General features: G+C 43.4%; 3 protein-coding genes and 1 pseudogene across 3 annotated transcripts; 1 reads left to right on the top strand and 3 right to left on the bottom strand.

Annotated features, from left to right (window-relative positions):
- Positions 1–29382: 29382 nt before the first annotated feature.
- rhob (ras homolog family member B) lies at positions 29383–33717 on the bottom strand. Its single transcript, XM_033021530.1, has 2 exons — positions 33710–33717; positions 29383–31015 (listed from the first exon to the last, which is right to left on the bottom strand). Exon 2 carries the CDS (start codon positions 31002–31004, stop codon positions 30414–30416), a length of 591 nt encoding a protein of 196 aa, XP_032877421.1. The 5' UTR covers positions 31005–31015; positions 33710–33717; the 3' UTR covers positions 29383–30413.
- Positions 33718–44558: 10841 nt separating this feature from the next.
- On the top strand, positions 44559–44669 carry LOC116973853 (annotated as a pseudogene).
- A 4566-nt stretch (positions 44670–49235) lies between these two features.
- LOC116973758 (b(0,+)-type amino acid transporter 1-like) lies at positions 49236–64304 on the bottom strand. The gene is made up of 6 exons (XM_033022066.1): positions 63594–64304; positions 62968–63101; positions 57755–57884; positions 53473–53597; positions 51967–52054; positions 49236–49659 (listed from the first exon to the last, which is right to left on the bottom strand). Exons 1-6 carry the CDS (start codon positions 64302–64304, stop codon positions 49426–49428), a joined length of 1422 nt encoding a protein of 473 aa, XP_032877957.1. The 3' UTR covers positions 49236–49425.
- A 379-nt stretch (positions 64305–64683) lies between these two features.
- On the bottom strand, positions 64684–67180 carry LOC116973757 (uncharacterized protein K02A2.6-like). Its single transcript, XM_033022065.1, is given in 3 exon segments — positions 64684–64858; positions 64891–67009; positions 67011–67180. Coding segments are annotated over 2 exon segments (2205 nt in total). The 3' UTR covers positions 64684–64858; positions 64891–64974.
- Between the last annotated feature and the right edge of the window lie 930 nt (positions 67181–68110).

The following is a 68110-nucleotide window of genomic DNA, read 5'->3' as shown; positions in this document are numbered from 1 at the left end:
TGCAATTCATCCCATTGGAAGAATTTCAAGTGATTCTCTGAACACCTGCAATGAGTTTTTGGGTAGAGATGAGGGAATGGGGGCCTGAAAAGTGGAAGTCATTGAAGAAATGAAGGGTGTGTGATGTGTCTTGGACGTACAGAAAGGTTTCGACCCAATCGTCACCCATTCCTTCACTCCAGAGATGCTGCCTGCCCGCTGAGTTACTCCAGCATTTTGAGTCTATCATTAGTGTAAATCAGCATCTGCAATTCCTTCCTACACATGAGATTTTAAGTCCCTAGTTGTTGGGAAGGGAGGAGGTATAAGTTTGGGTGTTGCACCTACTGTGATTGTACATGGTGTATGAGGAAGGAAAAGTTGGTGATGGAAGAGCAAAGCATGGAGTCATGGAGGGAATGGTCCAAAAGGTTGAAATGTGAGAAGATGCATCTGGTGATGGCATCTTTGTGCAGGCAATGGTGATTATGGAGGATGAGCTGTGGGGTATGAAGGCTGGTCAGATGGAAAGTGAGGACAAAGGGATAGTGTGAAGTGTAGATGGAGTAAATGGTGGGAGGGCTGGTCTGTGTGACGGACTGGGATATATCTACAACTCCCTGCAATTTCTTGCAGTGTTAGGTAGAACTGTTACCAAACAAATCTATGATGTAGCCCAGCAGTATGCTTTCTACAGTGCATCTGTGGAAGTTTAAGAGTCACTGGAGACATGCCAATTTTCCTCATTCTCTTCAGGAAATAGAGGCACTGGTATTCCTTCTTGGCTGTCGCATCAATGTGGTGGGTACACGACACATCATTGATACTATTAAGGATACTACCAAGGAACTTGAAGTTCTCAACCACTTCCACATCCGCATCATTGATGCTGATTGGGGCATGTACTCCACCATGTTTCCTGAAGTTAATAACTAAGTTCTTTGAGTTGCTCATACTGAGGGAGAGATTATTGTCCTGGCACCATAATACTAAGTTCTCTATCTCCTTACTGTACTCCATCTTGTCATTGTTTGTGATTCGGCTCACCACGGTAGTGCAGTCCACAATCTTGTAGGTGGAATTAGAGCCAAATTTGGGTGTACGGTCATGAGTGTAAAGGGGACTGAGTCAACACATTGTCAACTTTGATGAAGGGGAACCTGCAATTGGGGATAATGGAAGATACTAGATTGGAAAGCATTGTCATGTGAACAGGCATAATAGAGCCAGAGGAACTGTGAGAAAATAACAGAGTTCTTGTATCTGCATCTTTTTCCTTCACTTGCAGTGAATTAAGTCAAGTCAAGTCAAGTTTATTCATCACATACACATACGAGATGTGCAGTGAAATGAAAAGTGGCAATGCTCGCGGACTTTGTGCAAAAAGACAAACAAACAAACAACCAAACAAACTACAAACAGAATGGAACAGAATCACATATTCTTTTACATATTAAATATTGTGGGCGGAAGGAAAAAGGGAAAAAAACAGCAATTAAAAAAAAAAAAGGCAGTAGAGTGGTACAGGAAAAGTTAGTCCCTGGTGAGATAGGAGTTTACAGTCCTAATGGCCTCTGGGAAGAAACTCCTTCTCAACCTCTCCGTTCTCACAGCATGGCAATGAAGGCGTTTGCCTGACCGTAGCAGCTGGAACAGTCCATTGCCATCCCATGATTTTATTGGCTCTGGAGTTGCACCTCCTGATGTAAAGTTCCTGCAGGGGGGGCGAGTGAAGTTCCCATAGTGCGTTTGGGCGAACACACTACTCTCTGCAGAGCCTTCTTGTCCTGGGCAGAGCAATTTCCAAGCCAGATGGTAATATTTCCAGACAAGATGCTTTCCACAGCCGCTGAGTAGAAGCACTGGAAGATCCTCGGAGACACTCTGAATTTCCTCAATTGCCTGAGGTGGTAAAGGCGCTGCCTTGCCTTACTCACGAGTGCTGCGGCGTGTGATGTCCATGTCATATCCTCAGAGATGTGGACTCCCAGATATTTAAAACAGCTCACCCTATCCACAGTATCCTCATTTATCCTCAATGGTGTGTACGTCCTCGGATGATGTGCCCTTCTAAAGTCCACGATCAGCTCCTTAGTTTTTTTGATGTTCAAGAGGAGGCTGTTGTCCTGACACCAGTGCCAGATCAGCCACCTCCTCCCGGTAGGCCTTCTCATCGTTGTCTGAGATCAGGCCCACCACCACAGTGTCATCAGCAAACTTGATTATTGAGTTGGAGCTTAATGAGTGATGCCTACGGAAATGCACCTCCAATGTCATGTTAAAACTTTAGTACTCAATACACATTTTTTAAGTGCACTAATGCCAACTGAAAACATACCAAGAGGTATTGACTGTAAATGGTTTGCTTTAGTTTTGAATCACAGTTGCATACATGACTGGTGTACCAAGCTAGAGTCCTTGATTTTGAATGCATTTATCTTCTAGACATAATCTGCCAGCAAAAATTATCCTTCAATTTAACAACACTTAGATTTTGCTATCCGAGTATTCCAGCTGAGTTGCTTTTTTCATGCTGCCAGTTGTTTGGTTACATAAACTATATGTTTTTACTTGGGGCTGTCTTTATTAGATGGATCAGGGATGACATGCATCTCCTCCAGTTGTGTGGATTGAGAAAAGAATGATATGGCCAATGTGAAACTTGCCAGATTTGCAACTGGTGGAGCAGGAAGAGTTAGTGAGGTTGGTGGGGGGGATGGGTTGTGCTTCATCTTCCCCTTACACTGGTCTTCTGAGTGCTCCCAACCAACACATCGACTTAAAGTCTTGAATTCTTTGCCCAATGCCAGTCTGTGCAACCGAGAACCAGAAATTCTCATAAATCAATGAGATTTTTGTATTATTTGAGGTGTCGAGAACGTCCTTGAATCTTTTCCACTGTTCACTTGGTAATCTCATCTTGTGATAGAGCTGGGAACAGAAAGTCTGCGGACGGGTCATCAGTGGACGGGTGGGTGAATGATGCAGCTGGCCCTACAGAGTTGACTGAGCGTAATAAGGACTTTGATGCTGGCAATGTTGGCTTTGGATGATTCTTTTATACTTCTGGTGGATTTGAAGAATCTTGCACAGGCAGCCCTGTGATGCATCCGGTGCCTTGAGATGGCAGCAATAGGTACTTCATGTGTCAGAAACATTTGGGAAGATAGGATTCCACTGCTGTCCAGTAGACACCCACTTTGTGCTAGGTTTAAGGTCATGATCTTCAAATACCTACTTCCTCACGAAGACTGTGTTGGCGCATTGAAGCTGGTGGCAAATGTCACCACGAAAGTGATCGGCATTTTGCGTGGTCTCATTGTGGACCTTTAATGTCAGAGGGCAGAAATGAGTGGTGAAACCAGGTTGGTAAGACACCCAAGTAATATACATATTTAGTGTAGGTACCACTGTCGGATTTGGGTAATGCTTACTTAGGATTACAAAGGTAAGCTAAGATATTATGTTAGTGATATTGCCAGCTTGTTGCTACAAATTCCATGGGAATGCAGAAAATCTAATGTAACATCACATCAAACAGAGCTCCTTTTGAAATGATCCTGGGTGCTGCAATATAATGTTATATGTGGGCTCTGTATATGTTCACCAGCAAGAGATTATTCATTTGAATTGTCTATGAGATGGAGAAATGGGCATTTTTTAGCTTTCAAACAATCTCCTGTTTCTCAATAAACTGCCTAACGCCAACATCCTCAATCCTCTAATCCCTATTCCCACACCTACCTTCACCCATCACCTCACAACTGCAACCACGATCCCCAACCCTCTATTCAAATCTCCGTCATACCCACACGTTCTCCACCCCTCGCATCCGTGCATTTTCGCTCACCCACTCAATACCCAACCAGTCAGAAGCCCACCCCACGGACTATCCTTCACACACCACTACCCAACACTTCAACTCCCACGCATCTGCAACCCTTCCAAGCCCCAGCACCCGCCATAATCCAACCCTCCCTTCATGTCCATAACAACTGCTCCAATTACATCCCTCCACCATCTCCCAAGCTCTCACAGCCACAACCCTTCATTATCTGCAGCCCACACCCTTCTTCCACCACAGCATCACTCTTCTCTTTCCCACACCAAAGCCTATTCCATTCAGTCCCCACCTTCAAAATCATCCCCATCCCATCCATCCTTCAAGCTACCTCAAAACATTTCCAAACCACCCTCCCCACATTCACCGTCCTCCAAACCCCACGCAAGCACCCCCCCCTACCCTCCAACCATACACCTACCTCCCAATCCCACTCAACCCAAACCGTCCTTAAAACAATAACCTACTGTTAAAGATGAATCTGCTACTGGTAGATTATCTCTTCACATCACCTGCTATATATCTCATTTCCCTTATCCCTAACCAGTCTGAAGGAGGGTCTCAACCCGAAACGTCATCCATTCCTTCTCTCCAGCGATGTTGCCTGTCCCACTGAGTTACTCCAGCTTGTTGTGTCTATCACGGCATCAGGGGATCCAGGTTCGATTATAACCTGGATGTTATCTGTATGGAGTTTGCACATTCTGCCTGTGACCACATTAGTTTCCGCTGGGTGCTCCAGTGTTCTCCCATACCTCAAAGGTTTGTAGGTTAATTGACTTGAGATACATTTCCCATAGTGTATAAGGGAGTGGATGCAAAAGTGGGAAAACACTTTTAAAGGTGTGATTGATGGTCTGTGTGGATTCAGTGGGCCAGAGTGCCCATTACCTAGCTGTATCTTACAATTAATCAACTAATGCTCATTACTGTCCCTAAAGAACTATTTTCTGTGTCAAGAATTAACAATGTACAGGGATACTGTAATTCTTTTTATGCTGCATGAACATTCAAAATAAAAACAGTTCATACAATTAAAGGATACCTTTGGAAACTTATTCAAATAAACAGGAAAAAATGCCAGCAGTAAATGTTTAGTGGCTGACGTGAATACCATTGTTTGCTTCTGATTACTATTCCAGACATCCTTGCAGAAAAGGATGTTGGTTTTCCTTAGCAGCATCAAACAACGAAAGATAAGCTACCACCTCTCCTTTTATAGTCAATGGGTTTGTTCGATCATTGTCCTCAATTACATTGGTGTGTTTGTGGACTGTGCTATTGTTGCCAGAGTAAATTCCAAAAGACAGCTGAAATGTGTCAATAATATATGTTTTTTGGTATTTATAAAGACACGATAAAAATCTGAAATGCCTAAATAAAGGCGCTATCTCATTTTTGAAGAAGTAAATACCTTTTTGCATGATTATTCTCTATCTAAATCTGTGTTATTCACTGGCTGAAATGTATTGGAACACACTGAGCAATTTTTTAATTGTAAAATCAAGGTGAAAGGCTATGACCTATAAGTCAAGGCACAAAACAAGTGAAAATAAAAACTAAAGGCACCAGATGGAATCAAATTATTGCAGTTTAAAATAAAATCTGATAGTATGTGACGAGGGAAATCAAGAGGTCTATAATATAGAAGATGGAAGATACAAAAGGGAATTGTTCAGAGGAGCCAAATGTAACAGAGCAAACTAAACAGAAAATATAGGACGAGTTCAGAGCTATCTCAAGTTTAATCACAACAGATGTTAATGCAACATGTATCTCTAGGGCCCGCTGGTGCAGTATTTAGTGCTGTTGCCTCACATTTCCATGGACCAAGATTTAATCCAGCCCCTGGTGCTTTTTGTATGGAGTTTGAATGTTCCCCCTGTAACCGTGTGGATCCCCCTACATCCTGAAGATATGCTTCTGGCTCATAGATTTATGCAGCATGGAAATAGGCTATTCAGCCCACCACGTTCATGATGACCAGTGGACATCCATCCATATTCATCACATTATCTGTACCCGTCTATGTGATTCAAATGCTTATATAGATATTTTTTAACTGCTATCAATGCTTCCACCACTCTGTCCAGCTGTGTCTTCCAGATTTTCTCCATTCTGAATGAAAAAGGTCCCCCTCAGATCCTCTCTTTCCACACCCTCAGTCTATGTCCTCTTGTTTTGTTCACCTCCAACAAAGGGAAATATTTTCTGCAATTTTCCCTATCAATACCACTCATAATTTTCTACACAGTTAGGTCTGGTCTTAAACCTTCACGGCTGGAAAATATACCTAGCTTCAGCAGTCTTACCTCATACCTAAAATGCTCCACCCCATGCAACATCCTGGCGAGTCTCCTCTGTCCTCTCTCTAGTGCTGTCAAGTCATTCCCTTATAGTGACGACCAGATTGCATGCAGAACTGCAGCTGAGGTCTCACAAATGTTCAATAAAGTTGTTGCATGGCTTCCATACTTTTGTATTCAGTGCCCTGACTAATGCTGGCCAGTATCCATACACCATCCTCAGGTCCACCCGTCCCTCAATATTTCCTTGGATATTGACATTCCCTTGCTGTCAATCCTGGCCTCCTTAGCACTCCCAAAATGCATCGACCTCGGGTGCTATCTGTGTGGAGTTTCACGTTCTCCCTGTGACCGTGTGAGTTTCTTCCGGGTGCTCCAATTTCCTCCCACATCCCAAAACATGCAGATTCATAGGTTAATTGGGCTCTGTAAAAATTCCCCCTAATGTGTAAGGAGTGCATGGGAAAGTGGGATAACATAGAACTCGTGTGAATAGATGATAGTCAGAGCTGACTCCATGGGGTGACGGGGCTGTTTACATGCTGTATCTCTGAGCAGTAAGTCTATCACCGTGCCCCAGCCACGAGAGACGGGGGAAGCGGCGCACCCAGAATGGGGTAAAACGAGCAGCCCCCCCCCCAACGGCACCTCGGGTTACGACACAGGAAACCCAACCCATTGAGGAGGCCGGGTACCTGAGTCCAGGAAAGGTGAGGCAATTCACCGAAGCGGTGGGCATGAGGGAACAGGAAAATGGCCAGTGACTCTAAAAAGACAATGGAGCTCAAACTGGCATCTTTAAACGTGCGCAGTGTGAAAAGCACTGCGCGATGTGTAAATGCCTTACAGTACCTGGCCAAGGTCAAGGCAGATGTGACTTTTCTACAGGAGTGCGGGTTGCCACACCTCCGCTGCTATCGGAGGTGGTCGCGATGGTGGCCCCACGGACTGTCGGTGTGGTCGGGGGGCAATGACTGTCGTGCTTCCGGCCTGGGGATCTTGCTGCGGGGAGGGAACTTCGCCATCACTGAGGTCAGGGAGGTGGTTGCGGGGCGTCTCCTCGTGGTGGATATTATGTACCGTGGTTCTCCGCTCCGGCTGATTAATGTGTATGCCCCACCCGTGCGGAGCGAGCGGCTGGCCGTTCTCCAGCAGCTCCCAGTGCTGTTGGCCATGTCCCGGCAGCTCGTTCTGGCCGGTGACTTCAACTGCATCATTGATGCGGCTGGACGATCCGGCAGTGCCGACAACAGACTGGACAGCACGTCCAAGTTACTGATGGAAACGGTAAAAGACGCAAAGCTGCACGACGCCTTCAGCGACCCTGCAGGCGGGTCCCAGCCGCGGTTCACCTGGTCGAGATCGGACGGTTTGGCCCGATCCCGGATATACTTCGTCTTCACCACGAAGGATGTCACAGAGAAGAACACACCGAGTGTTCTTCTCTGACCACTGACTCCTTCAGGCTTCCTGTCACCTACAGGAGGACCGGAAGGCAGGCAGAGGGACGTGGAAGTTAAACGTGAAGCTGTTGACCCCAGAGAACGTTGAGGAGCTAAAGAGGGACTACGCACATTGGAGAACGGTGAAGCCCCTCTTTGACTCCCCGACACTCTGGTGGGAAGCAACCAAGGAGAACATTAAGAGGTTCTTCATAGCCAAAGGGATTCAGAGAGCAAGACAGAGTCAGAGGGAATTGTGCCAACTCGAGACAGATTTGCAACAACTGCTCCTTCTGCAGTCGAGGGGGGTGGATGTGAGGGAGGAACTTAGAGAGGTGAAGGACCGGCAAGCTCGGCTCTTTACCTCTGAATCCTCCAAGATCATCTTCCGATCCAGGGTCCGCCATGTGGAGCAGGATGAGACGTGCTCACGTTTCTTCTTCCATAAGGTTCACAGGGGGAGCTCTGTGATCAACAGCCTTAGGGAGGAGGACGGCTCGGTAGCATCCTCGCAGACAGACTTGCTGAGGGTCTGCAAATCCTTTTACACGGATTTGTATGACAGAAAGGCCACAGACAGCACCGCCTCCCAGAACTTCCTGTCCTCTATCACGGAGGTCTTGGAGGACAGAAAGCGGGAGAGTCTGGACCAACCACTGACCCTAGAGGAGCTGACTGGCTCCATCCACTCCTTTGACTCGAGTAAAACACCCGGAAGCGATGGCTTACCGGCCGAGTTGTATTCGGCTCTGTGGGACTGGGTGGGCCCGGACCTGCTGGAAGTGTACAACGACATGCTTCTAGCCGGCAGCATGTCAGACTCCATGAGGAAGGGCAGCATCACCCTAATCTACAAGCAGAAGGGGGAGAGGAAGGATATAAAGAATTGGAGACCCATAACATTGTTGAATGTAGATTACAAGATCCTGTCTAAGGCCATCGCCAACCGGGTCAAGTCTGCTCTGGGACGGGTGCTGTGCTGTACCTGGCAGGAAAATCTCAGACAGCCTAGCGCTGCTGAGAGATACCATCGCCTACGTGCAGGACAGACGGGTGGATGCCTGCCTAGTCAGCTTGGACCAGGAGAAGGCCTTCGACAGGATATCGCACACGTACATGAGGGACGTGCTCTCCAAAATGGGTTTTGGGGAGGGAATCCGAAATTGGATCAAACTGCTCTACACCAATATCTGTAGTGCAGTCCAAATCAATGGGTGGGAATCAGGCAGTTTCCCTGTAAGGTCTGGAGTCAGGCAGGGTTGCCCTCTCTCTCGTCTTGTTTGTCTGCTGTATTGAACCTTTTGCCGAGTCCATCAGGAAGGATGCGAGCATAAGAGGAGTGACATTACCAGGCAGTGGGGGCATTCAGGTCAAAACCTCCCTGTACATGGACGATGTCGCCGTCTTCTGCTCGGATCCAGGGTCGGTCCGCAGATTGATCAGCATCTGCGACCAGTTTGAGTCGGCCACGGGAGCCAGGGTGAACCGCAAGAAGAGCGAGGCCATGCTCTTTGGCAACTGGCCCGACCGATCTTCCATCCCCTTCACCATCAAGCCTGACTTCTTGAAGGTGCTGGGGATCTGGTTCGGGGGGGCTGAGGCGAGTAACAAGAATTGGCTGGAGCGGATAGCCAAGGTGGGGAAGAAGCTGGAGCTGTGGAGGCAACGCTCCCTCTCCATAACCGGAAAAAATTTGGTCATCAGGTGTGAGGTGCTCTCGGGGCTGTTGTACTTGGCACAAGAGTGGCCTGTCCCTCCCTCCTACGCCACGGGGATCACCCGGGCCTTCTTCCAGTTCATCTGGGGGTCGAGGATGGACCGGGTGCGACAGGTCACAATGTACAAGTCGGCAGACAACGGGGGTAAATGCGTGCCCAATGTCGCCCTCATCCTGATGGCCACCTTTGTGTGTGGCTGCATCAGGCGGAGTGTAGAGCCAAGGCACGTGGGCACTAAGTGTCACTACCTGCTGAGGTTCTACCTGTCCCCGGTGTTGCGAAGGATGGGCCTGGTGCAGATGCCACGCAATGTGCCAGTCAGCTGGACATTGCCGCCCCATCTGGCGTCTGTGGAAAGGTTCTTCCGGTCCAACACCTTTGACCACAAGTCCATCGGGCAGTGGTCAGCACGGAATGTCCTGCAGGCACTGCAGGGAAAGGACTCGATGGATCCGGTGGCGTGGTTCCCAGAGCAGACTGCCCAGCTTGTCTGGCAAAATGCCTCATCGCCAGAACTGACCAACAAGCACCAAGACCTGGCTTGGCTGGCGGTGAGGGGAGCCCTCCCAGTTAGATCCTTCCTGCACCGTCGGAACCTCACTACCAGCGCACGCTGCCCCCGGGACGGTTGCTATGGAGAGGAGACGGTTGCCCACCTCTTTGCAGAGTGTGGATTTGCAAAAAGAGTCTGGAGAGGTATGAAGGGGTCTCTGGAACGATTTATCCCGAACAGCTCCGTCACAGAGGACTCTGTGATTTACGGACTGTTCTCAGGGACACATTCAGAGACTGACATCGAGTGCTGCTGGAGGGTCATCAACTCGGTGAAAGACGCTCTTTGGTCTGCCCGAGCGTTGCTCACCACCCAGCAGCGCGAGATGCCCGTCAGGGAATGTTGCCGACTGGCCCACTGCAGACTGCAGGAGTACGTGCTAAGGGACTCGCTGAAGCTTAGTGCAGCCAACGCCAAGGCTCGGTGGGGGAGGGCCACAGTCTAGGGTCCTTCCGCTGCTGGACATGGGGGGCACGGTATGGTGGAGACGCCCCTCAAATTAAAAAATTAAATTAAGGGAAGGTATCCCATGCCAGGGGGCCACATGAGTGGCACGGGTGGGGGACATTTTTGTGGAACTTGAAATGTCAGATGGAATTTTCGCACTGTGTACACATTGTATATATTTATTACTTGGACAGGGGCCACAGAGTGGCACGGGTGGGGGACTGTTTGGTGAAATTTGACAAATGTTAAAAAAAATTGTACTGGAAAAATTTTGTATAGTCTCCGAAAATGTCGGATGAATTTTGTTTGAATGGTTCAGGAATTGTATATATTTATCAATTAAAGTCTATTTTGAAATTTAAAAAAAAAAAAATGCTGTATCTCTGAGCTAATGTAAACTCCATCTGCCATTTCTCAGTCCATTTCACCACACATCAATGTCACACTGTGGCCCACAACCACCCGTCACACTGTCAACAACTGCAACAACCTTCATGTCATCTATCAATTTATTGTTCATGCTGACTACATCCAAATCACTCTTGTACGTTACAAACAGCAAGAGAAGGATCAAGAGCCGAGTCAAGTGTTTATTGTCATATGTCCCAGATAGACAATTATATATATATATATTTATATATACGCACACATGCATACACACAAAAAACAAACAATAATAGTGCAATAATAACAATAATAGTCTATGTAGTTCAGAGCTTATTTGAGATTGTAATGTTTAATAGCCGAATGGCTGTAGGGAAGAAGCTTCCTGACAGCAGGGGTGAAATGACTGTGTGGCCAGGGTGGTGTGGGTCTATGATTATGCTGGCTGCCTTTTTGAGATGACGACTCCGGTAAATCCCTTCGATGGTGGGGAAGTCCTCATTGGAAGATTGGATATGAATGGAAACCTCATTTATCCCTCTAAGAAATTTGCTTCTGATACATATTTGAATGATAGTTCTGTGTGTTTCTGATCCAGCACCTCTACATATGTTCAAAGTAGCTACTAGCATCAAAATTATGTGCCTACTCCAGATTTTCTAAGATATTTCTTATTATCATGGCCCTCTGTTTACAATCCTATTGCATTGTATAATCAAATGGCACATGTCTAGGCAATACTGTAATTAAACATTCTTGTGATTAAAAATCCAGGAGCGCATCCAATACATGTTTCTACTGCCATGGTAGGTAAAAGATACGAATGTTCAAATATAAATCATAACTGTAAACCCCTTAGGTATTAAAATGATAGTTCATTTGTATGGAATGAGTCATTGGGAAATTGAAACTACTGTACTATATTTGATAAACAATACTTTTCGATCATCTGTTTTTACCTCACACTTTGGCATCTGCATCTTAACCATATAACCATATAACAATTACAGCACGGAAACAGGCCATCTCGGCCCTACAAGTCCGCGCCGAACAATTTTTTTCCCTTAGTCCCACCTGCCTGCACTCATACCATAACCCTCCATTCCCTTCTCATCCATATGCCTATCCAATTTATTCTTAAATGATACCAACGAACCTGCCGCCACCACTTCCACTGGAAGCTCATTCCACACCGCTACCACTCTCTGAGTAAAGAAGTTCCCCCTCATGTTACCCCTAAACTTCTGTCCCTTAATTCTGAAGTCATGTCCTCTTGTTTGAATCTTCCCTATTCTCAAAGGGAAAAGCTTGATCACATCAACTCTGTCTATCCCTCTCATCATTTTAAAGACCTCTATCAAGTCTCCCCTTAACCTTCTGCGCTCCAGAGAATAAAGACCTAACTTATTCAACCTATCTCTGTAACTTAGTTGTTGAAACCCAGGCAACATTCTAGTAAATCTCCTCTGTACTCTCTCTATTTTGTTGACATCCTTCCTATAATTGGGCGACCAAAATTGTACACCATACTCCAGATTTGGTCTCACCAATGCCTTGTACAATTTTAACATTACATCCCAGCTTCTATACTCAATGCTCTGATTTATAAAGGCTAGCATACCAAAAGCTTTCTTTACCACCCTATCTATATGAGATTCCACCTTCAAGGAACTATGCACGGTTATTCCCAGATCCCTCTGTTCAACTGTATTCTTCAATTCCCTACCATTTATCATGTACGTCCTATTTTGATTTGTCCTGCCAAGGTGTAACACCTCACATTTATCAGCATTAAACTCCATCTGCCATCTTTCAGCCCATTTTTCCAAATGGCCTAAATCACTCTGTAGACTTTGGAAATCCTCTTCATTATCCACAACACCCCCTATCTTGGTATCATCTGCATACTTACTAATCCAATTTACCACCCCTTCATCCAGATCATTGATGTACATGACAAACAACAAAGGACCCAACACAGATCTCCTGAGGCACCCCACTAGTCACCTGCCTAAATCTTACTTTAGATGTTTCTCCTTCATGACCTCACTGTTATCCTTTAATGTTTCTTTCTTACATTAACTCCTCTCCACTACAGATCTATTTTGATCCAAATTATGGTATTCCCTCAGCAACAATGAATCCCTTCATTAAAGATTGTACTTGACAAAGTATTTTGCAGCATGAAACAGCAAAAACTGATAAAAATTTATAACTTTGAAAAAAAAGAATGAATCTAGCTGATTAGTTCTAGGGCAAGTTGACATGATAGGGATGCAGCAGAAAATAGTTACAGAAAATAAGTTCAGTTTTATTGTCAGTGCATTTGTACCTGCAGCAACTTTTAAATATGGCAATCCGTGTTAATTTACTAAGGTTTTAAATTAACAACTAGAATCTGTTGGGCACTTAATTACAACCTACAATAAATAGTAATGATCACAAATGCACAACCAATGCCCAATGCATTCATGAAATTTACATTTACTCTCAGTCATTATCAACTGAAATTACAGCTCCAGGAAAATTAGATCACAATTGTTTATTAATTCTAAATGCACTGTGATTGAAAATGCGCTGCATCAAATCCAGTAGCTCAGATGTTACTGTGATGTATTATAAATGCAGGCTATTTGTTGCAGGTTAAAAGCAGCAGCAGTTAAAAGAATTGTCTGTCTTTGTGTGAGGAGCCTGTGTTGTTGTGGTCTCCTCGGGATGAATGCTGAAAGGAGCCTTTTAGGTTAATCTGGAAAGGCTCAGTATTCTTTCTGAAAGAATGCTTTATACAGATGCACTGAAAATTGTGACATCTAACTTATGTAAAACTGAATCCAAAACAAATTGTGTTGGACCCTGATGGGCCTGTCCCACATAGGCGATTTTTTCTGCAACTGCCGGTGACTGTCATAGTCGTAGCAGGTCACCGAAAAAACGGTGACTGGACCCCTCCTACGACAATGTCTACGACAATGTCTACAACAACCTACCACCTAGTCGGCGTCAAGCTACTGCAAGCTACCGACAACCGGCGACCCATTAGGATGTCCACCTACGACCACATTTATGACAACCTACATCCACCTGCAACAAGCTACGACAAGGTAAGAGAATTCAGTCGCCGGTACCTGTCGCCGGTTGACGTAGGTAGTCGCCAATGGAATTCACCAAAGTCAGCACCAGCGGCAACCTACGTCATCCTGGCGACAGCACCTTCGTCAGGCTACGATCATTGGCGTCTAGCCCACGGGCGCCGACTGTCGCCGAAAAGTTTTGAACATTTCAAAATCCAGCGGCGACCAGAAGAAAGGTACAACTCTTTGGGCGACTGAGGAGACCATACAGGCGACACCCGGGCGACAATGTGGCAACTGCCGAGTCGCCTGTAGTCGCCTAAAAAATCACCTAAGTGGAACAGGGGCATGAGTTCATGCTTTAAGGGCCTGTCCCACTAGGTGATTTTTTAGCCAACTGCCGGCGACTGTCATAGTCGTAGCAGGTCGCCGAAAAACTGGCAACTGGACTAACGGGCCTGTCCCACTTAGGCGATTTTCTAGGCGACTGTCGGCGACTACAATAATAGAATTCACCGAAATCAGCACCGGCGGAAACCTACGTCACCTGGTGACAACCTGCGCCATCCTGGCGACAACCTGCGCCATCCTGGCGACAACCTATGACAACCTACAACTGCACCTACGTCAGGAGAAGACAAGCTACGTCAGGAGAAGACAAGCTACGACAAGCCCATGGTCGCTGACTGTCGCCGAAAAGTTTTGAACATTTTAAAATCCAGCGGGGACCAGAAACATGCTACAACTCTTTGGGCGACTGAGGAGAGTGCTCATGACCATACAGGCGACACCCTGGCGACCATGTGGCGACAACCTAGTGGCCGGCAGTCGCGTTAAAAATCACCTAAGTGGGACAGGCCCTTTATGCAAAAATATGAATGCTGCATATAAATTAAACTAATATCACCATATCTCCTGTTATTATTCTCATATGCATAGCCAGCATGATATTTTCTGTCATTTCTAACACCTTTGTGATGTGTTGATGTAACACCTTCTTAAACCTAAATGTAACCTTGGCTGTAAGATAGGGAGTTTCAGAATTTTGACAAAGCTATTTCTATTGAGGTTAAACTACAAAATTTAGTTCTATATTCTGTACCGTTTTTATATGAAAAATCCAATTCCATCTTTAATTTGACAGGACAGTCATCAAAAACACATTTCTCTTGATTAACAAGAGTAATGTATTAATCCTTTTCCTTCCCCTATCCCCAAGTTATCATTTCTATTCCATGTCTAGAAATCTGTGATCCATTTCCCAAGAATGAAGGAGGAAGGAAAGAACTATAGACTGAATCTTAGGAAGTGTTAAGAGGACAACTGGAAAGTTAATGAAAAGAAAGAAAAACTTGCAGATGTTGGAAATCTAAACAGAGAATGCTGCAAATACTCAGCAAGTCAGTCAGCACCTGTGGAACAAGAAGTTGAATTAATGTCTCAGATCAATGATAAAGATCTTGGTGTTATGCAAGAAACAGAAAATTAGCATGTAAGTTATTAGGATGGCAAATCAAATATTAGCTTTTATTGTGCGTTGTAATGGCGTGTAAAGGTACAGAAGTTTTGGTCCAACTGTACAAGGCTTTGGGACAACCGTCCCAGTTTTGTTCTCATTAAAGGAAGAGGATTTGCACACTAGGTTCCAAACATTGATTCTTGCAATGGAGAGCTTGTTGTACGAGGTGTGGCATCGGGGATGAAGCCGGGTTCGGCAGTGACTACGTTGACACGGGCAGTAGAGTGAACTCACAAGATCTATTTTATTTTATTTACAGTTGTAAGATATCCAGGACCGCATGGGGCACTGTCCCTTGTCATCAGGACACATGTGCATGAGGTGATCTTGGGCTTCTCCCTGTAGTTCACCCTTGCCTCGAGGAGCCACTAGCAGTCCCAGGCATATCTTGGTGACTCAGCTTTGGAGCTTGAAACATAGCAACATAGAAAATAGGTGCAGGGGTAGGCCATTCACCCCGTTTGAGGCAGCACCGCCATTCAATATGATCATGGCTGATCATCCAAATCAGTACCCCATTCCTGTTTTCTCCCCATATCTCTTGATTCCATTAGACCTATGAGTTATATCTTATGCCCCTGTCCCACTTAGGAAACCTGAACGGAAACCTCTGGAGACTTTACGCCCCACCCAAGGTTTCCGTGCGGTTCCCGGAGGTTCCAGGTGGTTGCAGGTAGTGGAAGCAGATAGGGAGACTGACAAAAACCTTTGGGAACCTCCGGGAAAAGCACGGAAACCTTGGGTGGGGCGCAAAGTCTCCAGAGGTTTCCGTTCAGATTTCCTAAGTGGGACAGAGGCATAACTCTCTTGAATACATCCAGTGAATTGGCCTCCACCGCCTTCTGTAGCAGAGAATTCCACAGATTCACAACTCTCTGGGTGAAAACGTTTTTCCTCATCACAGTCCTAAATGGCCTACCCCTTAAACTGTGACCCCTGGTTGTGGACTCCCCCAACATCAAGAACGTTTTTCCTGCACCTAGCCTGTCCAATCACTTCAGAATTTTATATGTTTCTATAAGATCCCCTAGCATCATTCTAAATTCCAGTGAATATTAGCTCAGTCGATCCATTATTTCATCATATATCAGTCCCGCCATCCCGGGAATTAACCTGGACTCCCTCAATAGCAAGAATGTCCTTCCTCAAATTAGGATACCAAAACTGCACACAATACTTCACGTGTGGTCCCACCAGGACCCTGTGCAACTGCAGTAGAATCTCCTTGCTCCAAATACTCAAATCCTCTCGGTATGAAGGCCAACATATCATTAGCTTTAATCCAGAGACCGGCGGTGCTGGCGGTCTCTGGATTATCCTGGCGGCTCAGTCTTTGCCTCTGTGTCTGGGTGCAACCCTTCATTGTCCGTAGACTGGAAGAGGTACTGGTTGATAGAATTTTTTTTGGCCTATCGATGGATCCAGCCTCTAAGGACTATAAGGACTTCTACAGCATTGACTTCTTGTGTTCTTTATTTTCCTTAATAAAAGAATAAATATATGTTGGATTTTCTTCCTAGCAGTATCCCTAATTAACTTTGTTCCTTTTCAGCATGTAGAACATATTTATGATCAATACCAAGCTATTTGCCTTGAAATCATAATTATCACTACTTAGCGTATACTTGTAATAGAGACTCACTGTTATTTATATGATAACAGATATCATCTTAAATTGCTTCCCATGTTGTTTTCTTTGAGGTGGAATGTAATCCAAGTCCGTAATAATTAACACGTCATTCCACTCATCCATACCTGCTTCTCCATTAGCCTCAGACAAAGTCAACACTGAGCCATTTTGTAAAATAAAATATTTTCTGGTGAACAGTATGGTGAAAGATTGTGATAAGATATAATTACAAATTGATTTGTTTCCCAAATATTTGCCCCAAGGGAATAACTCATCCTTTCCTCGTATGGTTTTCTAACATTATATATTCTTGCACAAATCAGAATGTAAACTTGGATATAAATAATCAGGACAATAGTGACATATAAAAGTAGTTTGCAGAATATTTATTTTCATTCAATGAGAGACAATGGTCCCAGCTCATTTTGATTGCTTAAGTCTAAAAAAAATTAGTCTAGAATTTATCTGCACACAAATGATTTGGACCTCTACTGTGGAACTTTGAAGTGACAGAAACTCTCTTCAAGGCATGAACACCATTCGATGAAAAACTAAAACGCAAGTCGATTTCAATTACAGGTCCTGACATTATCTGATATTTGCCATAATAGCTATAAAAGGGCAACAACATGTGTCTAATTTGCATTGTTAGAGACATAGTTGATTCAATGTTCATAGGATTTTATATATTCTTTCTCCTGGGGGAAAAAAAAGTTGTGATTAATCCTTAATGCATTATTGCTCTGTAACACATCTCTGTCGAGTTGGTTGTACAGCCATAGGAAGTCAACTTAAGTGACTATCTATAAATAAATGCTACTATTAACCATACTTGGAAATACGATGACAACTTTCACTTGCAAAGCCACCAAAACCTAAAAAACTATAAATTCATATTCTGTTGCCTGAAAAGGTTCTCCATTTCAGAGTTATTGCCAATATGTGGGAAAATGTTGATGCCTGTCACGTAATGACTGCTACTGACTTGGAAAGATTATCAGTGTGTTATTGTAAATTATTACAGGAATTGCGGGAAATCCAATTGTCTGCTGTGTCACTGGATCACACTGAAATCCCCAGCAGGTCATATCTCTCACAGGAAAATACTTTATGCTAGTCCCCAAGGGATCTGTTGCACATCTTATCATTTCTTGCCTGTTTCAATGGGTGCTCTTATCTTATTCGAGGAAACAATTTTTTTGTATTCCCTGTTGCATGCATGAGCCCTGTCAAAAATGGCTTGCAACCCAATTTCTAATTACAGTTTTTGTCAATCGCTTTGACACTAGTTTCAGAACCTTGATGTCATTTTTCACAACTCTAGATACAAAACTCAAAACGGTCACCACTTGTACCACAGGCTGTCCAACGTTCAAAACATTGCATTGTGTATTCATATCTTTAAAGAAAGCTTGCACTCACAGAATCATTGGTTCAAACAACTCATTTATCATGAAATACCATAGGGACATTTCTTTAGATCACCCACACACAACATACACATAGTTTCACTGTTTAGTTGTTCGTACAACCATTAAGTATTGTAGTACAAAATATGTGATACATGTTTCATCCTGTGCTACACGTAATGTCACTGTAAAAGGATTAGTAGAGAGAATACCCCAGACACAGTGGAATCATTGAACAAAGCTGAAATTTATTGATGAATACAAACTAAATGACAACATAGGTTGAATGCAAGCAACAATTACTGTAACAAAACAAAAAAAAAGTCCTGCAAAACAAACTGCCGTGTTCCTCACCTGGCTACTGTACAGTAAGAAAAAAAAGCTAAACAAAGGATCAACAATCACTCGTCATCCCCATCAACCCTGTCTTGTGGATGGGGCCACAGGTTCTCATCCATATCCGCATAGATGTTTTCGTTTGCCAAACATCTTTTAAAGTACCTTCGCGCATGGCGAATCCAGGCCTGACACTGGTCTGCTGTAATGTCATCGCAGGCATTGTCCATGGCCTGAAGAGGGGTCACTTGTTGATGCGGATGCCGATCATACACTTTCCACCTCCATGTGGAGAAAAATTCCTCAATGGGGTTAAGGAAAGGAGAGTATGGGGGCAAGTACACAGTGAGGAACTGTGGATGGGCCTGAAACCATGCCTGCACCAGATGAGCGTGGTGGAACCTGACGTTGTCCCACACAATGACATAAATTACACCAACAGCTCTACAGACTAGAGTTAGCTCATCAAGAAATGCAACAAGGAGCTCTGCATTGTATGCGCCAATCAGAGATCTACGTCCTACCACACCAACTTCTGATATCGCCGCACACATACTGATGTTGGCCCCACGTCGTGCAGGTACTTGTATGGTTGCCCGCTGGCCAATTAAATTTCGCCCTCTCCTCCTTGTCTTGGCCAGGTTGAAGCCTGCCTCATCCACAAAAACAAATTTGTGATGATTGTCATCCGCATCCAGGGCCATCACCCTCTATGTACAAAAAGACATGTTGGAAAGAGAATTACTGTACAGTATTGATTACAGTACAATGATGGGGAATTTTTCACAAACAGGCATCATGAAACTGAACATACCTGAACATACTCAATCCTCAGTTGCTTCACTCTGTCTGCATTTCTTTCAAAAGGCACACGGTACAACTGTTTGAGGGACACCTGGTGCCTTTTCAGAACACGTGCAATGGTCGGCAAACTTATGGCTTCCACATTCCTGAAGAGATCTTCATCATCCAGGATGTTCTGTCTGATTTATCTAAGCCGAATGTCATTTCTGGCCCGGACCATGTTGACCACAGCCCGTTCCTGTTCCTCAGTGAGGAGTCTGCCTCTGCCTCCACTATTGGGTCTAGTCTCAATTCTGTAGGGAATATGACAGGAAGAACATGTCATCATACTGTAGAACACATTTTCATAGTCACATTACCTACTCTGTGCTGCACATTGGCATGCAGTGTACAATCATTTGACAATTACAGTAAGAGTAGCCTACAGTACTGTAATATTTACTGTAGTGCATGCTGAAGACTTACCGGTTCTCATTGCGGAAAGTTCTAATGATTGAGGCCACGGTTGGTCTTCTAAGGTTTGGTTGTATCATTCTCGCTGCCTCAATCATTGTCATGCCATGATTGATGACATGATCTACAACCATTGCCCTAATCTCATTGGAGACTCTTTGCCGTTGCTGTCTTGGTCCTTGTCCTCGACCCCGTTCCCCCACACCTCTCAAACGGGGCCCATGGCCACCTCTCAAACGGGGCCCATGGCCACCTCTCAAACGGGGCCCATGGCCACCTCTCAAAAGGGGTGCTTGTCCCCTGCCATTCCTTTGACCACGTCTTCCTCCTCTTCCTCCTCTTCCTTCTCCTACTTGACCTCTATGGTGCCCACCTGCCTGCTCCATGTTGTATCACTACAGATGTTGTTGTGGATGCCACTTACACCCATACCACAAGGTCAGATCAATCATCAGTAACGAATTGGTGTCACAGGTGGTGTCAATCATTGTCGTCATCCTGAAACTTTCATGATCTGAACATGCTCATCCTCAGTTTCCATAAGACTATGCTTTAAGAGTAATGCAACAGTTACTTACTTGTCATTTTGAGCAGTTGTATCAATTGATAGTTAGATTATTGTAATGAAATGAATAGACAGTCATCTCAATTGTAATGTGTGAATTGCATTTTGAAATGGTTATACTTTGATGTTAAGTTGTGTCATTTTGAACAGGTGATTATAGTTCAATGGACAAATGATCTTTGGTTTATGTGAATTGTATCCAAGAAATTGGAAAAAAGTGTTAGAGTTTTGAAAAAAGTGCATTTTGATCATTGGTTGTGAGTTTTGTATCTAGAGTTGTGAAAAATGACATCAAGGTTCTGAAACTAGTGTCAAAGCGATTGACAAAAACTGTAATGTAGTAAGTAACAGAGAATGGGAGAAAGAATTAAAGGAAAATAGATAGGGGAATTAGACTCATGGGCTTGCTCTGGAAACTGATTTAAACTTGATGGGCTGAATGGCCTCAAGTTGTGAGTGGTGTGAGTCAATTGTTTCTTTGCAAAGTGTCACAGCCCAGTTTTTATCATTTTAGTCTTTAGAGATACGGTATGGAAACAGGCCCTTCAGCCCATCGAGTCTGCGCTGTCCAGCAATCACCCCATACAGTAGTACTATCCTACACACTAGGGACAAGTTACGATTTTACCAAAACCAATTAACATACAAACCTGTACATCTTTGGATTGTGGGAGGAAACCGGAGCACCCAGAGAAAACCCAGGGAGAATGTACAAACTCCATACAGACAGCACCCGTAGCCAGGATCGAACCCGGGTATCTGGCGCAGTAAGGCAGCAACACTACCACTGCGCATCCCCACACTGGTGATTCTAAATTGCTCTGTTCAATTGGAAACAATGTGCCATAATATATTGCAGAAATGTTCTTAATGTCTAAAGAATTGCAGTTCATTTTATTTATTACACAGTGGTCAGAGAAGATCAGTTGTTAATCCATTTAGTTCGACTTCTTTCTAAATGCTTAATTGCACTTCAATCCGCAGCAATGGTCTATTCTCTCAGAGACTCTGATGTGCTATCGCCTTTCTCACCACCTCCCTCCTTTCTGCAGAAAACAGTCCATATCTGCCATTTTTGTGGTCACTCTCTCCCTCCCTCCCACCCTTCCTAATTGACATCTATTATTAACCAGTTATCTGTTTGTTTCATTGTTTCTTCTGGTAGGGACTCAATATTGTACTTTCGTTTTTTTTTTCACCTAAGTTTAGAACAGAATATCCACCACATTTCCCAATCAGTTCTTTCTCCCTCTACCATACTTCCAATAACATTGTTTTTCTGTCTTTGTCTTCACTCCTCTCTCCTTAATCCATGTCTTCAGAACTAAATAAACTCGGACTAATTCAGGGCACAAATGCCTTTTATTAGTTGCGTTTATGTCTCTCTTTCTCACTTGACATTAAGAAAATCTTATTTTAATTTCTTCATTTTCCTTCACTTGCTTCATTTCCTTCCTCCCTTGGTTGTTTGACAATATGGCAAGATTATATGTGACAGAGCTTCAGAGCACAAATAAAACACAGTGCAACCAGGGAGCTACCAACTGATTTTAATGTGAAGAGGGTTCAGGATAGACTAGGACAGAGGATCATAAGGTTTAGAAGTACCATCGTCTATTTCACCATTTAATAAGATAATGGCTGATCTGCTCATGATCCTCAATCCCACTTTACAGCCTGCTGCTTATAACTTCTGTTTCCCCCTCTGCTCCACAAAACTATGTATTTCAGCCTTCAATATAGATATATATTTGCAACCATTTCTCACAGCAATTATGTTGAGAAACGCCCTAAAGAGGGCAATGCTGTGGCCCTCATGCGCTCCTGTAAAACCTGGTCAAATACCCAAAAGGGGGATTTCTCCATCTGTTTAGGGAGGAGCTTTTATGTGGTGGTCTCCGAGTGTTCCTTTGCTGCTACTAATCTTGGAATGCAAAGAGACAAATGTTAAAAAGGTTTCCTGAAAAGTTGCCCCAAATTGATAGAAATTCATAATTTAGAGTTTTGCTCGTGGAGCTGAATTTATGGCCATGTTTCCAGATTTTACTTTTTCTTTTGCAGTTGTGTAGGCAACATGCAATAACGATAAATATAGAACATTAATTAATAGACTGCTCAATCAAAAGCCACATCCTTCACTGCATTTACCTTTACTTAAATATAATTGAACAAAAATGTTAAATGTTTACCTACAGTAGGTTGCAAATATGGTTGCAGAATAAAAAATACAGAAAGTAACTTCAAATGCAGAGTAAAATATAGCAAATAGGTCGCAAATATGGTCACAGAATTAAAAAATACAGAAAGTAACTTCAAATGTACAGTAAAGAATAGCCATATGTAAACAATGAGAGAAAATTATCAAGTAAACTTAATACAGACAGGAGATATCAAAGACTCGGGGGTGGGGGGGGGGGAGAATAATTGTGACGAAATCCTGTAACTGGAATTGTCCAAAGTATTTATGATCGAAGGTAAAACCCAATTTGACAACTAAAGGGAAATTATGATACAGAAATGAAACTAAATTCCTCATAATGAAATTTTATTCAGCAGCTGTTTTATTTTTTTGTCACGGACGTAACTTTAACTGCTCTCTGTGTGAAACTTGTGTAAATTTGGTTTGCTGCGATAAAGTGCTTCCTGCCAGGAATAATGAATTAGCATTGTGGATTAATGATTCTGTGAAAAGCCACCAAGGCCTTTCCTGGATTTGGAGGAACAACTCTCAAATATTACAAAGAGTAAAGAAACAATGAAGCCTGATATGCTTCCTTGGCTAAATTGATTGACAAACTAATACTAATTCACAAGGACTTGGAAAATCCCTGGCTAGATAACAGGACCCTGTTAAATTTACACCCAAGGGAGCAGGCAAAGAAACTAAAATGATCTTCTTTTGTATCCTTTGGTTAGAGGGAAGAGTCATGCAATATTCCTGTTACTAGTCCCGAGCTGACTTCTGCTGCCAAGTAGATGAGAACAAGATGGATTTTTGCATTGATATTCCAACTTTTCTAAGACCCAACCAAAATGCAGGTAGTTCTGCTATAATGTGTGTTTCCATAATACTAATTGTATATAAAGTGACTGATGAATTTGAAACACTACTTGCATAAAAAAAGAAAGTGCTGGAGGGACTCGGTAAGCCAGGCAGCAACTGTGGAGGGAAATTACGTTTCAGATCAGTACCCTTCTTCAGACTACTTGCATTACATGGACCAAATTGGTTAGAACATGATTTTTATCAGGTACAAGAGAACTACTTAAAATTTACTTTAGACATTGACATGCCGAAAGAAGCTGCCTCAATAAAATTAAACAGAAGAATACTGCTTCCAAGTAACCAACCCACAGTAATCAGACACTATTTTCTCTTAAGAATGCATGCTGCTAATTTCATCATGGTTGGCCATTGAAATTAAGAAACAAACATCTCTATAGAGACTTGTGCAATGAAACACTATTACAATGTAATATACAGGCTATTTTTCAGCTTGCAGCAACAAAAATAAAAGTTACAGCTATTAAATAGACACTTATTTTTGAAAATCCTGTGGAGGGAAAAATAACTGTTAAACTCACTAGCCCCTAACTCCCTATCTACAATTTTCTATAATGTGAGATTTCTTAGGAATACAACTATTGCATTCTAACAGAACTATCTTCCAAATTTATCTTCTTAACTACACGTCTATTTGCAATATGAATACCTTGGCCTGAAAATCATACGTTGCATATGGCAAAATTCAAATGAATGCAAAATCTAAAAACTAGTCACTTGAAATGGTGTCTACTATGAACCCAGCATGAATCATCCCCTTCAAAACAAAAAGGAGGGGAAAGATTTTAACAGCGTTCAATCTGGTGTTTATTTACAATGGATATTCAGTCATTAATTTAATGAAATGCGAAGTAGAAACCATTAGGAAATATGTTTCTAGAAATGAAACGTATGTATATATGACGTTACTTATGACTGTAAAGATCCTGAGCCCAGTTGTGTAGCAGGATATTGGAAGGAAATTCTAGTTAGGAGGACAGATCGGAGATTCAATGGCACCAAACAAGACTCCAGGATGGTACATTGCGACCTTGATGCCAAGGTCCAGGATGTCTTAAAATGGTGACAAAACATTCTCAAGGGGGAGGGTGAGCAGCCAGAAATCATTGTGCACATTGGCACAAATGACATAGGTAGAAAAAGGGATATGGTCCTGCATAGTGGGTACAGGGAATTAGGCTAAAGGTTAAAAAGCAGGACCTCAAGGATAATAATGTTACGTGGTATTGAGTGTAGGAACAGGACGATGGAGTAATGTGTGGCTGAGGAGTTGGTGCAAGGATTCAGTTTGTTGGATCTTTGTGATCTCTTCTGGGGCAAAGAGTACATGTGCAAGAAGGACAGGTTGCACCTGAACTGGAGCGAGACCAAATCCTGGTGGGCAGATTTATCGTGTTATTTGAGAGGGTTAAACTAAATGGGCAGGGCAGTGAGATCCAATGCGATAGTGATCCGAACAGGAGACTGGAAGTCAGTATAGAAGTCAATGACAGTAAGTTCAGTAGATAGGATAGGCAGGAGCATGGCAGGGAGTGTGGAAAGACTGTTGGAATAAAATGTATTTGCTTCAAAGCTGCCAAGTAAGTTGGATGTACTCAGGTTGAGGATAGGTATCTATGACTGGGAAGTTACATCCATTATGGAAACCTAGCTGATGGAGGGATAGGACTGGCAGCCTATGTTTCAACGTACAGGTGCTATAGGTGAGATAGAGGAGCTAAAAGAGGAATTTAACTAATTTAACATTGATTAAAAGAGGCAATGGCAAGATTGATACAAAATTAGTTTAAGAAGAGGAAACAATTGTTTTCCGGTCGGTCTGATCACAGCACACAGAATGGTGCAGCACAGCAGGCCCTTCAGCCCACAATGCCTGTGCTGACCATGATGTCTTATTAAGATAATGTTTTCTGCCTGCACCTGATCCATATCCCTCCGTTTCCTGGATAGGTGATGATTGGGTCAGGACCCTTCTTCAGATCCGACCCTAAATATCACCTATCCACGTTCTCCAGAGTTGCTGCCGGATCTGTTGAGTTATTCCAGCACTTTGTGGGGTTTTTTTTGGTAAACCAGCATCTGCATTTCATTGTGGCTGCATTGTGTTTCCATTCCCTGCTTGATGATGTCCCTGTCTAAGTGCCCCTTTAATGTCACAATTGTACTTGCTACCATCACCGTCCATGACAGCATGTACTAGGCACCTACCATCTCCCTGTGTAAGTACATTTTTAAAAAACTTGCATCAGGCATCATCAAAGAGTGTTTAATTGTCACTGACTATCTATATTACAAATGCCTCTCATAATTTTGTAAACTTCTATCGTCTCCCCTCAGCCTCCGTTGCTTTAGGGGAAACAATCCAAGTTTGTCCAACCTCTCTTTATGGCTAATAGTCTCCACTCCACCAACATCCTGATGAATCTCTTCTGGGTTGACTCCAAAGCCTCCACACCCTTCCTGCAATGCAGTAATCAGATCTGCACACAATACTCCAAATCTGATGATACAAAGTTTAATACATCTGCAACTTGATTCCTGACATATTCAATATCCGGATTGATAAAGACAAACATGGCACAAGCCTTCTGTACTACTTGTCTTGCCACTTTCAGGGAACTATGGACGTTCACATTAGAATTCTAAAGTGATTGTGTTCAACCTCTATAAAGCATTGGTTCACCACAACTGGAGTATTGCATCCGAGTGAGTCAAGAATGGTTTAGCTGTCATATGTACCAACAAAGGAACAATTAAATTCTTTATTTGCAGCAGCTTTATGTACCTCTATAAGATTACACCTCAGTCTACTATAGAAACATAGAAAATAGGTGCAGGAGTAGGCCATTCGAGCCTGCACCGCCATTCAATATGATTATGGCTGATCATCCAACTCAGTATCCTGTACCTGCCTGTCTCCATACCCCCTGATCCCTTTAGCCACAAGGGCCACATCTAACTCCCTCTTAAATATAGCCAATGAACTGGCCTCAGCTACCTTCTGTGGCAGAGAATTCCAGATATGCTCCAGGAAACTCTATCCAGCCTCTCTATATGTCAAAACTTTCAGAACTGGCAATAAATTCAAATATTTTTTTGCACCCTTTCCAGTTTAATAATGTCCTTCCAAAGCAGTGGATGTGGAGAGGATGTGGGTGGGAGAGTCTAGAACCAGAGGTCAGAGACTCAGAATTAAAGGGTGCTCTTTTGGAAAGGAGGTGACGAAGAACTTCTTTAGAATGTAGTTAAACTGTGGAACTCATTGCCACAGAGGGCTGCGGAGACCAAGTCAGTGGATAATTTTAAGGCAGAGAAAGACAAATTCTTGATTAGAACGGTGTCAAGGGTTATGGGGAAAAGGCAGGAAAATGGGATTAGGAGGCAGAGATCAGCCTTGATTGAATGGCGGAGTAGACTTGATGGGCCGAATGGCCTATTTTTGCGACCAGAACTGTACAGTACAAATGTGATTTTATCAACATCTTGTGCAGCTGTAACATGATGACGCCCCAACTCCTGTAGTCAATACCCTGACCGCTGGAAGGCATGCATGCCACTTTCTTCACTACCCTGTCCATTTATATTGCCACCTTCATGGAACAATGTACCTACATCCTTGGTTCTCTGTTATATAGCACTCCCCAGGACCTCATTTACTGTGCAAGGTTTGTCCGGATTTTGGTTTGTCTTTCCAAAATCCATCACCTCGCATTTAACTGAATTGTATCTGAATTAAACTCCAGAAAGCACCTCACAACCTTATTTCAAGGTGATTCAAATCACTAGCCTTGATAACAAGGTGTTAGATGTGTGACTGGGAATCTCATGTAGTGAAGATTTTTACTTTGTGTTATTTGTATCTGATGTCAGAAAGGGAAGGTGTAAACCCATTTCCACAGAAGTTGTCAATTTGCTGTACTCTTGCTTCTCTACACAGTAAAGAATCTGGCTTTGACACATTCAAATGAATGACCATGAGATGACAAATTTTAAATGTGAGATGCATTTTATTCAGGTTTTAATGCATGTTTTTTATTTATATTACGATGTAGCATAACATTTCCCCCAATGGTTTGTTACCCTACCTCCCACCCCTAATCCTACTTGTTCTATTGTCACCTTTTTTCCCCCACTAAGTTTGTTTCCAGTAAGCATATTCCACTTGTCATAAACTGACCACTGAATGTAATGGAAGATCATCTTTATAACAGGTTATGCACTGGTTTAAAATATTGATGAAAGAAATTGATCAGGCAATGCTTTCATTATTTAAGTTAATACCTTTGAATAAATCTATACAAAGGGACAAACATTTCTAAAAATATATTTTCCTCTTGAAAAAGTCTCAAATCACCAGAATTGTTTTTTGTTGTTTGGCAAGATATGAGTTTTGGAAGTACCTAAGCAATATGATACTCCTACAATTGCAAAATATTGTTGTGTTTTGTCGAACAGTTCATGAGTGGGTCATTCATAATTGTGCATTTGTGCGTAGCGGTGAAGTGAAATACCTTCTTGCACAGAAAATACATAGAAATAAACTAGGACCAGTTTAAAGTGTTTTTATGCCAATCATGCACATGGCAGCTCACCACGTTACACAGAACTGCCTGTAAAAAGCCTACAAGGGTTTGATGTTTTTAAATAAAATTAGTGAAAGATGGATAGTAAATCAAGTAACTTAGATTTAAGTCAAGGCAAATGACAAGTAAAATAGGGGGAGGGGGGCAGTGAAAAGGGGAAGGAGAAAGGGGGGGGGGGGGGTCGATTGAATACCCATTAGTTTGGCCAGAAAGTTACTATAAAATGACTGCAAGGTTAACCGATTATTCCAATAGGACACAAACTCCATGGGTCAAGATGGGCTCCTTTTGTGAATGGTATTCTTTGCAGTATTTACATGCTGTTTACAAATGCACATTACAACCTTGGATAATTAGGATCCTTTTCGTAACATTTCTGATCCCTCCTTGTTACAAAGGTATTTTGATAACAGGAGCACCCCAACTGCTGTTCACACTTCTCACCATCCAAAGCTTGCCGTCCTGTTTCGCTTAACCCAGAAGAAACACCTGCGTTGGTTTATTCAAACATATGATCCAGCTCATGATGAATGAATACTTTATTGTCACATGTGACAAGTCACAGTGAAATTCTGTTTGCATACCCAAGGAATGCAAATAGTCACCACATAAGAGCACCGACAAAGTTACAAAGTACCCCGTCTGCCACTTTGTTCTCCCCTTCCCGATATCCCTCCACGCCAGATTCTCCTTTGTTCCTTAATGGTGTGAAAATTAAGAAATTAACGATTTTTAAAGAATTATGGTTGGTGGCGAAAGCCGAAGCTTTTTGAAGTTCCCGCATTTGCATCAACTCAACTGACACGCAAATGTTTGAAACTTGTTTCAATGCACCAGTGAACTCTGGCGCTAGAATTAGAAAGGGCAAAAAAGAGAATAACCGCAATACCAACCCGGCCGAGTACTGTACAGTGATCACAACGCACTCTTCGCCATCAACATGGAAGGCATTAGGTCAGCGGAAATGGGGGTGGGGTGGGGAATTCTGCACCACACCCATTCTTTAACAAAAGAAAAGGAGCAGGAATAGAAGGGATTTGGGACCGTGAAGAGATTTGCAAAAATATATATACACGGGTTGTCTGCACTTCGGCAAATGGGGTGTACGAGACCGATGCCGGCGTGGCTGCCGCTTTCTCCCGGTTGTCCACGCTAGCGTTAAAGACTCGCCCAACCGCGCAGATTCAAACGCTCACATTGGTGCAAAAAAAGTTTAAAGAAAAACTTAATCCAGGTCGTGTTTTGCAACAAATCGGAAATAAAAACAAAACAAAGTGGTCAGATTTGATTACATTTAATACCTTGCATGAAAAGATTATTTTTTAAAACACAGCTTATACTTCGGTATATAATTCTGTAAACAAACGCACGTCTTGGCATCAGTGCGAAGCTTCGCCATTTTCTGGTTGGTTTTAAAACTGAGTCGGTGAATGACCACCTCAGTACCATTTGGGAGACGTATCAAAAATATCGATGGATCTTGGAAAAAGTCACCTTTCGACCAGTACAGATGCTCAGACTAATGAAAACACTGAAAATATCTCCCCATTGACCCATTTTCTTTTCTGTGTATATCGCGCGTGTCCCAAAGTTTGTCGTCAGTGCTGCAAGAAACAGTATTTTGCTCGGAGGTCGCGCCCGACCACCTGCGATCGTCCGCTTCGGGCGGGAGGCGCGACCCTTCAGTTAGTTAGTCAGTCACACACACTCTCTCTCTCTTTCTCTCGCAGGTAGGCTGGGGCCGGCTCTTCAGTCGGCGAGTAAAGTGCCAACGTGCCCCTTCCACTCTTCCCGTGTCTTATTCGCCGGATCAGAGCTCTTCCTGCATCAACATGTCCCTTAAACAAAGCAATCCAGCCGGGGAGAAACCCACAGCATACAGTCCTCGTCGCTTCTCACAGGAGAACACACACATCAGCGTCTGCATACACAGACACACACATACATACATACATAACACAGACATTGGCATATTGCAAGTCAGTCCGAAGGCTACACCCCATGCGGGATGCCACACAACCCACCCATCGACCCGCGGGTCTAGCGGGACAGTGCCGTCCGCGATCAGTGTGAAAAGTTCATCTTCCGCCGAATTAAATTAAAATAAACAACAAAAAGAACAGTTCTCTCTCTCCCAATGATCGGTCGGCTCTTTCGGAGCAAAAAGAAAAGAAAATCTATTCCCCACACCCTCTTTATGATCCCCATGTTTTCTTCCTAGAGACTGTCCGCATCTTCTTACTGTTCAAGCACCCAGGGAAGGGGAGAGGTCGGCTTGCTGAGTGACTCCAGCTGGTCGCTGGGAAGCATCATAGGACGGTGCAGCAGTGGGCGCAGCCTTGGCTGGGCCGTGCTCTCTTCTGCAGCGCTGCCCGGGTCGCGGTCTCGAACACTTCCCGCACCCCTTCTTTGGTCTTGGCCGAGCACTCCAAGTAGTCGTAAGCTCCGATGCGCACGGCCATGGCGCGGCCGTCCTCGGTCCGCACCGGCTCCTGCTTCATGCGAGCCAGCTCGTTCCTGACGTTCTCGTCGTTCCGCAGATCTTTCTTGTTGGCCACCAGGATGATGGGCACGTTGGGGCAGAAGTGCTTCACCTCCGGCACCCACTTCTCGGGGATGTTCTCCAGCGAGTCCGGGCTGTCCACCGAGAAACACATGAGGATCACGTCGGTGTCGGGGTAGGACAGGGGTCGCAGACGGTCATAGTCCTCCTGGCCCGCCGTGTCCCACAGTGCCAGCTCCACCTGTTTGCCGTCCACCTCGATGTCGGCCACATAGTTCTCGAATACGGTGGGCACGTAGACCTCGGGGAACTCGTCTTTGCTAAAGACGATCAGCAGGCAGGTCTTGCCACAGGCACCGTCGCCAACCACCACCAACTTCTTCCGGATTGCAGCCATGGTCGCCGTGTCTGTAAACTTGTTTTATCTCTCCTACTGAAACAGTTTCTTTCAATTATTATTATTATTATTCTTTCTCAGCGCAACTGAATGGAGGCGTGCGATCAATGCAGCAACGCGGATTTTAAAGCTAAACAGGTCTACTTTGCATCCTCCTCTCAATCACTCACAAGCAGGCAGTGAGTGAAGCCGGCTCCTTCGCCTTTTAAAGGGCCGGCGCTGTCTCCTAAATATAGCCATCCAATGGCAGACTCCTGGTTGAGCTCATCGGCTCCTGCCGCCGCTCGTTGATTGGAGCCGCGCTGCTGGACAGTGCGAGAGGTCAGCTCCCGTTCTGCAAGAAACAGGAAGGGAAACAGTTACCACTACCTTCCCCCACACTTGAGGAAAAAATAAAACAAGTTTGCGAAAGGATTCGGTCTGATTTACTCTTTTGACATTCGAATCGGCAGTTGTCAATGAAAAAATATATAATCTCTGAAATGCTTACAGATTTGATCTGCTTCGAGTTGTTGCACAAACTAAACTGCCAGCATTTGGGAAGTGACACAACGAGCCCAGAGTTCTGTTTGGGAAGCAATAAATCACGCCCAGGGCTACCAGTATTTTGAAACGATAAATAGTGTGCTGTTAGTATTTTAGAACCGAAAGACCTTTAGATGAGTCACCGGGATTGTCAGGTTTTAAAAGTGTATAGATCCTAAATTAACCATTAGCTTGCATTTGTCTGTGCCAATCTATAACAGTCCATTGTGTAAGAAGGAACTGCAGATCCTGGTTTAAACCGAAGGTAGACACAAAAAGCTGTAGTAACAGCGGGACAGGCAGCATCACTGGATGGAAAGAATGGGCGACGTTTCGGGTCGAGACCCCTCTTCAGACTTTCTTCAGACATAATTGTCCATTAGTGGCCATTAAATTGTGTTTGTAATTGATGGTCAGCAGTAGTGAACTATCTTTGTTTCCTCAAAGTATTAAAGAAAATACACCATTTAACTCATTGAACTCTCCAATTTCAGGTAACACCAGATGCTGTCTGACCCGCTGAGTTACTCCAGCACGGCATTTTACTCAATATACCAAACTTGAAAAATCAGATTAATTTGACAAACCTGTAAAATCCCACCATAGCCATGAATTCTCTCATCATATGACAGTCCCGCCATCCCGGGAATTAAACTTGTGAACCTACGCTGTACTCCTTCAATAGCAAGAATGTCCTTTCTCAAATTAGACCAGAACTGCACACAATAATTAAGGTGTGGTCTCTCCAGGGCCCTGTACAACTGCAGAAGGACCTCTTTGCTCCTATACTCAACTCTTCTTGTTATGAAGGCCAACATGCCATTAGCTTTCTTCACTGCCTGCTGTACCTGCATGCTTACTTTCAGTGACTGATGTACAAGGACACCCAGGTCTCGTTGTACTTTTCCTTTTCCTAATCTAACACCATTCAGATAATAATCTGCCTTCCTGTTCTTGCCACCAAAGTGGATAACCTCACATTTAATCCACATTATACAGCAGCTGCCATGCATCTGGCTACTCACCCAACCTGTCCAAGTCACCCTGAATCTTCATAGCATTCTCTTCACAATTCACACTGCCACTCAGCTTTGTTTCATCTGCAAATTTGCTAATGTTACATTTAATTCCTTCATCTAAATCGTTAATGTATATTGTAAATTGCTGCGGTCCCAGCACCGAGCCTTGCGGCATCCCACTAGTCATTGCCTGCCATTCTGAAAGGGACCTGTTAATCCCTACTCTTTGTTTCCTGTTTGCCAACCAATTTTCTATCCATGTCAATACCCTACCCCCAACACCATGTGCTCTAATTTGGCCCACTAATCTCCTGTGTGGGACCTTATCAAAGGCTTTCTGAAAGTCCAGGTACACTACATCCACTGGCTCGCCCATGTTCATACTACTTGTTACATCCTCAAAAAATTCCAGAAGATTTGTGAAACATGATTTCCCCTTTGTAAATCCATGCTGACTTGGACTGATCCTTTTACTGCTATCCAAATGCACAGCTATTACATCTTTAATAATCAATTCCAGCATCTTCCTCACCACAGTCAGGCTAACTTGTCTATAATTCCCTGCTTTCTCTCTCCCTCCTTTCTTAAAACATGGGATAACATTAGCTCCAATCCACAGGAACTGAGCCAGAATCTATAGAACATTGGAAAATGATCACCAATGCGTCCACGATTTCTAGAGACACCTCCTTGAGTACCCTGGGATGCAGACCATCAGGCCCTGGGGATGTATCAGCCTTCAGTCCCAACAGTCTACCCAACACAATTTCCTGACTAATGTGAATTTCCTTCAGTTCCTCTGTGATAATAAATTCACCTGTTTTTGTCTTCAAGGGACCCATATTTGTCTTAACTATTTTTTTCCTCTTCACATACCTAAAGAAGTTTTTATTATTCTCCTTTATATTCTTGACTAGCTTACCTTCGTACTTCATCTTTTCACCCCGTATTGCCTTTTTAGTTACCTTCTGTTGATCTTTTAAAGTTTCCCAATCCTCTGGCTTCCCGCTCATCTTTGCTATGTTATACACTTTCTCTTTTATTTTTATACTGTCCTTGACTTCCCTTGTCAGCCACCGTCGCCTCTTACTCCCCTTAGATTCTATCTTCCTGACATTTTAAGTATTCTCAACATTTTCCATTTTATTTCTGATTCTTCACTCTTTGCTTTCCCACATTACATCAGTGAGTATGAATAAAATGCACTTCATCAACCTATCCATGATCTGAGGTCATATAAGGTCCCATAAAAATGCAAGTTGTTTTAATTACCTTTCTTATTAAAAATGGCACATTATAAACATACTACACATTTATGTATTATTTAATTCATTATTCTATTGTAGCTTTCAGTAATTTATTCTGATGAAGAAAATTATAACAGAGATGCAAGGAACTTTAAGTGCTGTATTTGATAGTTTTCAGTTCAAAAGCAATGCAATTAAAGTAAAGTTTTCATCTTAAAAAAATGTTTAGCAGATCTTATTTTGCCAAAAGAAGAAATCTAGATTAAAATGGCGTACCTGAATCTAATTATATGATTTGGCTGTATTAACCTCAATGTAAACATGTTTGCTTTAAAGAGAGCACAACTCCTGTAAGCATTATATATTATTAAGGCTTTGTATTTTAAACATGAACAAGTGAACAAATGGTGCCTTTTCTTGCAGTGAAGTGCAGTGTAAACACACATTTGCACATATCAAATGATCTTTGAAATAAACAGAGCATAATATTTATCAATTTATGTAAATCTGCTAATTTAAAAAAAAAACCTTAGCACAAGATGCTTATCAAGTAGCAAAACAGTTGACCCCATATTTTCTCTTGCCACTGATTACCAACCAAAATAGTAAGATTAAACGAGAACTTACCAGTTTGAAGTTTGATCTTTATTTTATGAGGAGGAACGTTGAGGGAATACGTGAAGAACCCCGCCTACGGCGCATGCGTGTCATTCTTCAAAGCAGCGGTGTGAGGTCACAGATAGAAAATAATGACCTAAGATAGTAAGATTATTAAAGAGATACCAGTTTAAGATATGACCATATAAGGGTGGGAGCGGAGGGCACGTATTCCCTCAACGTTCCTCCTCATAAAATAAAGATCAAACTTCAAACTGGTAAGTTCTCGTTTAATCTTACTATTTTACTTCGGAGTCACGTGAGTGACTTCGTGAAGACTTCAAAGCTCTGTGACCTCATGCCGTGGAACGAGTCCAATCTTCACAACTGCCTTGGTAGTTTGGGAGAAATTGTTACTGGTATTTAAAAAAAAAAAACACAATGATACCAACATTTTTAAGCAAAAATTGTAAATAATATTTATTAAATCAATTTATAAACCTTATAAGCTTCAGGTGTAAATTAAATAGAACTCAAAATTTTGCCCGAAAACGTTTCTTCTTTTCTAACTGGTTTGTTGTAATATGTGCGAAACGTTTTCTCTGATGACCATCCTATGTTCTGAGGATATTGTCCATCGGTACCTCCAGGCGATTAGCTGCTGATGTAGATGCAGCCCTGGTGGAGTGAGATTTGAATACATTAGTGTCCACTCCTGCCTGAACTAAGCAATATCTCAGCCACCGTGAAATGGTCTGAGTCGAGACTTTATGGTATGGCTTCTTATGGCTAATTAAAAGAGCCTTTTCATTGCCTCGGATAGCCTTCGTTCTGTCCATATATAACATGATGTGTTTTACTACACAGAGACGTTCATCCTGTGGATAGGCTATGAACTCTATCACCTGACCCGCTGATCCTGGTCTATTTTGCTTAATAAGGCCCTGGATCACGAAAATCAGCCTTCCTGTCGCCTCCGTCAAGTTATCCAATCTTAACTTCTGTAATGACTGGACCCTTTGCGCTGTGACCAGCGCCATAAGCATAACCATTTTCATAGTTAGATAGTTTAGCGGTAATGCCGTAGCCGGTGACCAATTCCGTAACATTTTTAGGACTACGCTCACATCCCAGATTTGGCTATATCTAGCCCTTGGTGGGTTAGTGTTAAAGATGCCTCGTAGCAGTTTTATTACTAGAGGATGTGAGCCGACACCCTGTCTTTCTGTGCCTTCCCATAAATAACTGGACAAGGCACTCCTAGCACTATTGACCGTGCTGTAACTGAGTCCTTCAAAGTGCAGGCTTGTGAGGAATTCTAGGACAGCTGGAATATCCACCTTTCTGTGGTCTAGATTGTTGTCCAGGCAGTATTTAGTCCATTTCTTGACATGACATAAATATTGTTTTTGAGTGGAAAGTCTCTGTGCTGCTGTGATCATGTCCACAGTTCTATCAGATAAACCCATATGCCGAAATGGTTCCTTCAGAGTCTACAAACCAATAAATTTAGATAATTATGGCAAGGATGGCTGTCCCCAGTCACCGGATGCACCAGCAACTGAGGACTATGTTTTAAAGTAATATATGGTGTAAGCACCAAATCCTGCAGCACCGAGAACCATGGTTGGGTAGGCCAATCAGGTACTATGAGAATCCCAGATGCCGAGTCTAGCTGAATTTTCCGCAGTACCCGATTGATGAGGCAGAAAGGAGGAAATGCATAAATGAACCATTTCCCCCAGTGCAAAGAGAATGCATCTGTAGCTTCTGCCTCAGGATCTGGTTCCCATGATATATACCTAGGTAACTGATGATTTAACCTGGATGCAAAAAGATCAATATCCGGCCTTCCGTACTTTGCTGTGATATCAGCAAATATCTTTCTGTCTAACATCCATTCCGTATTTTCATTAAATTTTCGTGACCTGGCGTCTGCCACTGAATTAAGTATCCCTGGTAGATACGTAGCCGATAACCAAATATTCCTTTGGATACACCATTCCCAAATATGGTTTGCCAATTCATCACAGGATATTGATATATTTCCACCCATATGATTTATATATGCCACCACCGTGGTATTGTCTATCTGCAATCTAACATGCTGGTTAATCATTCCCGAGCAATAAGATTTTAAACCATAAAAAGCACTCAACATTTCTAAGTAATTTATACCCTTTGTGGTAAGTAGGTTAGTTTCCTGTATATTCCATCTCCCTCCAGAGCTCGAGATGGTATCCGTTGCTCCCCAACCCAGTGCACTGGCATCTGTTTGTAATACCACAGATGGGTTTGGAATAACTATTGGGTTGGAGCTATATATAACATTTTGTTCCCACCATTGTAGTTCTTTTATAGCTCTAATTGTTAGCTCCATAGGCCTATCAAAATGGCCTCTATTAATTTTTAGTGCTCTAATTTTTTCTCTCTGTAAATTTTGGTAATGCAATCGTCCAAATTGAATGGCAGGAAACGTGGCTATAATTTTCCCAATAATCCTGGCTACCCGTCTAATGGATGGTTTAACGGTATTAATAAGCTCTGTGCAATCCTTTTGGAACTCAGTGGCGTTCCCTATAGGTAAAGTCACTAACATATCAAGTGTGTTAATAGTGAACCCCAAGTAATCAATATTAGTTGCAGGTGTTAATCTTGACTTAATTGGATGGATAATGAATCCCAGCTGTTCCATCAATTTTCTTGTGGCAACCACTGCTCTACTAGCCAATTCATAAGTTTTCCCCACAATCAAGATATCATCCAAATATGCCATCACTCTATAGTTTTGTTGTCTAAGAAATGCCAAAGCTGGTTTAAGAATTTTTGTGAATAATCTAGGGGCTGACCCAACCCAGTGCACTGGCATCTGTTTGCTTTAGCTCTGTCTAATTTGGTAAGCATATAAGTTCTGTCCGGTGTATGTTGTACTGGAGGTTCTTGTATGTGTATAAACTCTATAAGATATCCCTTAATACTGCTAAGGATATACCTATCCACAGTTAACTTACACCATGCTTCCAAATGAAATTGCAACCTCCCTCCAAGTTCTGTGCTCCTTATTAATTTTTGAGGCACAGACCCACCTACCTCCATGGTTATCGGTGGTGTTACTTTCTTGGTCTTAACCGAGGTTGCGGAGGGCCTTGAGGTTGAAAGTGGGGTAAATGTTGAAGTGGAGGCTTCCGCATTTTCCATTGTGGGCGTCCCGGGCCAACCCCTAAAAAAGGACGCTGTTGCTGGTTTCCTCTGGCCTCTCTCCAATTTTTCGTACTATACATACTAGTACTTGCTTTTTTAGTCGTCCCATAAGGATGATACCGTTTTCCGACATATCCTTTGGTCGCTTTTATTAGGCCCAACGTTTTGGCCTCTTCCTCCAAATCTTTGACCTGTTTTGATAGGTCACCCCCAAACAACAAATTTTGAGGTTTTATGGCTTTCTGTTTGCACAGGATTGCAAATTTTGGGTCTAACGTTGGCTGAATAGCCCCTTTCCTGATGTTGTTCAGTTCAAATTGAACATTGCAAAACAGTGCTAAAGCGTCTTTCATGTCATTGGACATATCCACATTTTCCAGCCTACGGGCCAAAGCTGTTATACCCGCCGAGAGTCCTTTACTAGCATTCTGTATTTTTATATCCAGACTCCGAATATCCTGCCCCACGTGTCTCCAAATGCTTCGGTTCACCTTGGGTACATTCAGAGCCGCACAATTTCGCGGAGGTAAATGTCTTGCCCATACCTCAGCTAAGGTATCAGTTTTGAGGTGATGGGTCGTCATATAATCAATGCTGGCCGCCATCCTGGCCTCTAGGTCTTTTCCAGTTTCTTCTTGCTGGAAATATGTGTGCACCATGTCCAGCAACTGTGTTCCCTCATCCTCCATATGGGAACGTGGCTCTGACTCTTGTTCAGAGTCCGAGTCAGGCAGCCCTTGAACACCCTCTTCAGATGAGGATGATATGTCCAGCAGCCTTTTCTGGCCATGCTCTGAGGGACTTACACCTGTATGTGTGCGGCTTTTATCCATTTTCTGGAGCCTGACACTATGGAGATGTTCCTCCCACAACCGCTCCAGCCGACTTTCGTGCTCTCCCGCACTAGTCGCTCGCGGGTGTTTCTTTTTAGCCCACCGCTCCTGCCGACTTTCGTGCCCTCGGGCACTAGTCGCACGCGGTTTAAATCGCAACTCGTCGCCATGCCTACCGGCTCTGGTTGCTCCCGGCCGCTGCAAACGCCGTTTTTTCGCCGTCCCGGTACTCCTCCAAACAGATAGATGACGGCCCCACATGCTGCAGCCACTCGTACTGTTTTCCGAGCCCTGCAGATGCGATCGCTGCCGGCTGCTCTATGCCCTGCAGCTGGTCATCATCACTGCTATACAAGTAAGTATTTACCGGCGATTTTTCGGGCTCACTTTCCCAGCGGTTCGTTTTGCGTTTCGCCTTCCCGCCCGGTCTAGAATTAGTTTTTCCCGGCGCGGGGTTTGAATCTGGCACAGCTGGCTCAACGCAAACTGCCTGTGCCGTCGGCTGCTGCTGCGGGTCCCCGGCACCTTTACCGCCGACATCCTGCAGCTTCTTCACAGCCTTTCTGCGTCCTCTATCCATTCCTAAAAAACGGTGAAAATGCAGAATCACTTACCTGCCGTCGACCGGCTTTTTAACTCTCCCGTTCAAGGGGACGTCCTCCCCAGGTCCGACACGTTCAATGCGTGTATGCGATATGACACGCATGCGCCGTAGGCGGGGTTCTTCACGAAGTCACTCACGTGACTCCGAAGTAAAATTACAATGTATTTAGTTACAAGCACACGATCAATTTGATTTTCACTAACAAATGTACTGTATTCCTGCTCAAAAAAGTTTTCAAATTTATTCTTGATAAAGCTCTTGAAAATAGTCTTTTTGTTTTTCAAAACGCCTTTAAAGAAAGCTACTGAGCAGCAAGTGCTAGAACCACAAATAAAACACAATTGATGTACATCATGTAAAATTCACTTCACAGCACAATCCAGTATCAGTGCACATTTATATTCACAAGTTCTGGACAAAAGAGAGAGCGAGAGATGTTTTTAAAGACAATTCCTAGATAAGTACAACCCTGTAATTATCAAATATACCATATTTTTGCTGTTTAAAGTGATTGGTTTTGATCATTCTTTTGGTCTAGAAGTTTCATCATTGAGAAAGCTGACTTTTAATACATTTTCTGAAACTATTTTCTTAGCAATCCAGTTACCTGTTTATGCATTGACATATTGGCACTTAAATGGGAAGAGCATATGGATGTAAATATATAATAGAACAAAATTGTTATAAAATCATACATAATGTGAGACAAGAAAGCATAATTCTACAGAATGGAAAGATTACATAAGCTAGAGCTTAATTAATTGTACATAAATATAAAACATTAAAAAATATATTGTTTGCATGTAAAACTTAGCAAATTAAAAATGGTCTCGTGAATATGAACCTCATGATGTAATAGTGCTCCATGTTGTGTAACATGTGTTTGAACCACTTGCTACATGTGTTTGCAATTTGTATGGGCTAATTTACACAAAGAAAGTAATAGGCTTTGCACTTCATATCTGTTTATATTTTTTATATGGAATAAAGTTTATTTTTGAAAATAAAACTAAAATGTTGCCATCTGCACCAGATTGTGCTCGGTACCGATGTACCAAGTGCCGCTACGTACTGAAGTTATACTCATCTCCGGTTTGGCAAATGATAGGCCTAGCCCTGTTACTGCTCAATGTCCCAGACAGCTGGGCTTTGCTGCAATACTTACCCTTTGTGGAAATGGTCTTTCAGAGAAAAGGCTTTGAGCCACAAATCTATCAGGCAGTGGGTCTGCACAAAATGTTCTGCAGGCACCATAAGACTAAGACATTATGGATCTTGTGGTTCCTTGAGTAGACCGTACAGATCATCTGCCAGAATGCCCCATCACCGCCACCAGAACTCACCCACAAGAATCAGGAACCTTTTGTGTCATTGCAATCTCACTCTCAACACATGTGGCCCTTGGGACAGTTCGAGTGAGGAGGAGACAGTCGCTCACCTATTTGCAAAGAGGGTCTGGATAAGGATGCAAGGTGCCTCGTCACAGTTCATTCTGAGCAACGGCAATACAGAGTGAGATTAAACCCATTGTGTTGCCTTATGTTAGACTGGGGTGACCTATATCCAGTCAATAAACAGATTCTCATACTCACTAAATTGTTTCTTGAACTGTCCCGTGATTTGGATTTCTCATATAAAAACCCTATTGCCATAGAGTTACCTTTTATCATGAGCATTAATTCTTTGATGTGAAGAATTTTTTCATGAAAGCGCGCATCACGAAAGCATCATGAAAACAGGCCATTGATTTGCCTGTTTTAGTGGACATTAATCTGGTGACAAGTGAATCCAGTGGAATTCTTCCTGATACTTCAACAAAATGTGATGCTGGACAAGATCGCCACCCATAGGTGAAAACTAGTATTAGAATTAATCAGTCTGAAGAAGGGTCCCGACCCGAAACATCACCTATCCATGTTCTCCAGGGATGCTGCCTGACCTACTGAGTTACTCCAGCTCTTTGTCTCTTTTAAAAAATTAGAATTAAGGGTTGGCATTGGAGAAGGGAGTGTGAACTGTGATTGATCAATGGTGGTGTCAGAGTGAAAGGGACAAACGGGCTGAAATTTTTGAGAGACCAGTTAGAGCAGAATTATCATCCACTGTGAGACCTTCAGAACATTCAAAATTGCTCTGATAAAAGTAGTTACATTTATATCAAGTTTAAGAAGGAACTGCAGATGCTGGAAAATCGAAGGTAGACAAAAATGCTGGAGAAACTCAGCGGGTGAGGCAGCATCTATGGAGCGAAGGAAATAGGCAATGTTTCGGGTCGAGACCCTTCTTCAGACTGAAGGGTTCCGACCCGAAACGTCGCCCATTTCCTTCACTCCATAAATGCTGCCTCACCCGCTGAGTTTCTCCAACATTACCATACATTTATATAAAAATCACTGCCCATGATTGTGAAATTGGCATATCTGCAATTACCTGATTTTCTTATTTGTAAATTTTGAGGTGTGATCACATCACTGATTTATAACATTTGATCAGAATCAGGCATTTTGCGGGTTTGGTTTAAAGGGAGATCATGTCATTGCATGGGTATATACAAAAAGTAATTTTTACAATAAATGATGCGCACATCCTTTTAGCAATCAACATTGGTTACAATTTTGCTGAATGATACAAGGTAACCTTCAATAGAAAATTTCAGCTGATTTGGAACATTAACAGAGGTGTCTGTCTAATGATCATGAAGGAACCTTATTAAGTACTAGGTTCTGCCTTAAGAACTATAAAGGCATGTTGTTTTCTGCTGCCTTTTTCTAGTGACTGGAGAGTTTAACTCAATCTTTGCTGGAAGTGTACTGTGATTTCTTCATGATTTACATTAGAAATCCTTTCATTTTGGCCTGGCATGATACGGTAAGTGTGGTGAAAATTTGCACTGAAAACATATTCATCAGATCTGGTAACAGCAACTAACTGTGAACAGCACTTAATAATAGACCTGGTTAATGACATAGCAAAAAAAGGTTTTTAGAAAACAAGTTACTTGTAGTTTTGAAGATGTAACCTCCGTGATGGCAGAATGAAATGTTATATCACTACATTTGCATTTTTTATTTATTTTGTCAAACACTAAACATTAAAAGTATTGGTGACACTAACGTCAGCGTCCAAGCCAGAGGCACTTCCAGGCTCTTCACACTAACACCTCTGTGTCCTGTCAGCCTTCCCTCTGCGCCATCCTGCTCCCTCCATGATACCTCCCCTGAGCCCCCCACCCCCTGACCCTGTATCAGAGCCCAACCACAAAACTTTGTCATATCTTCAACATCACTACTATCCAATGCTCAATGCTGTCCTCAGCAAAGACCTTACCTTGGTATCACTGTGTCGACACCTCAATGAGTTCCAAGTCCACCAAGATTTTGTGCTCTTCTACCACCGCTTCCTCCTCCGGGTTTAGTTCTTTGGCAAGGAATCCTCGCCCCCTAATCACCCCACACCATCCTGACTGATGATTATTTTTTCCATCTACAACACTTCTCCTCCTCCTGACCATAATGTTGCCAACTTTCTACCCTCGGAAACTTTTCACCCCCAACTGCCACCACAACATCAACTCTCTCAACTTAGAAGTTTGGAGTCTTCTTAGAGATTAGAAGAATGAGGGGGGGGTGACCTCATTGAAACATACAGAATAGTGAATAGCTTGGATATAGTGGATGTGGAGAGGATATTTCCACTAATGGGAGAGTCTAGGACTAGAGGTCATAGCTTCAGAATTCAAGGACGTTCTTTTAGGAAGGAGGTGAGGAGGAATTTCTTTAATCAGAGGGTGGTGAATCTGTGGAATTCTTTGCCACAGAAGGCTGTGGAAGCAAAGTCAGTAGTTATATTTAAGGCAGAGATAGATAGATTCTTGATTAGTATGGGTGTCCGAGGTTATGGGGAGAAGGCAGGAGAATAGGGTTAGGAGGGAGAGATAGATCAGCCATGATTGAATGCAGAGACTCTCTCCACAAGTCCTTGGTTTGCTCATCCCTATCCAACTATCCCTATTCACTACTTTGCTCCTCTTTGTTGCTCCAGGGGAACTGGAGATAGCAAAGCAGAACAGAGGGAAGCGGCCCCCGTTCGACTCCAGGGAAGGAGCGTTCCGTCAGTGGAGGGGGGAGAGGCGGCACCGGGACCGCACACGCTGCGGTCCACAGTCAGGGTACTGAGCCGATGCCCAGTCCGCTAACAGCTGTCTGACCAACAGCAGCGGGCTGGAGGGAAACTAAAAACCGGCCGGTAACCCCTGCATACTCCCGACAAGGAGATTCGCCGCCCGTGAACCGCAGAAATGCCGCCCGAAAACGGCAGGCAGCCTCTAGCAGCAAAGCCAGCAACCAAACCTCGGGCTGGAGACAGACATGGAAGATGGAATCGGCACTTCAAACTACCGCCCGAGAGCAAGTAAGTGTCTGTTCTCCAAGCCTAGAGTAAGGTCATGGAGCCAAAAACTCCAGCGAGACTTGCCTCAGGAGCAGGGGCAAGCTCGCCAAGGGAGCATAACATTCCCGCTCCAGTGCACTACAGCACTGGCCATCTCCCTTATCGAGGGATCGATGGCGACCAGGGCTGGGCTGGTCAAGAAGAGGGGTCACTGGCTTAACAACATCGGGAGTATGCTTGAGGTACAGGATCAGGAAGAGCTGCTGGGTGTGGCCGCTATGTGGCTCCACCACTAGCGAGATGGCTTTTCAGTCTCAACTGACGGCCAGCTTACTACCTGTTCTTTTCAAAAAACCTCTCCAAGACAGGTAGTCATGAGGCGTTGGATTACATCACGCCTCCCCTAAATTGCATTTACTCAAAGTGCCCACCATTATTGGGGGGTACATTGAGCATAGCTTTTAAAACCCAAATATCTTAAATTGCATTTGATACCCCTGACGTCGGCTATAATTTTCACATGCTCATTCCAGAGGGGCAGGGTAGTATGGCAAAACACCTGACCCTACTGTTCATAGTATGCTCCGCAACTTCTCGAAGGAAGTTATAAAACCTGCCCTCAACCTAAAAAATTCACAGGACTGTGAGAACGCCGACCTCACAACCACAGATCCTGCTATCTGGCTAAGTTACCAAACCAAGCCTAAGAAACTGGACGAAGTATCCAAAGTATTCGGCATCAAGAAGGCAGGGCCTGGAATGAGCACCACACAAAACCAGACAGCAGTACCTCCACGCGTCCACCAGTAGGCGTCTACTTAAAAGTACTGGTGAAAGCTCGGGGCCCGCATGCCAACCCCCGTAAGCCCTTTCAGGCCAGGGTCCAGAGCGGGCCCCATGGAAAATGCGCCACCCCACAACACCATCCCTACAGACAAGGAACCAGAAACCGAAGAAATGAACACACCACTAAACAACAGTGAAGACAGATAAGTATGGTTCCTACCGTCACATAAAAGGTGAAGGGTTTGTACTAACAGGGGGGGGAAATCACACCTGGGTTGGGAACATGAAGAACTATCACACTTGGTAGTTATATACCAAAAGTATTCAAGGATAAAAATTTAATTAAGAAACCCATCACTTCTCGGCCTTTTGGCTAAGATCAAGTGTGGTATCTGTTCTTAGTTTAATATCTGATACATCCCTTATCTGGGGACCATATATTACCAGTTCAGCATGCACCCCAAGGGGTCTACCCTCCCACTAAAAAAGAACATGAGGGACTAGCTAACTAGAGAAGATATACTAGGGGTCATAAAGAAGCCTAATATGAACCTTTGGTACCAACAAACCCAAGATGGTGAATGTTGCACCATCATTGATATACAAGGGGTCATAAGAAGCCTAATATGAACCTTTGGTACCAAAAAACCCAAAGATGGTGAATGTCGCACCATCATTGACTTTACCACTTGAGTATTTTCACCAGGTTACACACTTATGGAAAATTGTAACTGCCACCATGGATTTCCTAGGATACTTTATGGTGGACATCAACTTAAAAGATGCATACTATTCAGTACCCATTCATAAAATTTCGGAGATACCAATTTACCTGGATGGGGTAACTATGGCAGTATAAATTATTTACAATGGCTAATATGAACCAAAACTGTTCCCAGATATTCAACCAGCCCTGACACTATTAAGGAACATATCATCATGGCATGTCTCTATGATATTAACGACAGACAAATCCATGGGAATAGCTAATCAGCAGCATTAGCTACTAAAACTTATTTAGCCTGAGCCTGTCATACAATCCAGATAGATCTACGTTGACACCATCCACAACTATTGACGATCTGGTATTCAATTAACTCTACCCACTCATCTATAACATTGCCATAAGGAGTCAGCATATGACACAACCTGTAACAATTAATGGTAACAATCAACCAACCATTCAACAAGTGGCTAGAGTAATTGGGAGTTAGTAGCAACATTACCAGCTGCTTAACTTGAACCTTTCCATTAGAGCTAAGGTTCTAATGTTTAAACTAAATACCCATACCCAGAACATGGTGGCAAATGGACTAATCTGGAGTCATCATCACTATAGACACTGGACGTAAAACCTAGTTGGAAATATTGAGCACGTTCTATTGGTAAAAGCATATTATTCAGTAGTGCACCATTTATATGCATGTTCGTTTATAAATTAACAACATCACAGTGGTGGCATATACCAACCACTTGGGCAGAATAAAATCGATATCATGTGACAATTTATTTAACAATTGGTAACCGTATGTCGTCAAACATATTCGACCATCAGCAAACTTACCTACCAGGTGAGCTAAATACTGTAAACAGACATATTAAACCAAAGTATTTGCTGAAATTACAAAGCAATATGGAACACCAGATATCGATTTCCCTGTATTTCAATTGAATCACCACGTACCGATGTATGTCGCATGAAACCAAACTTTGAGGCAGCAGCAATGAATACATTCCCGCTGAACTAGGGGGGGGGGGGGGGAATCTAATCTCTATGTTCTCCCCCCTTTTTTCCTACCTCATCAGTCAGGTACTACGGCCTCATCAGTCGGGTACTACGCAAACCCACAGTCATGGTTCCCAGTGGTCCTCGACATGGTCATCAAAACCCTAATGATTTCCCAATAGCCCAGACTTATCAACTCACCCAGTTCAGGCATAAACCACCCATGCCACGATAAATTAAACTACTGAGTTGTAGATTTGAAAAGACCATTACTGGGCCTGGGTTGCAGAATTGGGAAGATCACTGCTGGGCCTGGATTGTCAAATAGCACTATCGACGCGATGATAGCATCCCATCGCATATCCACTAGGGAACATACTTGGCGAACATCAAGAAGTGGGAAGATACTATTCAAATACAGGAAATACATATTCGACTACAACAAAACCTGTACTGGAGTTCCTGGCAGGTCTTCACCACAATGAAGGACTCAGCTACTGCACCATCAACACAGCCAGAAGTGCTCTGTCAGCCTACTTAACTCGGACACCAGGACAACAGGCCATAGGGTACCACCCGCTGGTGATCAAATTCAGGAGAGGCATATTCAACTCTAATCCCCCAGACCTAGGTACACCCAAATCTGGGATGTCAGTGTGGACCTGACGTACCTTAGGGGATGGTCGCCAGCCAGGTCCCTCACCCTGGAACAGCCCACCCTGAAGACGGTCATGCTGATGGCCTTGTCTCAGCACAAAGAGTCCAGTTCCTCCATCTACTACGATTGGACAATATGGTTTACTAGACCGTGTTACATTTACCATTAGGGGCTGGTCAAACAGAGCAGACCAGGAACATCAGGTCTAGTCATGGAATTCCGGGCATACCCACCTGAACCACGGTTATGTGTCATGACCCACTTATTGAACTACATCGACACAATAAGTAATCCTCGAGGGAGAGAAAAAGCCTTATGGGTCAGCCACAAGAAACCTTATGGTCAGGTGACGAGCCAAACTATCTCAAGTGGCTCAAGCAGGTACTGGGAGTTGCTGGAGTACATACTAACGTGTATAAATCTTATTCCACCAGGGCAGCATCCACATCAGTGACTAAGAGGATGGACGTGCCTATGGACCACATCCTGGCTACAGCGGGGTGGTCTAGGGAGTATACGTTCCAAACATTTATAACAAGCCGCTGGCAGAACCTGTATCGTTTGCAGAAAAAATATTAGAATCTGCAAAAAATATATAATTTAAGCCCGGGGGAGCATTTTGGTCTTGTTATTGTTAATAACACCATTATTGTTTTACAAACAGATTCATGGTTGATTACGATAACATACTTCCTCCCTCGAATGACTTCGGCAGCGAGTGAAGTATGACCTGTTACACGGTTTGATATCACAGAGCTTTAAAATCTTCACGTAGTCACTCACGTGACTCCGAAGTAAAATAGTAAGATTAAACGAGAATTTACCAGTTTGAAGTTTGATCTGTATTTTATGAGGAGTTACGATGAGGGATTACGTGCCCTCCGCTCCCACCCTCAATAATAGAGATCAAACTGGTATCTAAGCTCTCCTTTTCTTTACTATATTTATTTCAATTACTGTGTCTTTCTGTGATTCCACACCGCTGCTTTGAAGTATGTCGCGCATGCGTGCTGGACGGGTTCTTCACGTAATCCCTCATCGTAACTCCTCATAAAATACAGATCAAACTTCAAACTGGTAAGTTCTCGTTTAATCTTACTATTATTTTGCTGAACTCTTGCACTCTGTCCACCAAGTTTGTTGGAGATTCTGTTTGCTAGTCATTTTAACTCTCTTCTCATTCCCATATTGACCTTTCTGCACTTGGCCTCCTCCACTGCGAGAGTGAGGTCATACACAAAACTGGAAGAATGGGATCTTAGATTTTGCTTGGGTAGCTTACAACTGAACGATATGAACATTGATTCGATTTCATGTAAACCCCCCCGACCCCCACTTCCCTCTATGGTATCCCTTTCCCAACCAAGGGTGCACACACATTTCCCTCACAATCCCCATCAACCTGATTCTTTTCCTTCTTTCCGCTCATCTTTTATCCCTCCCTACACCAAGCCCCATTCCATTTTATCCCTCCTCTTTCCCCAACCCTGTCCTTTTCCATCCATATCCCTACCTCCAGCTGTACATTTTATCCCCCTCTTCTTTCCTTATCAGACACCCTTTTGAAACATCGTCATTTCATTTCCAGCCTTTGCACTTACTCCACCCATCTGCCAATTACAGCCACCTCCTCACCTGTATCCACCTATCACTTGCCAGTCTTTATCCTACCCTAACCACATTTTTCCAGTCTCTCTCCTTACTGCATTGATCTGAAGAAGGAACCTGAACCGAAGCATCATCTCTCCATTTCCTTCCACGAATGCTGCCTGCCCCACTGAGCTCCCCATCATTTATTTTTGCTCAAGATTCTCTTGTGTGTCCTCATATATCATTATCATTGACTTTTACCAATAGAGTAAAGTTATTTAATGAATGTAATAAACCTTTTTCTAATGTAACAACTATTTATTAGACAGAATTAAATTAGGATGTTACACCTCTATTTCTTTTAAAGAAAATACAGCTCTGGTGGTTTTGAAATGAAGGCTGCTCACAAATTGTAGATACTGGTGTTAGAGTGGAGAGATTTAAAAAAAAATAGATAGATACAAAAAGCTGCGGTAACTTAAGCGGGTCAGGCAACATCTCTGGAGAAAAGGAATCGGTGACGTTTTGGGTCACGATGATTCTTCAATCTGAAGAAGGGTCTCAAACCGAAATGTCACTTCATTCTTTTCTCCAGAGATGCTGCCTGACCCACTGAGTTACTCCAGCTTTTTGTGTCTATCTGGTATAAACCAGCATCTGCAGTTCCTTCCTACACTTTTTGTCTGCTCCAGTAGAAGAAATAATAGGTGTTTTTTCCATGGCTAATGTTCAAGAATAGCCTGAGAATGAATGATAAACTTATAATAACCTGGTTGTGTGCTGGTAGTCATTAAAGCTATAAACATAATGTTTCTAAGGCATTAGTGATAACATGGTGTGGGAGATTGCAACTTTCACGTGGTCCGCCCTGTTTCGACGAATGCAATCAACCTGGTGTGCACAATCAAATAAGATCAAATAGAACAAGTTGTCCTACAACTTTAGGCTGTGCATGCCATACGCAAGAAGACGAAGAAGAAGAAGTGATAACTTTATTTACTGTATATCACAGAGTAAATCAAACTGTGAATGAGTCCCAAATAATAACATTTAAGCAATGTACGGTGCTGGAATATCTTGGCAATTCTTTCCCCTGATGAAGCATGGCCCACTGAGTTTTGTAATTGCTTTCTATTCAGAATGGATAATGCCAGCTTCAGCAATAGTTGAGTTGAGTTGAGTTGAGTTGAGTTTATTGTCACGTGTACCGAGACACAATGAAAAGCTTTTTTTTCTCTTTGACCTATCAATCCAAGTTTGATTGTGTTGGCCCAACTTCGAGCAGCAACTGCAGAAATATAGTGATCTGATCCATTGAGCAGGTGCATAGTTTGAAGTGAATCAATGGAAAATAAATCAATAAACCACTCAGCATGAACAAACCAACAAACAAGTATTCCATCTGAGGAGCTTCTATGAGTGGCGCCACCACCAGGCAGATCGAAATAATGAACATGAACACCGGAATGGGCAATGGCACCTGTAAATAGAGAAAGGAATTTTAATATGTCTTATGTTATCATTTGATTTTGTCTGTTCTAAAAAAATGATTGCAATGCATCTTATATAAGTTCATACGTTTATCATATATAATGTTAATTGTACACACTATGACAATTCTAGAGCTTTTGACAAATAGAATAGAATATCCAAAATGCAAACCAGATTTTCTGTTCATTTCACTGTCATATTCCTCACTCCCCAAGAAGCTGATGCTGCCCCTTAAATGTTTATTTTGTAAGTGCCAATTGTAACACCATGCCTATGGATGCCATGTTATGTAGATGTCCATTTCCTTTCTCATTAATGGCTATGCAAAGGATGCAAAAAAGATGACCACAATCTGGGTCAAGAAAGGGAACTTCACCAAGAAAATCATAAGTAAACCAACTGGTCAACATCTTGATCCAAAACTCACAGTGTAGTTTGAAGTTCTTCGTGGAGACAAAATCATTCTTTTTGAAACTGTGCAGATAGGGTTACTAAAATATCAAGATAGTGAAACCATGTGAGGCAATAAACACATGACTTAAGTGCCTCTTTGTGGACAATCTCACAGTTCATTCATGCCCCTATTCTCTGAAACCTCCTGCTTAGACCTCTTCAACTTGTCAATTTTCTAAACAACTTATTTAGGGTGCCTCTGCCCATGCTCACAATAGTCTCTTAAGAGCACAGCATTCTTTTTAAATTGTAAATTGCCATCCTATAATCTTTCACTCAATCATGTGTGGTTAAGGTTAGTTTGTTTTTATTTCAAGATCCCCTGGATAATTCCACTCAAATAAGAAAGTATCAGAAGAAAGACCTTGATGTGTGATTCATACAGTGTGTTTATTTCTAGAAAGAACTATCTTGCGTTTGGTTAACTATTTGCAGATCGTATACATTGCACTCCTCATCCAGTTGTTTCCTCTCCAACTTAACAGAACTTTGCATCTTTGCACTCTCCTTAGCAGAAGAGATAATATTTTTGTCTTTGTAATGCTGTCTTTCTTTTTGAACTCAACTCGCATTCTCTACTCTTCAGTCTTCAAAGTCAATACATTGACTCTTCACAAATTTGCAACTGAAATCGAAATCTCTAATGGAATGTTTACCCTTTCAGAGAAGTGAGACTAACCCTTCTGAGAGTCACAGATTATGTCTGCTTTGAATTTGATACACACATCCTTCCTCATCGTACTCTTCCTATTTACAGACAATGACAAGAAAGGCTTCTCTTCAAGATTTACTCAAGGAATTCATCAAATAAAAGGAAGCATGCATTATGAAACATAATTCCCACCATTTCAAAACTGCCCCTTCACATCTATGAATATTTAAATTATTATTGAGTTTCTTTAAGCTCATCGTTGCCCAAAATCTATCGACCACAGCAAGCAATGTGAGTGTGGTGGACTGAAATATATTCCATATTTACCTTTGATTATATTCAATAAACCTTGCCAACATAAGTGGATAGTGTGTGAAGGTTTTAGAGAGGATGCAGGTTCACTGGGATGTAGCCTGAATTGGAGTATATTTTCCATGAGGAGAGGTTTTCACGAGGACACCGGAGGCTTAGGGATGAGGATGGGGTGGGGTGAATGGAGGTGATGACCTGATGGAAGTATATACAATTATGAGGGGCATAGTGTAGATGGTCACTTTTCTTTTCAGGATGGGGAGATCCAATACTTGAGGGAATTGGTTTTAGGTGAGAGGGGGGAAATTTAAGGAGATTTATAAGGCTAGTGTTTCCACTGAGGGTGGAGGATGCCTGTAAGGCACTGATGGAAGCAGTATAGATAGGAATGTTTGAGAGGCATTTAGACAGACACATGAGCAGGCAGGAAAAAGAGGGAAATGGATCAAGTGCAAGCAGATGACACAAAGGGCTGAAGGGGTTTTTCCTGTGCTGCACAGTTCTATCTTTTATGTGGGGGTTACTTGGTGGTGAGGCTTTCCATGTGAAAGGGTTTCATGAGAGGCCATCAAAGCTAGCCCAGTCCACAGAAAGGAGAAAGTAATGATTCTCTCTTGGCCTGAACTGTCAAACCTGTTAAACATTAGATGACATCAAATGTGGCAGAAATTTTTTTTTTTAAATAAAGACCCAGATGATAATTTTCCCTTTTTGAAAAGAACCTAAAACACTTTGAACATTCTCAAAATGTTTATGAAATAAGAAATGGTAAAACATAAAAAAAGTGGGGAGGGTTATACAAATAGAAACTGATGTTAGAAAAGCTAAACATAATAAAGAGCACTTTCATGGGAGTAATTGTGTAAAGCTAAATCTTACATTGAAAGGTCGATGAAGATGTGGCTTCTTAATTTTCATGTACACCAGTGCAGCAAAGGCCTGACTATAAAAGAACCAAGCTGTAAAACTTTTAGATAAGAAAAAAAAAGTTAATGTGGAAATGGTAGGTTTACCACAAAAAAAATTCATGTACATTACTGTACTATACTAATCTTCAAAATGTGTGCTGGCTTTTTTAGAGCCTCATACACCATAGAGTCATAGTCATTCAACTCAGAAACAAGACATTCAACCCACCCAGTCTGCACCAATCATCAACCACCCGTTTGCACTCATCCTTTGTTTTTATTCTCTCCACATGCTGATCATCATCCCCCAATTCTACCATTCCCTCACACAATAGAGTCAATTTACAGTGGCCAAATAACCCACCAAGCTACTCGTATTGGGATGTGGGAGGAAACTAGAGTGCTTAGGGGAAAACACACATGGTGACAGGGAGAACTTGCAAACTCCACAAAGACAGCGCCAGAGGTTTAGATTGAACCTGGGTCAAGGATGTAACTAACAGCCAGATAAAGGATGAATGTACTTGGATTTAAAAAAAGGCATGCAGTGAAGTGCCATGTAAAAAGGACAAGACGTCATGGCAGTGTGCAGGGAGATGTGGTAATATTTTATTATGGATACCGGATTGGCTGGCTGAATGAAAATGGTTTAACTATATGGATCATTTTCAGGTTACTAATCTGTAACTCATAAGGTAACATAGGGATCAGTGAGGGAGTTGAGGGAGGGCACGACTACTTCCAATCTACACTAATGATAGATGAAAGGACCAAGTATACTGTTGCCAAAATTGTTGATAAATCAAAGCTACTTGTCTGCAAAACATAAAGAGTCTGCCAGGCATAGTCTGTAGGTGGGTCGGTGGATTACAAATTAGAAGGTGTGTACTGTGAGGAAATGTGAGATTGTCCACTTTGGTGAAAAGAATGGAAAGGTAAAATGTCAATTAAATGGAGAAAGACTATGGAATGTTGCTCCAAAGAGGGATTTGAGTGTCCTTGCATGTGAAACACAAGGTGTTAGCATGCAAATGCAGCAAGTAATTAGGAAGGCAAATGGAATGTAGGGCTTTATTACTACAGGGAAGTTTTGCTACAATTGTACAGAGTGTTGTATTACTCCACAAAAGTTTGACCACTTTATTTAAGGAAGGATATACCGTCCTTCCATCGGCGTCATGCAGCAAACATTTTCTAGGTTAATTCTTGGAATGAAAGCTTTGTGTTACGTGGAATAATTGTGCAGAATGGATCTATGCATATTGGAGGTTAAAGGTGTGGGAGGCAATCTAGCAACATGTGAATATCATTGGGGGGTTTTGACAGGGAAGCTGCTAGAGAAAAGTTTCCACTTCATATTACACGGTCTCCCATTTTCATGATTGTTCTGCCAATGTTTTGTGGATGATAGGAACAGCCCCATGGAATCACTGTTATAGGTGAAAATATTGTTGAGAAAAACCTGTTCTGTGCAAACCTGAAATATTTGACAATGGATCCAAAATCGCCTGGGATTAATAATATCAAAGCAATGAATGCTGTGAATAGAAGTGCAGGCAATGGTGTCAACCGCTTCACATGTACCATGGAGAGAATGTCTGGCTGGGAGAAAATGAATAAAAAGAGTATTAGAAGTACAAATTAGAAGTTCCACAATGCGAAAGAAACACTTGAAACCTACTTATTCATAAATATGCTATAGCCACATTTCATACAATTATCATTATCAGTATCAGTATCAGTATATCTTTATTGTCATTTCCTGAGTACTCACATACCCAGAGGAAACAAAAAAACGTTGCTCAACCAGTGTCCATTCAGTGTGCAGTACAAATAACAACAAATAACTAGAAATAAAAAACATATATCATGAACAAATTAAATTAAACACTCTACTCTCTACTAAACATCAACAGGCGTTCCGATCGGCAGCTGCTGCAGTGTGTCCAGGTTGATGGTTGGTGCGCGATACTTTGGCAGGGGGCTAAGTCCGTTTATCAGTCTTATAGCCTGCGGGAAGAAGCTGAGGTGCATCCTACTGGTTTTGCAGCTAATGCTCCTGTACCTCTTCCCAGACGGCAGGATGGAGAATATGTGATGCGATGGGTGGTAGGGGTCTTTGATGATGGAGATGGCTCTGTTGATACATCTCTTCCTGTATATGTCCAGCAAGAAAGGGAGTGGAGCACCAATAATCCTGCTGGCAGTCTTCACAATCCTGTCAAGTTGGTGCCGTTCATACGCCTTGCAGCTCCCGAACCAGGAAGTGATGCCGTTGGTTAATGTGCTCTCGATTGTCCCCCTATAAAAAGTTCGTAGATGTGTAGTGGGGAGACCTGCTTTACGTAGTCTTCGGAGAGGGTGTAGTCGCTGCTGGGCTCTCTTGACCAGTGCTGTGGTGTTGGTTGTGGACATCAGGTCATCTGACAGGTGGAGTCCTAGGAACTTCACGCTGCTGCCCCTTTCCACATCAGCTCCATCGATGTGCAGAGGTGTATGGTGTTGTTTTCCCGCCCTCCTGAAGTCAACCACCATCTCCTTAGTTTTTCCCACGTTGAGAATGAGGTTGTGGGATTTGCACCATCCTGTGAGCAGCTCCACCTCCATCCTGTACGCCGACTCATCATTGTCACTGATGAGACCCACCACTGTTGTGTCATCAGCGAACTTGTTGATGAAGTTGTTATTGAGTCTAGCAGTACAGTCGTGTGTAAGCAGACTAAACAGCAGGGGGCTTAGGACACAGCCTTGGCTTTAAAAAAAAATTATGTACAGTTCTCTGCCAAACCCAATGGGTAGAAATTCATCTTTGGCCACTAAAATTAAAGATGTACCTGTACGTGAGTATTGACCGTGGGTTATACTTATTTCAGCATATTCAGCTCCATTGATGGCTGACAAACACGTCAGCATTAGCAATAAAAAATGAATTTCTAGCATACTGGAGTACATTTTTACTTGTCATTTACTCAGTAATACTTTATTGTGCTGGTCACTCTTCATCTATGAACTTTGATGCCCGTAAGGAGCAGGAATCCTCTTTGCTCACAACGATGCTGAATTTTATCGTTGTTCTCACTAACCTGGCTTTGAATACTAATACATGACAGAATCAACCTGGGCAATGCCATTAATTATTCTATGACCCAACTTTTAAAGAACATAGGACTGCAATACTCTACCACTTTTTCAATCTATGCTCTTTCAGTTCTCTATTGGAGTGCATTTTACACCGATTACTACTTTCCCTTGCTTCGTATACTCATCTCCCAACCCTAATTTCCTCATTTCCCTTTTATTCCCCTTTTCTTCCTCCCCCTGTTCCCATCCGATTATATCCCTGCCTCTGGCAGCCAATTTCACTCCTCCTCTCCTTATATGACACATTTGTCCCCCTTTGACTAACACTCCACCATCTGTCAACCATACCATCCTTCGCCAGTATTCGTCAGCAGAAGGGTCTCGACCCGAAACGTCACCCATTCCTTCTATCCAGGGATGCTGCCTGTCCCGCTGAGTTATTCCAGCATTTTGTGTCTATCTCCACCTATCCCTTGCCAGGCGTCCCGTTCACACCTCTCTAGCTTTCTCTCCACTACACTCAGTCAGAAGAGGGTCCTGACCCGAAACGTCGTCTGTCCATTCCCTCCACAGATACTACCTGATCTTCCAGCATCTTGTTTTTGTTTCTGACTATGAGCATGGGATCTAGAAGAAAACCTTGTACAGGAAGGAATGCCAGAACCCCTACTTAAGTTCCCCAACTGTAATCAGTGTTAAATAAAGATGACTGATAACTTTCTTCTAGTCAGCTGAAGGGCCATTTACATGAAATGTTAACACTGTTTCTCTTACCACAGTTACCATCTGTCTGCTGAGCAGTTCTGTCTGCATTTCAATCATCTGTCAGGATGCCCAGTGGTGCATTACAATACATTATTGGTGACTCTTTGAGAGTGAAATTCAATTGTATCCAGATCACCAATGGAAAAGAGGTGATTGCCAACTTGCCTCACACGGAACACAAATTTCCTTTCAGTTCTCTATCTGCAAAAGTTAATGTTATGCATTTTACATGATTCAATGTATCAAATATGGTAAGGCTACAAGCCTAGGCTGCTGGAACTGAAAAACAAGAGTTGTCTGGCAACGGGCTGAAGAGGCACTGCGTATAGAAATAAATAGGACCAGAGATACTTGGAGTGCCAAGGGACTAGGATGATTCATCTTATTTTAAACTTTAAAATGGACGTATCTTTCACCCTAGTACAAATGTTTATTGTAATGCTCAAATAGACATTTGATGTTTTAAAAAACACGCTCAATGCAGTCTTTGCAAGGCACTTAGCATCCCCCCTTTGCCCTATCATGAGAGAATAACAATAGAAGATTCAATGTTCTACACATGTGTGTCTTTTATCCTTTTTGAGGAATAGCACAAAGAAATGTTGCAGACATTATTGTAAATTATTCCACAGGTCAAATGTTATTTCTGGTTGAAAATAATCCATTTATGGAACCAATAATCCTGCTGCCAAAAATAATAATTTTTGACATCTGTGACACAAGTGGTAGTATTCTCATTCCTGAGCCTGAATGCACAGATTCAAGTCCCACCCCAGGGTTCTCAACAAGTTCTGAAGGAGTACTGTCTGATGAAATGTTAAATCAAGGCATCTAAGCGCTGGCGGCTCCAGTGGTGGGCCTCGGCAGTAGTGAAGCCTCGGCAGTGGTGAAGCCTCGGCAGCAATGAAGCCTCGGCGACGGCAGTGAGGCCTCAGCGGTGGTGGTGATACTTTGGCGGGAGTGACGGTGAAGCCTCGGCGGCGGTGGTGGAGCCTCACGGTGATGAGTCTGTAAGGGGGCGGAGGGGAAGAATAATGGAGGACCCGGCATGGGGGGACCGCCATGAGGGAGGGGGAAGAACAATGGACAATGGAGGACCAAGCGTGGGGGGAACTGCTATGGGGAGAGTGGAGAACAAAGGAGGAGCCGGCGTACTTTGTAACTTTGTCGGCGCCATTGGTGGTCACTTTTTGTATACATTGGGTATGCAAGCAAAGAATTTCACTGTGCCTAGTCACATTTGAGAATAAAGTATTCAATTCAATTCCATTCCATTCCATATGCTCAATCAGATGGATGTAAGATAATTAAGCCTATTTGAAACTTGAAAATGGCCGTTTCCTTCGCCATAATCCAAATGTTTATTGTGATACTTGAATAGACATTAGATTTTTTTAAATTAAAGGTAGAGCCAAACAAGCTCAGTGAGGTCTTTGCAATGCCCTTAGCATCCCCCTTCTCCAGGCATGAGAGAATAATAAGTGGCCAAAGTTTCTCCTTCTGTCAAGTGAACAAAGTAAGTTCAAATCAAGTGATGAGTTGTGGGGGCTTCCCTGTGTGCAGAATTGGTCCCACTTTTTCTACCTTACAACCGCGACTTCATTGGTTGGAAGCATTTTAAGAAATGTTGGATGTTTTTCTTTCATGCGTGTGTCCTCTTAAATACAGGCTTTCTGCCTAATGTCTCACTTACTTGCTCCAAGATTTGCATTTAATTTAAAGCTGTTTGAGAAGTAGGCTGTCAAATCCCCTTAGATCATTTTCCAATTCCCTGTGTCTGAACTTTACCTGTTCTCTGCAGACTCCAACCAACATCACATTTCCCCCATATCACTTCTGTTTAAAGACATGAGAAAGATGCGGCTCTGAATTGCCAGATTAGTATTCCATGTTGGTAGTTTGTCTGTCCTTACCAGTGAACCTTCTCTGGCTGCTATGTAGCAAGTGCGACCACCAGTGAAGAAAGTGCCATTCATGGACCCAAACGTGGAAAGTACAACTGACAGTGGAATGATCCATGTCCAACTGCCCAAGACTTTGTTTCTAAAATTGGAAAGCATTTAGAGATCATGACAGACATTACAAAATAAACCATTTATATTGTGCTGAGGACACTCTCCCTAAAATATTATTCTGTTAAAACTTTATTCGCATGAATTATTATGTATATATTTTTTATTCCCTCCACTCCGCAGTAAATGTGGCAGCACTGATACACAAATGGAAATGGTGAATTTACTGGATAGACACAAAATGCTGGAGTAACTCAGTGGGACAGGCAGCATCTCTGGATAGAAGGAATGGGTGACGTTTTGGTTCGAGACCCTTCTTGGACCCAAACGTGGAAAGTCACCGTTGACTCCGGCGACTGTGCAATCCTGCTCCTTCTCGACCTCAGCACAGCATTTGATACTGTCGACCACACCATCCTAATTGAACGTCTCCGGTACGGGGTTGGTATTGATGGCACTGCCCTGAGCTGGTTCATCTCCTACCTCAAAGGTAGGAGTTTCTCTACTAACACAGGCAACTCTTTCTCCTCCCCAGCTAGCCTCTGCTGCGGGGTTCCACAAGGTTCCATCCTTGGCCCCATTCTCTTCTCCCTGTATATGCTTAGGCCAAGTCATTCAAAGGCACGGCATTTCCTTCCATTGCTATGCAGACGATACACAAATCTATCTCCCCCTGAAGCCCAAAATAATGATCAAATCTACTTGGAAGCCTTGGAAGCCTTACCCCATTACTCAAACCTCACGTCAAAAACCTTGGGGTGATATTTAATAATAATAATAATAAATTTTATTTATGGGCGCCTTTCAAGAGTCTCAAGGACACCTTACAAAAATTGAGCATGTAGAGGAAAAACATGTAAGGGGAATGAAATAAATAGTAGAGACATGACTAGTACACAAAGTAAAGACAGAATTCAATACAAAACACAGTATGAGGCAATTAATGCACAGATGAAAAGGGACGGGGACGTGGGGCTAAGGATAGGCAGAGGTGAAGAGATGGGTCTTGAGGCGGGACTGGAAGATGGTGAGGGACACGGAATTGCGGATCAGTTGGGGGAGGGAGTTCCAGAGCCTGGGAGCTGCCCTGGAGAAGGCTCTGTCCCCAAAACTGCGGAGGTTGGACTTGTGGATGCAGAGGAGACCGGCTGATGTGGATCTGAGGGACCGTGAGGGTTGGTAGGGGGAGAGGAGGTCAGTGAGATATGGGGGGGCCAGATGGTGGAGGGCTTTGTAGGTGAGGACCAGGATTTTGTAGGTGATCCGGTGGGAGATGGGAAGCCAGTGAAGTTTTTTGAGGACTGGAGTGATGTGATGCCAGGATTTGGTGTGGGTGATGAGTCGGGCGGCTGCATTCTGGACCAGTTGGAGTCGGTTGATGTAGGTGGAGCTGATGCCAAGGAGAAGTGAGTTGCAATAGTCCAGTAGGGAGGAGATGAAGGCATGGATGAGTCTTTCAGCAGCAGGCGGTGTGAGAGAGGGTCTGAGTTTGGCGATGTTGCGGAGATGAAAGAAGGAGGTTTTAATGACATGGCGGATGTGAGGCTCAAGGGAGAGGGTGGAATCAAAGATCACGCCAAGGTTGCGGGCCTGGGGAGATGGGGAGACAGTGGTGCCGTCGATGGTGAGAGTGGGGTTATTGATTTTGCTGAGTGTGGCTTTGGAGCCTATAATATATTTGACTCAGCATTGAAATTTGACAAACAAGTTAATGCCGTGGTAAAAGCTAGCTTCTTCCAGCTTCGGACGAAAGCTAAAATAAAACAATTCCCCCCAGTTTGATGACCTCGAAAAGATCATCCACACATTTATCTCTTCCCGCCTCGACTACTGCAACTCCCTTTACACTGGCATCAGCCAATCTTCCCTGTCCCGCCTGAGACTCCTGACGGGCACCCGAAAAAGGGACCACATCATCCCAATTCTGGCCTCTCTCCACTGGCTCCCTGTGCGGTTCCGAATAAATTTCAAGATCCTTCTTTATGTTTACAAAGCCCTTATCGGGCTTGCCCCTACCTACATCAAAAGTCTGCTTACGTACCACACCACCTTCAGGTCCCTCAGATCGGCCGACTTGGGGTTACTGAACATCCCGCGGTCTAGGCATAAGCTCAGGGGCGACCGCGCCTTTGCGGTTGCAGCTCCTAGACTGTGGAACAGCATCCCTCTTCCCATCAGAACTGCCCCCTCCATCGACTCTTTTAAGTCGAGACTAAAAACTCATCTTTACTCTCAAGCCTTTCTTGACGTCCTCTGATGGAGGGCTATATGTATGTATTTATGTATGTACTTAATCTATGAACCAATGTTGTATAACGTTAGTACCTTCACCAATGTAAAGCACTTTGGTCAACGAGAGTTGTTTTTTAAATGTGCTATAGAAATAAAAGTGACTTGACTTGTATTCTTCAGACTTTACTGCACCATTCCCACTCTGTCATTGTTTTTGATCACATGCTTTACTCTGCAAACTCTTTGTCCTGCTGCAAGGCTCATAATCATAGATTCATTAAAAAATGCAGCACGGAAACAGACCCTTCATTTTGCTGAGCCTGTGCCGGCTATCAACCACCCATTTACACTAATCTTATCCTATTTTATTCTTCGGATGCTTTTGTCAACTGCATCTAGATTCAATGATTTACTTATACTAGGGACAATTTACATGGACCAATTAATCTATCAAGAGAGAGCTAGATAGGGCTCTTAAAAATAGCGGAGTCGGGGTATATGGGAAGAAGGCAGGAATGGGGTACTGATTGGGGATGATCAGCCATGATCACATTGAATGGCGGTGCTGGCTCGAAGGGCAGAATGGTCTACTCCTGCAACTATTGTCTATTGTCTATCAACCTCCACATATTTGGGATGATTCATTTATCACTGAATTTCAGGTACAAACATAATGGCAGAACTCAGTGGATTTATACCCATTAATTGGGTGCAGTGTGCAATGGTTTTCCTGCTGCATCTATAGGTTGATCATATAACACCTTTGAGGATTTTGGTTCTTGGCAGATCTTGAGGATCGGTACTAGAAAGAAATATGACTGACGGATAAACATGTGAAAAGGAGAAACGACACAAGGTAAACCCAAGGCTTTGTCTTGTTTCTCAAACTTAATAAGTGCAGTAGGCAATTTATAGAAACAGCAGATGCTGGTTCATACCAAAGATATTCACAACGTACTGGAACAACTCAGTGGGTCAGGCAGCAACTCTGTTAAAAAAGGATGGGTTACCCAAAACATCATTCATCCTTTTTCTCTAGAGATGCTGCCTGACCTGCTGAAGGACTAAATAGGCAACACATCTGCTCTGCATCCAAAGCTTCGATCGCCCTGACTGCGGATGGTTCAACTGCCCCGACCGCGGTGGAAAAGGAGGGAAGAAGATAATATGTTAATGCCTTCCATCACTGTGCGCTGTGGTGGATGTTTATGTTAATTGTTATGTAGTTGTGTGTCTTGTTTTTTTGGTATAACGTGTTGGCAAATCAAATTATTTGTATGTTTTTACATACTTGGCTAATAAATTAATTACAATTACAATTACATTGTGGGATCAACAAGGATTGGCTACTTCAAGTCAGAAACTCCAAAGAAAGTCCAGGGATGGGTGTGAGGGAGTCAGGGAGAGGAGTTAATACAGATGAATAGTTCACAGCTATTCTTGACACAAAGCTGGGTGGCAGTGTGAACTGTGAACATGATGCTCTGTGACTTGGAAAGGTTGCATGAGTAGGCAGATGCATGGCAGATACAGTATAATGTGGATAAATGTGAGGTTATCCACTTTGGTGGAAAGAACAGGAAGGCAGATTATTATCTGAATGGTGTCAGGTTAGGAAAAGGTGAAGTACAAAGAGACCTGGATGTCCTTGTACATCAGTCACTGAAAGTAAGCATGCAGGTACAGCACGCAGTGAAGAAAGCTAATGGCATGTTGGCCTTAATAACGAAAGGAGTTGAGTATAGGAGCAAAGAGGTCCTTCTGCAGTTGTACAGGGCCCTGATGAGACCACATCTGCCTTGGGTTTGGTGTGCAGCTTTTTTCTCCTAATTTGAGGAAGGACATTCTTGCTATTGAGGGAATGCAGCGTAGGTTCACGAGGTTAATTCCCGGGATGGCGGGACTGTCATATGATGAAAGAATGGAGCGACTGGGCTTGTATTCACTGGAATTTACAAGGATGAGAGATCTTAAAGAAACATATAAAATTATTAAGGGATTGGACACGTTAGATGCAGGAAACATGTCCCCGATGTTGGGGGAGTCCAGAACCAGGGGGCAGTTTGAAGAATAAGGGGTAGGTCATTTGGAACTGAGATGAGGAAAAACATTTTCACCCAGAGAGTTGTGAATTCATGGAATTCTCTGCCTCAGAAGGCAATTGACGCCGATTCACTGGATGCATTCAAGAGAGAGTTAGGTAGAGCTCTTAGGCCTGGCGGAATCAAGGGATATGGGGAGAAGGCAGGAACGGGGTACTGATTGTGGATGATCAGCCATGATCAAAAGGAATGGCGATGCAGGCTCGAAGGGCTGAATGGCCTACTCCTGCACCTATTGTGAATGTATCTATGACGCCACTATCCTTGCAAATATTGAGTTCAAGGAACTCACCGCTTATTGAGCTATTGTTTTCATAACTTCTATTCCTTCTACCAATTGACTGTAATCTTTCGCCAGGATAATTTATTTGTGCGAAGGGAAGTAGATCCTAACTGTTTATAGAACATAGAACAGTACAATACAGGAATGGGCTGACAACATCCAGGCTAAACATGATGCCAAGTTAACCTAATCTCCTCTGTCTGCACATTTATCCTATTTATCCTTTTTTTTCATAACTTTATCTTCTTTATTATGTACCCCTCAGTTTCCTTTATTCCAAAGAAAACAACCCCAGACTGTCTCTCCCTAAAAATATAATGATGCAGCCCAGGTAACATCTCTTCAATATTTTCCATACTGCTGTCACAGCCTTCCTATAGACTGGTGACAAACAATACACATATTACTGTAACTGACCTTTTTGAGTCCTTGTTTGACCAAAGTGGTCTTGTTTTCTATGGTTCAGCCAATAAAGATAAATAACAGTCTTAACTTACCCCCATGTTACAGCCACAGCTCCAGAGGACATCATTTCAGCTGGACTCATGGCTGCCAGGTAGCTCATGTTTACCAGAATGTAAAGCAAAGTCACCAGTGGAAGGGAAATCAGTAAAGCTCGGGGCAGATTCACCTGAAACAATAAATTCACTGTAATCTCAATATTGGGTCAGAGGCAGAAGGGACTGCAGAGGCTGGAATCTGGAGCAACAAACAATCATCAGGTCGACTAGCATCTGTGGATGGAAAGCAACGGACAGCGACTGCATCAGGAATAAGAGTGGAGAGGGAAGATAGCTAGATTAGAGAGGAGAAGTGGTGTGGTGAGATCGATGTGGGAAATGATAGGTGGACTGGGAAGGGTATTCGGCATATGGAGCAGGTTGGGGAGGGGAAGGGATCTATTTGAACCTATGAGAAATTAATGAATAAGGTTCCATCATACAATTAACCCCCACTCAGCTATCTTAACTAAAACCCTTGGTGCATTCCATCCTTGGTGCTCAGCTTACACAAGAGGCGCGACCTGGTAATTTATGTTGCTGATGCCAAGTAACATTCCATTAAAGTCGTCATTTAAAAACAATATTTTGTGATGGATTAAGAGTGCTTGTTTTGTACTTACTTCTGGCCTCTTGATTTCTTCGGTCAAATTATTTAAATTATTCCATCCATCGTAGGACCAGAGGCCATGTTGTAAAGCGATTCCAATTGAGCTTATTCCACTTGCGCTCATTCCACTTGTTCCTTGAAAAGCATTCTGAAAACTCTGTGTGTGTCCATTGAGGATCAATAGTATCCCACCTACCACTATTACAAGCAAGGAGACTAGTTTGGCAAATGTGAAGATATTTTGAATGTCGGTTGCCAGTTTCACATTAAGACAGTTCACTACAGTGACAATTAAAATGCTGGCAGCAGCTGTACACTTTACCACAGCAGGAGGTGGTGGACATGCCCCATAAAATGGAGCTGCAGTGTATTGCGCCAGGCTCAAAGACATTGCTGCGATAGAAGCAGGTCTGACTACAAACACAGAAGTCCAAGAGAAAACAAAAGCTGGGACAGGACCGAAGTTTCTCAAGATGTATATATATTCTCCACCAGATTCCTTTATGACAGTCCCTAATTCTACGTATGAAAGAGCAGCTACCATGCACAGTAATCCACAGAATGTCCATACCAGAAGGCTGGCTCCAGGGCTCCCAATATATCGTAACACCCATTCTGGAGACATAAAGATGCCAGAGCCAATAATAGTTCCTACAATTAAAGACACAGAACTAATTAATCCAACTTCACGTTTTAAGTTTAGTTTTCCTGCAGTTGCTGCCATATCCAAGGCTGGCTGAATACAGGCAAAGCTTCTTCCTTTCTCTTTTAAAAATCTCGTTGCAGCTTCCTGTATATCAAAGGTCTAAATATTGAAACTGTTTTTTATTGCATCTCAAGTTCTAAGTCTCCTTGGCAATAAGAATATCTTGTAAACATTAACTGATGTTAATTGTAAATCTGATCGTGTGTGTCATGTTATTCTTATAATAAGGCTCGTACAACGACGTAATCGGAGTCTGTCTTTATTTAGCAACTCTGTACAGCAGCAGCAGCTTCGTGTGCAGGCCTGGGCCTCTCCTCCGCCCAACCTCCGGTTCCGCCCCACAGCGCCCTCTTCAGCCCGGATGCTGTCACTGTAGCCTGTCCTTACACTATTATTCCATAATACCACATCTCCCTTTCTTTGAGAACAAAGGGTGGACTACCTTTGTCTCTGCAGGTCTTAAGGGGTTTATTCTGCCCTTTTGCTGGAAGACCTGTCCCTGATCTGTCCCTGTTTCAAGCATGCAAACTAGAAATAAAATAACTTACGCGTTACCATACTGTGAACTATTACTTTAGCAGGCTGTGTTCTTCAAAACTTAAACTCTCAGGTTTCAGGTAAATGTAACAGGTTTAGCAGAACAATTTCACAATCACTTTTTCTTTACCGTAGAAAACAAATCAATAAATCACCAATCAAGTCTCTTCGGCTTTCTAACCTCTCTCCCACACCTGGTCCGCACAGTCTCTGTGGTGGGGCCCTCTCTGCTGGGTGATGTTGTCACTGGTGGAGCTGGCTCTGGTGTAGGTGAATCTTCTCCTACCGGTGGCTCATCCGCGTCGACTACCCCACTGTTGGTCTGCAGCGGCACCAAGTGATGCCGGTTCCTCCTCAGTGTGCCCTGAGGCACCTGGACGATATAAGAGCGAGGGGTATTGTGTGTAGATCGCACTGTGCCCTGGACTCGTGCATCGGTGATCCACACATCCTCCCCAGGTACGAGTGGCTCCAGATTTCTCGCTCCGTGCCTCTTGTTGAAGGATCTTGCGTCGTTCCTCCTCTTCTCCCTTTCTTTGGCCCCCAGCGCGTTGTAGTCAGGCAAAACTGGATTCAGCAGGGTTGGAAGGGCAGGAACTGTAGTGCGGAGGCGGCGCCCCATCAACAGCTCGGCCAGGCTATAGCCGTTCTGTAGAGGGGTTGCTCTGTAGGCCAGCAATGCAAGATATGGGTCTGACGCCTTTGTTAGCAGGTTTTTCATGGTTTGTACAGCGCGTTCCGCCTCCCAATTGCTCTGAGGAAACCTGGGGCTGCTCGTGATGTGCACAAAGCCATACTCTGCTGCAAAGGCTTTAAAGTGGCTACCTGAGAACTGGGGCCCATTGTCACTTTTAAGAAACTCACAAATTCCATGACGAGAAAACATGGATTTCAGGTGCACCACCACATCTGTGGACCTTGTGGGTGACAGCAGCGCAACATCCACATACCTTGAGAAATAATCTACTACTAGTAGATATGTCTTGTCTTTCAGCGTGAATAGGTCAGCTCCCAAGGTTTGCCAAGGCCTGTCTGGCATCTCCGTTGGCATCAGCGGCTCTTTGACATTCCTTCTCTCTTGGATGCAGGTTTTACATTTCAGCACCATGTCATTCAGCTGGCTGCTGAGTCCTGGCCACCATACCGTCTGTTTGGCCCGGCCCCTGCACTTTGTAACCCCCAGGTGTCCCTCATGTAGTCTCTGCAGCACATCACCTTGTAAGGCTGATGGGATGACGAGCCTCGTGCCCCGCAGCAGCAGCCCATCGTGCACAGTCAGCACTGCTCTATCAGCCCAGTAATGTCTCTGCACTCCCTGCAGTTGGCTTTTGTCGGGACAGCCGTCTGTGCAGTACTCCATCAGTGCAGAGCATGTGCTGTCTGCCTGCAGGTGCTCACGTAGGCTGCTCAGATAATCTCCACTGACAGGAAGGTTGCTGATGACAGAGTCTACATAGATGTTGGTGTCCTCTAATAGGCTTGTGTCTGTGTGTGTTCTTGCGGCTCTCAGATGAGCACGAGATAAGGTGTCGGCTGTCCACAGGCTTTTGCCAGGGACATGATCGACTGTATAGTTGTATCTCATGAGTCTCATCCTAAATCTTTGGATTCTTGGTGGGAGGTCATCCAAAGCTTTCCTTCCCAGCAGACTCACCAACGGCTTATGGTCAGTTTCCAGCTCGAATGGTCTTCCCAGGATGAAACAGCTGAACCTTTCACATGCCCACGTTGCAGCCAATGCCTCCTTCTCTACTTGAGCATAGCGCTGCTCTGTTGGTGTCATTGACCTGGACGCATATGCCACAGGTGACCACATGGCATCGCTCTTCTGCAGCAGGACTGCCCCCAGGCCAAAGGAAGAGGCATCAGCAGAGATCTTTAGAGCACTGTTTGGGTTGTATAATGTGAGCACTGGTGTGGATGACAGCTCTGTTTTTAACTGATCAAAGGCGGCCTGCTGTTCTGTCCCCCAGTACCAGTGGTTCTTCTTGGACAGCAGGTCTCGTAGCACTTTGTCTTTTTCAGCCAGGTTAGGCAAGAAGCGGCCCAGCTGATTGACCATGCCCAGAAAACTCCTGAGTTCGCTGACATTTTTGGGTGCATCCATCTCTTGTACTGCTCTCGTCTTCTCTGGATCTGGCTTCACTCCATCTGCTGAAATCACATGACCCAGGAATCTGACTGTGGCGTGTGAGCTCACATTTGTCCATGTTGAGCGTAATGCCGGCCTTATGTGCCTTCTCTAGCACCGCATGTAGCCGCACATCATGCTCCTCCTGCGTCTGTCCCCAGACCAGGATGTCGTCCATGTGACACAGTACCCCCTCCAGGCCACCGGTCACTTCTGTCATCATCATCCTTTGAAAGTGCTCGGGCGCTGATGCTATGCCAAAGGGTAGACGGTTAAAATAGTATCACCCAAAAGGCGCGATGAAGGTGGTGTATTTGGCAGACTCTTTTGTCAATGGTACTTGCCAAAAGCCCATGTTGGCATCTAATTTGCTGAATACTGTTGCGCCAGCTAGCATGCCCAGAGTGTGCTCGACAGAAGGCAGGATAAACTTTTCTCTGCATACTGATCCATTCATCATTGTGAAGTCCACACAAATGCGAACATCACCTGCTTTTTTCGGCACCACCACCATCCCGGCACACCAATCAGTCGGCTCCTCAATCTTGGTGATTACGCCCATCTTCTCCATACGGTCTATCTCCTCCTTCACTTTTCCCATAAGCGGCAGCGGGACTCTGCGTGGTGTGTGGAGAGAGAAGGGCACAGCCTCTGGCTTCAATTTAATTGAGTATGGCCTCCGAACAAGACCCAAGCCGCTACACAGCTTCGGATATTGTTGTTTCACTGATTCCAAGGTGATGCCGTCAACCCTGCACACAAGCTGAAGCCGTTCTATGGCAGGCCTTCCCAACAGTGCAGTGTGCAGGTCTTCTACTACATAAATGTTCTCTATGGCTGTCTTTTTGCCTCTGCGCAGTGTTTCTCTGGCTACACCCAGGACAGAGAGTGCATTGCTCCCTGGCCCAAACAATGGGCGTGTCGACACTGCCAGGCGCTTCACATCATGCCCCCCTGTAATGTCATGGTACACCTCAGCTGGCATGGCGGTGACATCAGCACCAGTGTCTATTTTAAAGCACACTTTTTTTTGTCTCACTTGTAGCTGCACCATCCACGGGTCTTTTCCAGCATCCACGGTTCCCAGGAAAAAGCTCTCTTCTTCCTCTGTCGTGACAGCATTGAGAGATTTTGCACTGTTTCTGCACACTTTGCC

Source organism: Amblyraja radiata, chromosome 5, assembly GCF_010909765.2.
Source record: "Amblyraja radiata isolate CabotCenter1 chromosome 5, sAmbRad1.1.pri, whole genome shotgun sequence".
Lineage (NCBI taxonomy): Eukaryota > Metazoa > Chordata > Chondrichthyes > Rajiformes > Rajidae > Amblyraja > Amblyraja radiata.
Note: the sequence above shows the minus strand (reverse complement) of the source record. Positions and strands in the feature narration are given on the sequence as shown.

Bases quoted from the DNA above. Each gene is read 5' to 3' on its own strand.
- rhob (XM_033021530.1), bottom strand. From the start codon at position 31,004: ATGGCTGCAATCCGGAAGAAGTTGGTGGTGGTTGGCGACGGTGCCTGT.
- LOC116973758 (XM_033022066.1), bottom strand. From the start codon at position 64,304: ATGGCAGCAACTGCAGGAAAACTAAACTTAAAACGTGAAGTTGGATTA. The intron at 63,102-63,593 runs GTAAGTACAAAA...TTATTGTTTCAG, and splicing joins AAGAAATCAAGAGGCCAGAA to GTGAATCTGCCCCGAGCTTT. The intron at 53,598-57,754 runs GTAAGGACAGAC...ATTTTCTCCCAG, and splicing joins CAGCCAGAGAAGGTTCACTG to CCAGACATTCTCTCCATGGT.